Source organism: Furipterus horrens, unplaced genomic scaffold (genome assembly GCF_987537825.1).
Source record: "Furipterus horrens unplaced genomic scaffold, mFurHor1.1.pri manual_scaffold_8, whole genome shotgun sequence".
Lineage (NCBI taxonomy): Eukaryota > Metazoa > Chordata > Mammalia > Chiroptera > Furipteridae > Furipterus > Furipterus horrens.
In genome coordinates this window covers 27,941,048-28,013,136 of record NW_028327178.1, presented here as the reverse complement: position 1 = coordinate 28,013,136, position 72,089 = coordinate 27,941,048, and the positions used below count along the sequence as shown (strand labels likewise).

At 36.6% G+C, this 72,089-nt stretch overlaps 2 protein-coding genes and 1 pseudogene across 4 annotated transcripts; 2 read left to right on the top strand and 1 right to left on the bottom strand.

Moving 5' to 3' along the window:
* Positions 1–5,179: 5,179 nt before the first annotated feature.
* RMP24 (ribonuclease MRP subunit p24) lies at positions 5,180–13,248 on the top strand. Its single transcript, XM_090285649.1, has 5 exons — positions 5,180–5,382; positions 5,463–5,485; positions 8,067–8,266; positions 9,783–9,982; positions 11,786–13,248. Exons 1-5 carry the CDS (start codon positions 5,306–5,308, stop codon positions 11,937–11,939), a joined length of 654 nt encoding a protein of 217 aa, XP_090141775.1. The 5' UTR covers positions 5,180–5,305; the 3' UTR covers positions 11,940–13,248.
* Positions 13,249–19,034: 5,786 nt separating this feature from the next.
* On the bottom strand, positions 19,035–67,709 carry RPRD1A (regulation of nuclear pre-mRNA domain containing 1A). 3 transcript variants are annotated; one of them, XM_090285647.1, is made up of 8 exons: positions 67,686–67,709; positions 67,409–67,590; positions 50,113–50,242; positions 47,782–47,888; positions 47,514–47,611; positions 44,504–44,630; positions 44,211–44,386; positions 19,035–21,311 (listed from the first exon to the last, which is right to left on the bottom strand). In XM_090285647.1, exons 2-8 carry the CDS (start codon positions 67,557–67,559, stop codon positions 21,162–21,164), a joined length of 939 nt encoding a protein of 312 aa, XP_090141773.1. In that variant the 5' UTR covers positions 67,560–67,590; positions 67,686–67,709; the 3' UTR covers positions 19,035–21,161. The 3 variants fall into 3 exon arrangements, with proteins under 3 accessions (XP_090141773.1, XP_090141772.1, XP_090141774.1); XM_090285646.1 differs by lacking the exon at positions 67,686–67,709 and having other exon boundaries at positions 67,409–67,642; XM_090285648.1 differs by lacking the exons at positions 19,035–21,311; positions 67,686–67,709 and adding an exon at positions 42,723–42,808 and having other exon boundaries at positions 67,409–67,642.
* LOC150002653 (transcription elongation factor A protein-like 8) lies at positions 27,822–28,172 on the top strand (annotated as a pseudogene).
* Positions 67,710–72,089: the final 4,380 nt, after the last annotated feature.

Sequence of the window (72,089 nt, the reverse complement as noted above, 5' to 3'; positions counted from 1 at the left end):
CCTAGCAGGGTGCATACAGGAGGCAACCAATCTATGTTTTTCTCTCACATCAATGTTTCTCTCTTCATCTCTCTCTCCCTCTCTCTCTAAAACCAATAAACATATCCCCAGGTGAGGATTAAAAGTTAAATATGTAATGAGACTCTAGGTCTTGTTTAAATCCTATGAAGCATATAGTTATTTTCGTTTTAGGCAATAGACCTACTTAGGTTCAGGCTACAGATTCCACCCACCTTCTGTGAGCTGTGGTCCAAATGTAACTTCTGTTTTCAAAGCCCTTGCAGAGCCATTTGGATAGATCTTGACTATGTACCACTCAGTGGCCATGTGGGACCTGGTTGATGGTCTGTTAGTTGGGTTCTTAAAGTCACTGGTACACTGATTGGATCCATGTGTGCACAGCTCAGTGGTGAGCCCAGAAGTTCATATTCAACTTTATGGGATTTCCCCATAAAGTTATAGAAGAGTGCCTCTCTCTCCACTATCTCCCCAGTGCTTTCCAGTTCCCTACAATTCCCCTTTTTGGTTTTATGGGCAGAAAGTTGGGGCCAGAAAGTTATTCCACCATTGTATACTTCTGGGAGTGCTCCAATCTTTGACCACGTGGTGGAAGACAAGACAGAAAGGGGGGAAAAAGCAATAAAGATGGGTCAGTTGCAGGGGAATGTTCCCCTCCCTCAGAGTTTTTGCTCCTGCTAGCTCCTGTTGTGGCCTTTACTGCTGCCACATAGGAATGGCTTGAGGTCTGGGGTTCAAGAAAATGGAAAAAGGAAAACAAAAAAACCACGCAGAATTCCCCACTCTCTCTCTCTAGGTGTTAGGCGTTTCCTGTTACTCAGCCAGGATGAAAGGACTTCCCCTGGAGCTCTGTCTGCACACATTCCATGCCCACCTCTGGGCTTCAGGCTGCACTGCATTCAGGCCAGCAGATATCAAAGCAACAAAAACGATAAACTCACCTTTAGTTTTCCAAGTCTTCTCCAATCAGCCTGCTACCATTTACTTCTCAGTTTCTTCTGGGTGCTCCACGCATTCTGTCCAGGTTTTATAGTTGTGTTCACTGGGAGAGTCATGAAGGCCAGTGTAACAGAAGTAGAGTGAGGATGGGCAGGTGCAACAAGGTGATGTCTGGGGTGAAGAAGCAACCAGTCGTGCAGGACACTGGAGAGCATGACTAGGGACTTTGCATTCCAAATTGATGAGGAGCCTGGAGGGGACTCTGAGCAGGAGCACTCCATGTCCCAAAATAAGACTTACATTTTAAGAAGGCCACTTGGCTCTCTGAAAACAGGCTGGGAGAGAGAAAGCAGGCAAGTGAGGAAACAGAAAAATAATTCATGAGGCCATGGTAGGGGTGCAGGCCACAGAGCATGGTGGCTAAGGAGTGAAGAGAAGTGGGCAGAGTCTTGATTTGTTTCCGGTGAGGAATTGGCTACCAGGAGCAAGAGAAGGAGCAGCAATGAGGCTTGGTCAGGCTGAGGGGGAAGAAACTGGGACAGCACAGCAGGATGGTGGGGAGAAATCAAGAGTGCTATTTGGGCCCCACTGAGTCTGAGAAGACAAGTTGCGATGCAAGTAGAGATGCTTAGGCATCTGAGTATAGAGTATGGTGCTCAGAAGAGAGAAAAGAGGAGCAGCTGAAGAAAAATGTCCTGAGAGGCACAGGGAGTACTTGTAGATGTGCATAATATGCATTTTCCCTTTTCTGCTTTATTGGTAAAGAATGTAAAGACAGATGCCACTATGTTAAAAGAAAAGCTTATATAGGATAGACTGAGAATTACATGAATTAATAATACAAGTAAGATGCTTAGAGAAGTGTGTGGCACATATTTGGTGGTGTTTTTTTTTTAGGTACATAAATTTTTAATAGATTTTATTTATTTATTTTTAGAGAGTAGGGGAGGGAGAAAGAGAGGGAGAGAAACATCAATGTGAGAGAGATACATCTGTTTGGTTGTTTCTTGCGTGGCGCCAGCCCGCGGATTGAACCCACAACCCAGGCATTTGCCCAGAGTAGGAGGAATCAAATTGGCGACCCTTCTCTTTGCAGGACAACCCCCAACACACTGAGCCATACTGGTCAGGGCCACAGTTTTACTTCTTGTCTAATCTGGATGCCTTTTACTTCTTCTTATTGTCTGATTGCTCTGGGTAGGCCTTTCAGTACTATGTTGAATAAGAGAGGTGAAAGTGGACATCCCTGTCTTGCTCCTGATCTTAAGGGAAACACTTTTAATTTTTGCCCATTGAATATTATATTAGCTGTTGGTTTGTCATGTGAGGCCTTTATTATATTGAAGTAGGTTCCCTCTATTCTCACTTTGCTGAGAGTTTCTATCATAAATGGGTGCTGGATTTTATCAACTGCTTTTCCTGCATCTATTGATATGATCATGTGATTTTTATCTTCATTTTTAAATATGGTCTAACTAGTCAGAAATAAGGAATGCAATATCTGAAATGAAGAATACACTAGAAAACATAATCAGTAAGTTAGATGAAGCAGAGGATAGGATCACTGATATGGAAGACATTGTAGAAAAAACACTGAATACAGTAGCAAAAAAAAAATTTTTTTTTAAAAATGAGAATAGATTAAGGGACCTTTGGAACAACATGAAGTGTAACAGCATCCATATTACAGGGGTAACAGAAAGAGAAAAGAGAGAGCATGAGTCTGATAATCTATTTGAAGAAATAATGGCCAAAAACTGGTATCAGGGTTTACATTGCCAGAGCCCAGATGTTACAATATCTACGATCTATAAACATGAGAGACCATATTTAGTGTTTGTTAGTTCGATTCCAATGGAAACAGAGCAGTTTACCTACTAATAGGTCTTTGCATAACTTGCTACTCATCTGAAAAAAAAAAGTCAGTTAGATACTCTACCTTATATTTAAATGAAAATGCATTTCATATAGATTAAAGATGTGCATGGAAGAAATCAAACTAGAAAAGTATGGGAAAAACATCTGGATGAATAGTGTCTAGCCTTGGCATAAATGAGGCCTTTTTTAAGCTCCACAGAAAACCCAGACTCAGTAATGAAAAGAGTTTGACCACATGCAAAATTCTGTATGGGAGAAAATGCTATAAACCATATCAAAGATAAGGATGAGGTAAATAAGGAAATATTGCATTATATATGACATGCAGAAGATGATTTTCCCCAAAATACAAAGATCTTCTGGAAATTGATAAACAACCTAACAGAAGATTTCTCATCATGAGAGAAAATACAAACCATCAAGAAATATATGAAAGGAGCCTTCCTTTCACTAGTACTTGAGTGAACCAATAGCCTTTGACTTTTCACCCATCCATTTTGACCCAACTTTCTCAGACATTGATGCTGAGAGTGTGAATTGTTACAACTCTGGATGATCTGGCAAATAAAAGATGTGTATATCATTCCACTCAGTAATATCTCTTTTAGGAATTCAGGCAAAAGAAATAAAAAGCACCAGTGTATACAAGATGTTTGCTGTTACACTGTTTGAAATAGCAAAGCACTAAAAGAATGTTGAATGTTCATCAATAGGAAAATGGTCATATAAATTGTTTTATTACATGCTGTAATGTCAGCTGTTAAAAAGCATGTATGGGAACTATATGTACTGACCTGGAAAGATGTCTGTGGCCTGTTATTTTTTTAAAAAAGGTAAGTTATGTAGTAAAATACTAACATTTTGGGTTTGGTATTTTGTGTATGCTTTTGTTTTTTGGTGCGTATATATGGTGAATAGTGGTATTTATACATTCACACATGTACTTATGTTTATAAGGACATAGACTGAGAAGATACCCAACTGCTAGTGTTGATCACCTCAGAGAAGATGGAAAGGTGGGAAGAACAGGCATAATAACTTTTCTTTTGAAAAATTAAAATGTCTATATAGATATAAATATATACTTTCTCTTTATAAGCCTTTGTATCATTCGACTTCTTTCTGAAATTAAAAGTGAAGGATAAATAAAGATCTAGTATCTAGATTATGTCTTTAAAAAAACTTTACAACTTCATCACAAAAGCCAAATGACCCAATTTAAAAATGGGCAAAGGACTGGAATCGTCATTTCTCCTTAGATACACAATTACCAACAAAATACGTGAAAAGATGTTGAATGTCATTAGGGAAATGCAAATCAAAACCACAATAAGATGCCACTTCACAACCACCAGGATGGTTAGAAAAAAAAAACAAAAATGGAAAATGAGTGTTGGTGAGGATGTGGAGAAAATGGAACTCTTGTTAAAGATGGAATTACCATATGACCCAGCACTGTCACTCCTAGGTATATATTGCCCTCCCATCCCCAAGAAAGAAAGAAAATGAGTACTCAAACAGATACACATTTGTGTTCACAGCAGCACTATTCACAATGGCCAATAGGCAGAAACAACTCAAATGTACATCACCAAATGAATGGATAAACAACACATGGCATATGCATACAATGTAGTAATATTATTCAGCAATTAAAACGGAACGAAGTTCTAATATATGTTACAAGAGAAGGACCTCAAAAACATTACACTATGTAGAAGAGGCCAGACACAAAAGATCACAAGTACATGAAATGTCCAGAACAGGTAAATCCACAGAGACAGAAGGCAGACTAGTGGTTGCCAGAAGCTGGGGGAGGGGAGAATGGGGAGCAGCTAAGTGGGTAGGGGGTTTCCTTTAGGGTGATAGATTTCTGCACTAGGTAACATTGGTATTTGCAAAACATTGTAAATGTACTAAACACCACTGAATTTTTCACCTTAAAATGGTTAACTTTTTATGTCGAGTAAATTTCCCTCCAATTAAAAACAGAAAGAGAGACGGGGAAAAAAACAACAACAAAAAGCTCTCTTGCACACGTGTCTAGAGCAGGCTGGACCGAGGTCTACTTGCGGCCCTGCATCCACCGGCCTCGGCCAAAGTCAATACCCCAGCTCGCAAATCTAGGGGTAGACATGGGCTGAGGAAACGATAATAGGGGCATCAGAGGAGATCAGGAGACAAAGACAGAGGAATCGGCGGGTCACTCGGCACATGACATCGCTACCGCGGCTGGGTCCAGCGGCCCCACTCAGGCTCCGGGCTGAGGAGAATCCTCGGGGGACCCGGGGGCGGGGCATGAGTCGGCCGGCGCGCGGGACTGACGCAAAAGAAACCGGAACTCCTCATCTAGGGCACCCGTTTCCGGAAGGAGCTTGGATCCCGACGTCAAAGTCCGCCACGCCGGGAATCCAGCTTCCGGAGCCTTCTTTTGTCACCGGGTCTTCACAGGGTGGGGACGGCGGTGACGATGAGGCAGAAGCATTACCTTGAGGCCGCGGCGCGGACGCTGCAAGACAGCTGCCCGGGCCAGGCCCGCTATCTCCTGTAAGACCCGGACGGGAGGGGAAGCGGGAGGCGAGCAGAGAGGTGTTCCTCGTCCTCACGAGTTTCTTTCTCTTTTCCAGCTGGGCCTACAGTTCGTCACACGGTAGGGAGAACGCCCGTCGGCTGTGGCTCAGGCTCTCATCGCCCCGCACCTCTCCATGCCGCATAGCGCTCAGAGTGATCCAGAAGGGAAACCTAATCGACCCACTGCCGTCATAAATCCCCCGCAGAGGCTTAATGTGCTTTAACTTGCCTGACTTAGTAGTGGCATTTGACTCATTGATCAGTCTTCTCGAAACGGTTTCCTTATTTGACTTCCAGGTCATCACATAGTTCATCTCCTACCTCTTTAGCCAATACATCTTGATCTGCGTTGCTCATTCCTCTTAAGTTCCCCAAACTCTATAAATACCGGAATCTCCTAGGACTCTTTCCTTGGACCTCTTTTTTTCTAGGTGCATCCTCTTCCATCGTGACAGTTTTTCATCCAGTCTCATGGCCTTTAAATTCTGTATACTAAGGACTTCCAAATTTATATCCCCAGCCCAGATCTCTCCCGGGAATTCTAGACTGATACCCAGATGCCTTCTTGGCAACTTTTGAATATCTATTAGGCCAGAACCCGAGCTTTACCCTCCAACACAGTTCTTCTTGTTTCAGCAAATAACTCCTCTTTAGACTTAATCAGCCCCCAAACCTTGGGGCCATTCTTGACTCCCTATCTGCACACCGCCCCAAACCAATACACCAGCAAATCTTGTTGGCTTTAAAGTACAGTAGTCCCTCTCTATACCGGGATTCACTTATCGCAGCCTCACTGTATCGTGGGATTAAAAAAAATATTATATTTAATTATCGCGGATTTTTTGCTATATTGCGGGATTTTGCAGTACTGTATACGTATGTTGTTAAAGTTATGTAGTTTTAAGAGTGTAGAATATGTTTAAGAACATAAGTAGTGTTTATAAAAGTGTGGAAAAGGTTAATAAGGGAGTGGGGAAGGTTAATAAGGGACTGGGAATGGTTTATAAGTGTGTGGGAAGGGTTTATAAAGCCTTAAAAATACGTATAAATACTAAAATAAATCTAAGGTTCCTACTCCGTGGATTTTCACTTACCGCAGGGGGAGTCTAGAACATAATACCTGCGATAAGCGAGGGAATACTGTATAGCCATCATCAAGCCACATCTAACACATCTGTCTTAACACCCTGGTCTAAGCCACTAGTCTTTGTCCCAGATTATTGCCAACAGCTCCCATGCTTTTCTACAGGACATTCTCAGGCCTAATGAAAACCTAAGCTAGATCATGTCACTTCTCTGCCACAAGCTCTCAAATGACTTCCCATCTGAGTGAAAGTGAATATCTTTTAAAGGGACTACAAGGCCTTATGTTTATAGGCCAGCATTACCTCTTTGACCTGCTCTCCCTTTTGTTGACTTAACTTGAACCACTACTAGGCTATTTCACAGCCTTTACCCTTCTTTCTGCCTGGAACTCTTACCTCACATGTCTGCTTGGCTTCGTCCCTCACTTTCTATGGTCTTTGCAAGTGTCATTCCACGAAGCCTTCCCTGGCTACCTTGTTTACGACTACTACAGCTCCATTACACTCCCTAGTCACCTTTCCTGTCTTCCTTTTTTCTTCCCAGCACTTAACATTTGGTATTGTTATATTTATTGTCTCTCTGCATGAATTGTCCTTTGTTCACTGCTGTGTCTCCATCTCCCAGAACAGTGCCTGTCACTTAACAGTCAGTCAATAAATATAAATAAATTTTACATTTGGCAGAGCTAAGTTACAAGCATGGTGCTTAGCTATTTGTAGTGCTGTTGTATCCATAGGACTTAGCACAGTGCTCACCAATAAATATTGAATAAATAGATGGTGTGTTTACCTTCCTTTTCAGCTACATCACCTTCATGCTCTCACCTTTCCCTCCATAGCCCTTTACCTATAATGGACCTCTTTTCCAGCTGCATTCACATTGCCATCTCCAAATAGTCATCTATGACAAACTTAGTCAAGCCGTCTCTTTGAAGTGTTTCTAGCTGGTCCATGAAGAGTTTAATAATTTCCAGGGCAGTTATATCATATTCTGTTATAGTCCTACCAGTCTTATCTTCATTTGTTTAGTACTCTCCTAGAATGTGAGTTCTTTAAAGAGAGCAATGCTTTCTCTTCCATATTTGTGTCTGCACATCCTAGCATGCTAGATGGTCAGTGAATGCTTTCTTGATTGCATAAAGGGTCTGGGGCAAGTCTGGTGTCTGTACGTTGTACTAAGAGAGTTACCTTTTGTCCAAAGCCCAGCCCACAAACCACAAAATTGTGCTATTTAAAAAAGAAACAAAGTCGCAGTAAATTTTGTTATTTTGTAATAAATGTGTTTGTGAAATAGGTGAGACATACAGCCTTTTTTTATTTAGTACAAGCAATGAGCAACAGAGTGGGGAATTACCTGTCTGTTGCTAAAAAGGAATGAATGGATAAAGTGTTTTGCAAAATAAATTATTGCCAGTTTATCTTTTAAGATATTCTCATACTTTGAGTTTGCTTAAGGATAATATCTGCTTATATTAAATAATATATGCTTTTTCACATTTATAATATTGGCAATGTGTTTGAGGTAACAAAATATTCTGATTTGATGAATCATGAATTTCATTTGTATAATTTTAGATGCTAAAAGCACTTTTGAAGGAACATGTCCATACTGTTTCCAGTTGCTGGTTCTGGATAATTCTCGAGTGCGCCTCAAACCCAAGCCCAAACTGACACCCAGAGTACAGAAACTTCTTAATCGAGAAGCAAGAAATTATACACTCAGCTTTAAAGAAGTCAAAATTTTGGAAAAGTACAAAAACTCCAAAAGTATATTGGTAAGATTTCAATTCTTAAACTATAATTTTTTTTCTTAAAATGAGGTTAAGAATCAGCCTGAAATTACTTAGAAATTTTTAGTAGTGTATTGAGATTGTCAAAATATATACATATTTTTTTCTAGTGGTTACTGTTTCAGCAAGAGTACAGCTTATTTTTGTTTTTCACAATTACTTAAAACCAAATATCATGAGCTCTCAATTGTTCTCAGCTCTTATTGCTGAGCACAGTTATTTTTACAAATTTGAGAATTTTATTTAGCTGACCAATGTGACTTCATGCGACCTGCAGCTACCACTAAATTATTTTTTCAGTTAATGGTCCTTCAAAAAAACAGTAGCTTATTTGTTAGGTGCCATTGTCACTTCTTTGGTCATCTGCTCCTCCATGTCAGAGTTATGTATTTAAGTTTACGTCCAACAAAGGTAAATACACCTTATATTTATTCATTAAACCTTTACTGAGGGTCTATCTTATGCCAAATAATGCTAAGTATTGGGGATATAAAATGGAATAAAACAACCAAAAGCAAATTACTTGTGGCTTATTATATGGAGACCAGTATCAAATACATTATTACCAGGCACTGTGCTGGGCATTGGACATCATGACAGCTTATGTCTGGCACAAGATTCCAATGAGTAATAACTTGGATTGGAACTGCCATACTTTGGAGTTTATAGTATTGGACCAGTAAATGCATTTTGCTTTGTCATAAAATTGACTATTTAACCTATATCCAGTCTCTTCAAAGAACATAAAGCAACTTACATAGACCTTTGATAAATGCAGATCTCCCATTTTCATTTTTATCTGCTCATGAACATCAGAGTACTTCTCAGCTAACCTAGTTTGTAGTAATTTTGTTGAGGCCCGGACTGAATCCTGAGCATTATGAGTCAGGAGTGCAAAAGAAAGACACTTAGCTGGAAAATGTTCCATTTCTTGAAAAATGAATTCTGAAAAGAAACCAACCTCTAGAGCTAATGGAAGTGAAGAAGCATGAGAATGTGAAAATTGATTTGATGGGTTTTGTAAGGTACTTTAGACCTATATTTACAGAATCACTAAGGATTCGAGGGAGTCACTTAGATTTTCAGTAATATATTGCCATGTTTTATTGGGAAAAGGCTTAGAGTTCATCTGCAAAAAATGTTAAATGTCGACTGCTATTATAAAGAACCATCCAGGTGTTAAAGGGTATCATTCCCAGTCTCCTCCATTTCCCCTAAACATGGTTTTACATTGGGAAAGTAGAGACTGTTATTGCTAAAAGGCATTTTGAATTAAATACAAATGTTTAGCCATTAATTTATTGGAAATTTTCTCATTTTAAATTTGTGTTTTACCTGAGTCCTGCTGCGAGATTACTAGCTCTCTGAAGTCAGCCTCTGTTACTCACCCTATAGTACCTGGTCTACTCCCTTGCATATAAGAATTTAATGAACATGTATGTACTTTATTGGAGTAAATTATAAGAGAAATCATGCCAAATATTTCTTTTTCTCATGGTAGTTGATTACTTGTAAAACATGCAACAGAACAGTTAAACATCATGGTAAAAGTAGAAGCTTTCTGTCAGCATTGAAGAGCAATCCTACCACTCCTACGAGTAAATTCAGCCTGAAGACACCAGAAAGAAAGACCCTCAGTTCTGCAAACTTAAATCATAGTATGACTGGTTCCAAAGGCAAGAGCCCAGCGTTGATTTTCAGGTATCTTAATTTATTAAGTTATTTGAATCGCCAGTTAACTCCTGTGTATTTGTCCTAATTTCCTGTTATGTACACTCCATAAATTTGCCATGCAGTTCAGGTCCTAGCTGCCTTTTATTCTCCTTACCTCTTTTTTCCTTTAGTATCATGCACTCCCATATCTTTTATTCTCATCTCTGCATGATTTTCAGGTATATTCCTCTACTTCTAGCCTCCCCTGTTCCCAGCTGTCTGCTAAATATGACCTCTTCATCCACCTACATGTCCCCACAGCTAACTACTCAAACCTGCCCATCCTCCTTATTCAGTGAATAAACCTGCCCTTCTAGACATTCTGACTGGAAATGACAAGTACAGTTGACAACTACTGCCTTGGTGCTTGTCCAGTTAGCCACCAGTTTCTAGCTATCCTACTTTTGTGATGTTTACAGCTGTTCTTTTTCTCCCTGCTGCTGCTATCTGTTCAGGTCTTTGTTCACCTTTTGCTCAGTCTCCCTGTTTAAACCTTTCTAGTTTGATAATTCCCTGAAGCACAGCTCTGAGTAGAAGCATCTAACTCTGTTCCATGTGGTCCAAACGCAACAACTGGGCTTTCTAGCCCTCACTCTCTGGCACCAATCTGTCTGCCTGTCTTACTTTGCCTTAATTTAGCCTGTGTGTCAGCAAAGTGGAACAGCTCACAATTTACTTTCCTGCTCCTTTGTTCTTGCTGTTCGCTCTAACAAATGCCTATGGGAATCTTAACTAAATAGGGATTTGTCAAGTGATACCAAATAAACTGTGGCTGGGCACATGTTTTATTTTTAGTAATCCTCAATACTGTAGTCACTGTGATAGTCAATACATTTAATTCCATAGAAACTGTGAAAGGAATTTTTGAATATTTGTTACAAAAGAGAAACTGAGGCTGGTAGTTTCTTGAACATAACAAAATGCAGGAAGGACTATATTATGTCTGCTTATTGAATTGATTTTTTTTTTTATATTGGGTTTATTGGGTAAGAATTAAAATTTCAAGTCCAGTTTTCTCTAAATTCTTGATTTAATTGTTTTGATATTTGATATGATAGAAATTCACCATGGACATTTCCACTTACTGGATTAAAGTAGATTAAAGAAAATTTGGTGTATTTATAATATACTTGCATTTAGACCAGACTGCTTCCTAGACATATGCAGAAATGAGAAAAGTATTTCACATTTATGTTATAGATTGGGAAGCAGAAGAAGAAGAGGGGTCTGGCTTACCTCAAAGAAGGGCTTGGAGGATGGAAGCCAGTTGGAAAGAATGAAATAGAATGAGATATAATATACACATATCAGATGGGGAATCATTTATTGAGTGGATATATTTAGAGGACTTCCTCTGTGCCTGGCACTGTTAAAAAGCACTGGAATATATAATTAATAGTACAAAGTGCCTGCCCAGTGGAGCTTACATTCTGGGGGAAGATACAATGGAAAGGCACCTACATGTGTAGGTTGAGATCCTTCACTTTTAAGAAAGGAAGTGAACTTGAGCTGTGAAGAAAAATGTTTCAGTCCTTGCTTAGCATTGTCATGAATCTTCACCTGATGACACTTTACCTTTAGCCTTCTCTTTCAGGTGTGATAGAAGCTTCCAGAACCACCCAATAGACTAAATGTTGCTTATGGCCTATTAGTGAGGAGGTTTTGGGGAATGAGTGCTGGGAAAAGCTACTGGCCATGATGAGGAAGAGTAGAAAATGTTTCTAGTAGCCGTAATTTAGGCTAAGCAGGAAGAACACTTTACAACTACTGTGGTTTTATGTTTCTTTTCAGAACACCTATATCTGGACAGTCAACACCCACTTCGTCCTCAAAAAATGTGAACAAAACCAAGAAACACTTCTCTCAATTAAAAATGTTGCTTAGTCAGAGTGAATCCAAAAAGAATTCAAAGGTGGACTTCAGAAATTTCTTATCTTCTTTGTAAAGGATGGACTATGAAAAGTTTAATGCAATTTTTGAAACTGAAGTGAGAAAAACAGCTTTTTAAAAACCTTTTTCTTTAAATACATGAAAACTAGGATCCAAAAGCAAACTTTTTTGGCATTCTTCAGTGTTTATGGAGAAAATACCTCATTAGAATGAATAAAACCTGCCTACCTCACAGGGTGGTTCTGAGAATCAAAAATAGATGCAAGGTTCTTGTAAGTAGTAAGGACATATATGGACATTGATTATACTATTTTCTCCCTTAATTAAGCTTTCATTATTTGTCACTTTCTTACATAAGGAACTTCAGACCTATATGAGGGTCCACGCCTTTCTAGATGCCTGTAATGCTAATTTGGAAAAATGACTAAGTATGTATGTTCATGTTTTTCCACAATCATCTGCATAATTGTGTATTAGTTAAATTTGAACATTATTCCTATCTTGCATCCAAAAGTAAATATTCTTGATTGTAGATGGTTTAGTCAGATACCAGACTCTTCATTTTTACAACTTTCTGTTATTCCTTTGGTAATATTTCACCATAAGTGAGCTTTCGTGTGCTCTGATGAAATCTAAAATTTATTATTTCTAGGTTTAAAATGTACACTAGAATAGAACATAGTATAATAGTTTAGCTATCTTAAATTTTCTGTGGAACACAAAAATACTTTTTGAAAATGATGGGCAAGAATTGCATTCAACCTATTTTTGAAAAACTTTAAATAAATAATTTAGATACTTTAAACTATAGTGTTTCCAAGTCTCTCTGCTGCTACAAGTTTAAAACTTATTTTTCTTCCATTAGGGCTTGGTAAACTGAGAGGCCAAGGTTATTAACAAGTTGGTCTTGTAGACATGTGAAGTAAAGTTATACTTAACTAGTGTCAGCATCAAAGAGGAACAGTGAGGGTCACCATTCTGAACTTTAGACCGAGTCACAGCTGTGGAAGCTGGGCCTTCCCTTTATGTCCACAGCATCTAGTATAATACTTTAGTCATGGTAGATACATTACCTTTCTGGCTAACTTCTCACTGGGACATGTGTGCCTCGTGAACTCTTTGTGCTCTTCTGTTCACTCACCCAGTCACAGTGAGCTCTTTGTAGTTCTCAGAACATGCCATCTTCTTGCCAGCTGTGGGCCTTTGTACCTGGTTTTGGAGAACACTGTCCCCTCCAACCCCACTGCATTAGGAAGGCCCGCTCTTATTACAGTGCTGTTGACCCTGTGGTTTACTGTTCCTGACTGTGTCCCTAACTAACTGGGAGCTGTCTGCGTTTCTGGGTGTTCTCAGTTATCCCCCAGCACTCAGCAAAATCTCTGTAAATTCAAATCCCTTAGCCCACTAGTTCACACTAGATTTAGAACTAATATCCGTTCCAACTACAGGACGGTGATATAAATTAGTAATAAAAGTAGGAACTCATAGGTGGGAGCTATTTATATTACCTCAATTGCAAATAAAGGACATCATGTATTCGTGACGTTCTTTTCTTTTTGGCAGAAGGATCTTTGGGCTTCTCTAAAGAAAATATTAAAATTATAGTGAGGACATAAAACTATGAAGCTTGTGTGTTTCAAGTGAGGATACCATCAAAAAATGAAAAAATAACCCACTGGGAGAAAATACTTGCAAGTCATGTATCTGTAAGGAGCCTATATCCAGAATTACAAAGAACTCTTAAAATTCAACAATTAAAAGACAACAGGGACAAAAAAATCTGAGCAGACAGTTCTCCAAATAAACAAATAGCCAACAAGTACACTCCTAGGTATACAAAGTCTGTCCAGAAGGTATCCAGGCATGTAATATGAAAAACAGATGTTTATTAAAGAAGATACAAGAAACATTGCACATAGGACAATGATGCCTCAGTCCCCTTCAATGTAGGCACTGTGGGACTTCCCACAGTTCTCACAATCACCATCGGCTGTCCCTTTATATTCTTCTGAATTTCATCAACGGTCTGAAATCTTCCTTTTTATAGGTAAAAGCCAGAAGTCTCAGGGCACCATGTGTAGGCGGTAGGGGGGCTGAGTCACCTGGCTGATTTGATGTTTTGCCAAAACACTGTGAGATGTGGTGCATGAACAGACATGTTATCATGATGAAGCTGCCAATCACCAGATGCCCTTAGCTGCAGCCTTCTGAATGGTCTGAATAGTTTCCGCAGAGGAATGTTCCAAGCTCCACACAAAATTTGATGCAGATTCATTGCTCTACTTGCTCAGTTGTTTTGAATGTGACAGCCACACAGTACACATGCTAACTCAATGCCATCTTCGACTCCCGCTGACTAGTACAGTGAAGTTGTCATTGTTCACCCATGTGCATTCCAATCCACTCTCCTTGGCTGCCAGGTTATACATTGACATCACGCAAACCGTTCTGGTTATATTAACAATGGCTGGACTTTTTCTGGACAGCCCAACTTGGGTGCCTCTACTGGACTTGGAAGATGCCCTGTACCTGCCTACACACAGCTCTTCTCACATGGAGGCCTGAGTGCCTCCCAGTCTGAGCTCTGTGAGGGCTGTAATTCCAAAACGTAATTCAGTTAGTGTTCAATATGCTTTATCTGTTTTGGGACTAAACTTACAATTAAATATAAATTGGGATATTTTTCTGAATAAAAGTCAATTTGCATATAATACTAGTTATCCCAATTTCTCTTTTAAAAAATATTGTAGACAAATTTTTCACAGATTTTTAAAAAAATTTATTGGAATGACATTGGTTAATAACAAAAGTTTCAAGTGTACAATTCTATAATACATCTGTATGTTGCATTGTGTACTTGTTTTAAGTACAATTTTATTGTCTATTTTGATGCTAAATTGTTACATCTTGACCAGCGAGAGCCCCTTTTAAGCTGGCTGCTGTCTTTTTTAATCCTCTCCTGAGGACATGCTTATGGATTTTTGAGAGGGGGAAGGGAGAGATAAAGAGAGAAACATCAATGTGAGAGAAGAACATCGATCAGCTGCCTCACACACACCCTGACTAGGGACTGAACCTGCAACCTAGGCATGTGCCCTGACTGGGAATCGAACCTGCAAACTTTCTGTTTACAGGACGATGCTCCAACCAACTGAGCCACAGTAGCCAGGGCTAAGCTGACTTCTTTCAATCCCATCAAAACTTTGAAAGCATTCTCTTTGGTTTCTTGCAAAGAACAGTCTCAGGATCCTCCTCCGTCTCTCAGCTCTAAGTAAGACACGTAAGCAACCGCTCTCCAAGAAACCCTGCTATTTTTAAGCAAAAATTAGTAGTAATGACAGAACTAGGATGTTGGGGATGCTTTTACTGAGGGACAGAAATGGTACTGCTACACTAGACCACTCCAGAGGTGGAGCTGGAAAAGATAAATTCTTTAAAACTCTTTGAGTTCTCATATTTAAAATTTAACTCTAACATTAGCAAATGTCTACTTGAATATTTTAACCCTTCAAGAAAATAATAGTATATCTTCTCTAATAATTTGATCATGTAATTAATTATTCCTTTAATTAAAATTCTTAATTCTAAGAATTACTTGTTTGTTATAGTGTAGCCTACTTGTTAAGACTGTAGTTTTTGTGGTCCTGCCCTGAAGAACCTGGCTGTTATTGACTGTGTAATCTTTGGCAAATTCTTAATTTCTCAGTCTGTTTCCTTATGTGTAAAATAAGAATAACAGTACTTACCTCATAAAGATACTGGGAGGACGCAATGAGATGATAGATTGAAAAATACCTAGGAGAGTGGATGGCATATTGCAAGTGTTCAAGCAGTTAATGCTATTATCATAATTGATACAAAAGTTCTATAAAAATAGGAATATCAATCCTAATAATAAAACTACTAGATGAATAACAAAATCTAGCGTTACTCTGTGGTGGTTGTCCTTTGAATATGCCTCACTAATGATGTAGGCCAAATGTTGTGAGGTATTTGTAAAAATGTATTTGTTGTGATTATACTGACAGACTCTTCTTGACCAGAAGAATCCAGACAGGCTTCTCTGAGCCCTCTTATCTTTGCCTCCCTAACCCAGTTTTAGCAAGAATCCTACTAAGCCAGTTTAGTGAGAATTCCCCCACCCTTGACACATGATCACTTTGGCCTACCTCCAACAACCACCATGTTAAGCCAGTTCAGCAAGAATCCCCCTGCCCTTGATGTCTCCTCTTAGTGAATTTTACATCCATTGACCCTCTCACTCTGCTCCTTGGCGACAAACCCCTGGGTGTCTGGTATATTTGGAGTTGAGCCCCATCTTTTTCCCCTAGTGGGATAGTCTTGCTACCTATCACACAAGTCTGAATAAAGTCTTCCATACATTTTTAACAAGTGTTGGAATAATTTGTCTTTAACAATATTGAAAATTGTCTAATATATCTCCACTCTAGTTGTTTTCCATATTCAAGACAGTTTGGTTTTCTAACAAGTGATAGACTTTGGTGACTGCGTTCTTGAGGAAGCATGTAGGTAGGTACTGGAAATTAAGGGGAGTTTGCTCTATGAATTCACCTCATGAAATGTATAAAATCCAAGTGGTTCAGTTCCCAAAGTTATGTACAAGGGGTCTTTCCAGCTTCAGTTGGGTCCTCCTGTAATGGCCCAAACCATAGTTTTAAGTACAAGATTTATATATACAAGTTTCTCTGGAATAGTTCCAAATTATCTTTTACTTTTCTCAAGGATGGAAACTGGTAGGAGTTTGGAATCAACATACTTTTATAAATTGGGCATCCCAAAAGGTTAGTTATAAATCTTAGGTACAGTTATTTATTGTCATTAAAGTTAAGACAAAAGAGAATGCAGTGATACAAGTGTTCACATACACATTGAATATACATATAATTTATAATATTTAAAGTTTGTCTCTGAATCCTTAACTTTTATTTTTTATTTTATTTTTATTGTTTTTCTACTATGATTGTCCCACTTTTCCCCTCATTGCTACCCCCTACCCAGCCCACCCCTGAATCCTTAACTTTTAAAAATGTAAACTCTATAGAGATCATTAGATCATAGTCATTTCAGATTAGTTGTTTCATCATTTCATTCTGAGCTTAAAAAAAGATCACACAAGCTTGTGTGAAGGTTGGGTAATGGTGCTAAGTATCCATGTTTTGGGTTTTTGTTTCAATATCTTGGAATTACATTTACAGGTATAGAGCTAAATAACTCTCCCATCCAAATGGAGAACTGGGGCAATGGCCAGAGGACTACATCTCCCAGAATTTCTAGGTGATAAGAATCAGAAAGTTCTGATTCAGTTGGTATGTGGCCCTTCTGCAAATGTCCCAAGTGACTCTTACTAAGGGAGTTTGGCAAACTGCCAGAGATTCCCAGATTTCTAGTATCCTCCAATTCTTCTTTAAATTCAAGGTGTGGTGAGAGGACCTGTTCTACAAAGGAGTTTGAGGTACTAAGTGACCTGTTCACTCAAAAGCACTTAAGCACTCCTGAGCAAGTCGTGAGACCTGGTCTTGTTCTCTGCCCATAAGGAACCTGCTATGTATAAAGAACTATAAAACCTATACTTTATTATCTTACCACTTGAAATTTTAAATTTGAAGCAAGTCACAGACTCCAAAGGTTGGTCTACAGTAGGTTGTCAAAATGTAGTCCCTAAACCCAGTGGCATCAGCATCAAATTGTTAGAAATGTAAACTACCAGGCCTTACCCCAGAAGCTGTGAGGGTGGGGCCCAGCCATCAGTAGTTTAATACGCCCTACAGGTGATCCAGTGTTCCCTCCAGTTTGGGAACCACTGGCCAAGCAAAAGGAATCTCCTTCAGCCATTTCTCCACCATAATGTTGCTGAGTACTTCTAATACTCTCCTTCCTTCCCTACCCCATATCCAATTAATCAGATTCACCAAAATAATCTACACATTTCAAAAAGAACATAAAACTTTATTAAGAACATCTTATATTTTCATCAGATACAGCCAAACAAATAGGGTTAAAGGAACAGGGAAACTTCATCTTCCCATGTGCTATTGCCACCTCAGAACAGACACTCACGTGTGGATGGCTGGAATTACAGAGGGCAACAAATGCTCTGTATAAATAAATTCAGTAGGTAACTCAATGCTCCCTTTCTACACAGAGAACTGGGTTTGCACGTAAAAAAAAAAAAATCTTTCATATAGTGCAACAGCTATGAAACAAGACTATACCTTTAGGAGCTATTTCTTAATAGAATACAAAGCAGTTTAGTAGCTTACATTATTTCATATAATATCAATTTTTACAATGGAAATTTCAGAAAGGACATTCTAACTTTCCCAATTAATTTGTATTTGAGTTTTTTCATTCATTTCTCAGAACCAGTTCAACATCTAATAGGCAAGTTGCTCATCTAGTGACAACTGACAACCTAGTTTTTGTTCCTTTAATTTTGCATGTCAAGATGGCCAGGCCATCCCAGCTTTTGCTGATTCTGAAGTTCTTTCAGAAAAACCCTGATTCAGAGTGCACGTGAGGAAAGGTACCAAAATAGCTGCATCTGGGCTAGCTTTCCTAGAGGGGAGGTTGGCTATTGAGCAGAGCTGATTTTCTCAGACTCCCAGGTTCCCCCATGTGGTTCTTTTACTTATAGTGATGGAAGGAGCAGAGGGAAGGTCAGGGAATCTGTTCAAACTGCCACTCCGGAGAGCTCTCTGCACTGCTTGTGGAGAGAAGAGTGATGGTGTCCACTCATCCACAGTTCCCCTACTGTAAGTGTGGTGATACGCTTTTCTTTTGAGGGGGCAGGCCCAACCGCACTCAGAGATGCGTGGTTTGCCTCACACACACAGTGGATTTGGTATTACAATACCCCCATCTGACCCCCTTTCTTGAGAAGTACTCTATCTTTTAGAAAAGAAGACTTTTTACTGCTAAGGCTTACCATGTTAACTATCATAAGGCTGAAAATGTAACTTCTAAACCACACCATGTCATTTGTGTTCACAGTTAGTGAATTACCCAACAACCGAAGGTTTGAGGAGGACTGGCCACAGGTTGTGGTTGGGGGTGGGATTCAGGCTGAGTACTATTACATATCACAAATTGCATCAAGCTCTTTAAAAAAATAATGCATTTTTATAATAAATAGAGCAGATACTGGCATTAAAATCAGTATCTCAGAAGTCTGTCTTAAATGGTGAAAATATTTCAACAAACTTCTAATAGATTTCAAATCCTCCCAGGAGCACAGTTTATGTTAGTTTAAATGAAAAAAAATTTTTTTTGAATGAATAACTCACCACTCTAGCATATTATAAATAGGTCAAGATGTTGAAAATAAATTAATACACAAGTTTTTGCTTTCACTTCAACAAAAACAAACTCACATGATATACTTTTTAACAGGTATAACGAGGTTTTTATAATTGTGCATTTGTTACACACACCCGCCAAGCTGAGTTTTTCTTACATATCCTACACTGGTGGGCAGGGGTACACGGACACCCCCCAATGTGTGAGCCTGGCAGCTGCACACCATTGCCTCAGTTAGTGATGTGACAATGTTACAAAGCTGGTCAGGATCTACTATTAGTAACTATTAACAATGTGTCAACTACTTTAATTTATGCCGACATGAACCACATCCACTGTTAAGTGCATTCGCTTCCCAGGTGAGTTTTCTGTGGTGGTGTTCACAGGGAACCTAACTACAACAACTGTTTCTGTGAGAAAATGTGCCCCAACTCCCAAAAGGTGACTAAAAAACTTTGGACTATAAGCCATATATGAATGGGAACCATTTATATGTGTCTGTTTTGGAGAGAGGTCAAATTGTTAAAAAGCACTGTTTCCAGAACTATTAGCTATTAAAAATAAATATTTGCATTCTCCTTCACATATAAATTTATTTTAACTATAATCTCTAATACTGAGGAAGAAAGAGTGAAGCCATTCAGACTAGTGAGACATAAGTGGCTTGTGGGATTTAAAGACATTTTATTGACTAATTGGAATCTGCTTACAATGAAAAGAAAAATGTCTAATATGTAATGAATAAAAAAATGTTTCTCCTAAGTCATCACTGAGTTCAAATCCATAACTTAACAATGTGATTTAAGAAGAAAGCAGGAGAGCATGCAACTGCTCTAACACACAGGGTTAAAAAAAAAGGTAAAAGTACACGGTTTTGGTAATTCTAAATATACAAATATAATATTTACCAGATCTACCCTGTAGCGCAGCACTGCTTAATTTCCAAATATACAGTCATTCAAAACCTTAAGGAAACATTAAAAATGTTCCAGGCTACTTCACTGAACATTAATGAATAGTGTCCTTGAGATATTAAGAGCTAAAAATACCATAGTTTTTAAAGTTAAAGGCTATGGGAATAATAAAAGTATTATTTGTTTCTCTTAATCCCACAGATGGCTTTATGTTAAAGGGATCAATTATGTTAAAAGGAGACTGATCTGACGGACAGAAGTCAGTTCCAGGATGAAGCTGTCCTCTTGGTAGAATGTCAAAATTTATAACATTTCCCAAGCATTCCATACTAATTGAATCAGCTATTTCTAAACAGTTTAATGAGGGGGACCCCTATTTATCACTCCTCTTATTCTACGCCGGCTGGTCTGGCCGTTGGAAGGGAACCCCTATGGTGCTATTGTGGAAACGCTCTCTCAGCTCTAGTCTGACCCTAAGTGACACCTGTGTTTAGTGTTAAATGACTGACCTCTAAGGAATAAGGAATCACAGGCATTGAGAGGCACAGAACTGACAGTTTGGTCAGGGAGAAGGGTGAAGATTAAATTAAAACATTTAGTCTCTTCTACAATCAAGTCCTAACTATCCCATAATCAAGTCTCAACCAACTCCTGATTAGCTCTTACCCTTTCAGAATTACACACTATACAGTGATTAGATACTGATGAAAATAAAGAAAGGTATTTGAAAATACATGAAGCAATAGGAACATGGAATTTCTCACAAGGCCCTGGATCAAAAAAATTTACAAAACATCTTTCGAAAATAATCACTATTTGTGAGCTTATTAATACACAGAGATCATCACTTTGTTTAAACTAAGTCATGTTAACTTACCAATAAAATAGTAAACAAACCAACATTTTAAACAATTTTATAAATTACTTGTCTTTTTGTTGTTGCTGTTAGTGTCACTCTCAACAATATACAAAAATAACACTACAGGACTATCCACCTAACCTGTTTCCATCTCCTGCAAAGTCCTGAGCCCTGCAGAGACTGGTCATCAATCTTCACTGTAGATGTCCCCTGCAAAGGGCAGGTGCATGTGGCTGCCAGTGACATTAGGCAATCGAGATAAGTCTGGCAGGCTCTGGATCCGGGACCTGAGTTCTTTGCGCACCACGGAAACTCTGGCTAACTTGCGCTTGTATTCCTGTAATACCAAATAATTTTCATTAGAATTCTGGCAGTTCAGAGAAGTGCTATCTGGCTAATGTTCTGCACAAATTCAGTTAATGCTGAATAAAAAAAGATGATTACAATGTGAGTTTTAGGATCAAAAGAGGGACTTTGGAAATATGCAACTATGTAAACTCTATTATTCTTATGGAAAAACCACAATCTTAAAACTGTTCTTTCACACATGTAAAAAATTAGCATATTAATATGCTTAACCTCAGATTATTAAGATTTTCAGATGACCCTCAGCTTGGGTAAGACAAATTAGATATTCATTTTCACAATCCTAAACTGAAAATTAACATTGTTTTTGATTGTGAATGTTGGCAGAAAACCACAGTAGTATTGTCAATACCTGTGAGTTTGTCTCTAATAGACACCAGTTGCTTCAAGATTACATTACAGTGTTTTACGGCTATCTTGAAATACTGTTTACATTTATTACTGCTTTGAAAGTATGGTCATTAGGTCAACCATTAAATATTATTTAATGTGTCAACATAGAAGCACATATTAATGTACAAATTTTATTTCAATAACTGTACTTCAATATAACCTGTTTCCTTTGTAATGCTATGTATTTTATTTTCTACTTAAAATACTTGAGAAGGGGTCCAAGGCTTCACCAAAGAATTCCAATGGCACAAAAAAGGTTAGGTAACCCTACAAACAGTAGCCCATGGAATCAGAGAGACTGGAAACCAATCATGATCAGTTTGGGTTACAAGGAAGTAGCCTATTCTCTGTAGTGGAAATGTCTAGAATTACTATAGCCCAACTGCTCTAAGAGAATGAAGGAAAGAAGGGTTCTGAGCATGGAGAACTAGGCACGCTGGCAGATGAAGCAAGCAAAATTGGAAGCTGGGTAAGTCAAAGATAACTTTGGGCACAAGAGAGGTGTGAATTCTTGCCAATGTCTTACATGCAGCTACATTTCTAATCTATCGTGATAGTCAATGAAGTATAAATAAGAGTTTAATAGGGATGTGTAATCTTAAGACATGATTTTCCTCTTCTCTTTTCCTCTTCACCAGTGATATACACTGGAACAGCAGGTAGGTTCCAGCATAGTAGCTCCGAGTGGCATACAGAAGATAAGCACCAGAGTATTTCACATTACAGATGCATACTTCTCTGTTGGATCGCATTATATATCTCCACATTTAGCATGTTTCTTCCTCAGAACATATATCTGCCTCACTGTTCTTAGCTGAATCATTTTTGAATAAATAATACCCAAAACACTCTTAAGTCAGCACAAAATATTCAGATGCTATTCGAATGTGCTAAAAGCAATTACTCTCTGCCTCTCTTGAAACCAAGTGTTTTGAGCAATGTGATACATGCCTTTAGTGGTCCTTATTGCCCACCCTGATATCTAGCATTCAGATAAGCTGTTGTTCAATTTAGATTTCCCTTAATCCTTTGATTCAAATGATATGTGGCAATTAAAAGCCTTCAGCCAGTTGGTGTATACACTGCATACACACAAAAAATGGTAAACATAAGCTGCCATTTATTAAATGTCTCTTATATGCTAGGCATTAAAATATGACCTCATTTAATCCTCTCAATAATCCTAATAAGAGAGATGATCATTCTTACTAAGCCCATGAAATCACACTTTGCCAAATTAGGATCAAAAGTAGTAGTCAAAAGCTTTCTGTTACTTTCATCTTAAAAACAGGAGATTTAAGTAGCTGTGGTAAACTACTGCATGTTAGCCCGAAGACGAAACTGGAAGAAACCGGGTAACTGTACGATCCAGGACACAGTCCTAAAAGTTTTAAATTGCATCACTGGTGGGAATGTAAAAAGGCCCAGCCAAGATGGGGAACAATTAGGCAGTTCCTCAAAAGTCATAGTTACTATATAACCAATAATTCTTTTAGAAATATACAGAGAACCAAAAATGTCTGCACAAAAATTCATCCATGAATGTACATAGCAACAAAATTGATAAGCACCAAAAAGTAGAAAAAATATCTAAATATCAACTGATAAAATAGAGAAAAAAAAACATGGTGTATCCCTACACTATTATTTGGCCATAAAAAGAAATGAAGTACTGATACATGCTGCAACATGGAAGACCCATGAAAATATGCTGAATGAAATAAGCTGAATAGGCCATATATACTGTGGGGTTCCATTTCTATCAAATGTACAGAATAGAAAAATTTAGACACAGATATGAGATTTGTGGCTGCTTAGAGCTTGAGCTGGGGTGGTGTATAAATAGGTAAGAGGTTTCCTTTAGGGTAGACAAAAATGTCCTAATATTATAGATTGTAGTGATGGTTGCAAAATCCTGTTAATATACTGGAAAAAACACTATACTTTGGATGGATAAGTTACATAGTATGTGAATTATATCTCAATAAAACTGTTAAAGGTGGAGGAAGGTTTTGTGAGTTAATCTGAAAACTGAAGCATCATAAATAGTATTGTTTATAATGGGGAAATGGATTCCAAGTTCTGCTACTTTATTAAATTCATTTTTAAAGCAAAACTCACATGGATAAAGAAAGTGAACCGGTCTTTCCAGATGCAGTAAATACCAAGCTCAAAGAGTACTATCCACCCAGCCCTAACCTGACTTTCTGGAAAGACCAATTTGGTATCTGTTAATGCAAGTATTATAGTCCCAGTGATGAACATATATGATGGACAAGAGGGTCAAAAGGAATTCCACAGAAAATAAACATGGTTTAGAACTGCTTTCCATATATCACCTGCATGTAACATAGCACCTCTTTATTTGCATACCAACATTTTAGATGTCAGTTTGAATCTCTGAACCTGAAATTCTAGCTCTGTGTATTTTTTACGTTTTTCAAACACACATAGCATTCTTTTATTTGATACTGAACTCGAAGGTCTCAAATGACTACATGCCAGTCAGCAAACACTTGAGCATCTATTATAGTATGTGCTAGTCACTGTGCTGGAAAAACAAAGATGAATCATAATCCTTACATAGAATATACAATTGAATGGGCAAGCAAACAAATTATAATAAAGTATGCTGTGTCCCATCAGATGCAAAAACTGCTTTCTATGGCATACAAGAATTGAGGAGTGGAGTTCAGGGAAGTATTTCAAAAGTGAGAAGAGGGAAGGAGAACACAACAGGTCAATGGAACAGCAAGATAAAAGTGCAGAGAATATGTGCATGGCAACTCACTACCACTATAGTGCATGGTGCCAAGTGAATTCCCTTACCAGATATGGTCACATTTAAGTTGTGAGAGGATTAGTGTGGATCTAATACAGAAAATACCCAAGGAAGAAACCCAGCAAGGAGTTTACTTCAATTGTCTGGAAAAGAAATGACTAGGCTCTGAATCAAGAGTAATAGAGCACTTCATAATCCATACTGTGTACACTAATACCTTCAGAAGACACTGTGGGGTAAAAAAAATCAGTAGGACTTGGTTGTAGTTATGATTTGAATAATGATGAGGCTTCAGGCTCAATGAATGATTCGACGGAGGTGCTATTTATTATCTGGGATAGCTAAGATGGGAGAAACTCCTTTGAAGAGTGGTTTCCAGCATGGAAATTGAGTTATCCTTGGGACTTCTAGGCACGTGGAAATGTGGTCCTAGCATTCTGTGTTGGAAATAAAGATATGGGAGGTCTATCTAAAACCTTGAGCGTGTGAGCCATAGGTTTATATGAGTGTATATATGGCAGTGTTTCTCTTTCATCTTCAACCATTTTGTCTGATCCTTACCCCACTCTTCTGTACACCCACCATCAGCCACAATCTTGTCAAACTTTGTTATCTGTAGTTTCAGAAAAAATGTATTTGTATCAAATGTGATTTTCTAAATTATCCATGATATCACACCACATTCTATGATTCCAATATGAACCAAGAGGGTGGTATGTTCCCTCCCACCCTCCCTGGTTGGGCATCATACAGGAAGAATGAGAAGTAGGCTAAGGGCACAATGCAGAAATGTTCCTGGTGTTAAGAAAAAATGAAAAAAGTAGTGATTATATATGTGGAAAATTTCTAACTTTTTTTTTCCCCATGGGAAAAGTCTAGCTTTCTCTACAGATGCGTTGGGTGCTGTGACTATAATCCACCCCATTGAGAAGACTATTTACATTCATTACCTGAATAACTCAGTCATTATCTTTAACCAATTTAAAATATCTGCTCTCCAAATCCTTGTAAGAGAATTAGATTAAAAATTGTTTGTAGCCCTGGCTGGTGTGGCTCAGTTGATTGAGTGCCAGCCTGTGAACCAAAGGGTTGCCTGTTCGATCCCCAGTCAGGGCACACACCTGGGTTGCGGGCCAGGCCCCAGTTGGAGGCATGCAAGAGGAAACCACACATTGTTTCTCTCTCCTCTTTCTCCCTTCCTTCCACTCTCTAAAAATAAATGAAGTCTTTAAAAATTGTTTGTAATTTGGTATTTTAAAAAGGTTCACTTAAAGCACTTCATATTTAAAGTTTCATGGATTTCCAGGCCTTATGTGTGAGCTGCACATAGCGACTTATTCCCAGAGAATGAGAAGGGGGGAAAAAGGACTAACTTTACAACAGAGAAGCTGACAAACACTACCCCAGCCAGGCGATCAAGGGCACATCAACCCTGATAAGTCATGTTGATAGAATGTACCCTTAAAAAGATATGATGAAAATGGCACTTCACCTCTGGCCTTCCTCCCCAAAACACGAAACTTCAGTGAGAAAAACGTCAGACAAATCTAAATCGCAGAACATGCTATAAAATCCCTGAGCAATATTCCCATAACTATCAAGATCATAAAACACATGGGAAGTCTAATAAAGTGCCACAGCCAAGAATAGTCTAAGGAGACATGAGAAATAAATGTAATGTGATATCCTAGATGAAATTCTGGAACAGTGGAAATTCACATTTCTACTTTCACGGTGCTGTCTTTAAATTGCTTTCATCCTCTGTATGGCCTTTAAGCCTCATTCCTTTAGTAACATTATCCAGTTACTAAAGAATCACACCACCTCAGGGTCATAAAGATAAGCTGGCCTGGTGTTTCCCAAATTGGGTGTCCCATGAAACATATTTCACAGGCCATAAGTCAGAGGTTCTCTGCTGTTTGGGAGCAAAATTAAGTTTCTTTGCTACATTCCTGCTTCAATCCTCAGTATGTTCATATCCAGAGGGAAGCTCTAAGAGTGGAATCTGGTCTGTAACATTCCTCAAACATCACTGAAATACATTTTTGTGGAATACATACTACCATCTCCCAGTGCTAATAGTTTATATACAGAATGCAGTTAGGCAAACATTAGTCCCAATATCCTTGTCCTTGAACCTCTTCTTGACCACCTCCAACAATAGCAAACTCACTATTTAAGTCTTCACTTGTTTGACTAGATATACTGTAGAATTCTAGGTTGGTGGTTTTTGTTCAAAACTTTTCAGCAGGCTCTTCTTGCTCACATGGTCCTGCTGATAAGTCCACTGTAATTCTTCTCTTATAGGTAAGATGTTTCTTCCCTCTGGCTTCTTCAAGATTTTCCCTTTGTCTTCAGGTTTCTGCAGTTTGAATTATGCCTTAGAGCAGACTATAGTTTTTTGGTATCCTGCCTAGTGTTTGTTCTGAGTTTCTCGATCAGTGACTTGATGTCTTATCATTCCTTCTGGAAGTGTTTGGCCATCATTACTTCAAATATTTGTTTCATTTGTTCCCTGGTATTTCAAGTACATGTGTGCTACACCTTTCCAACTGTCCCACATTTCTTGAATGTTGTTTTTTTTGTTGTTGTTCTTTTTTGCATTTCAGTTTGGGAAGTTTCTATTGACCTATTGTCAAGCTCACTGAGATTTTCCTCAAGGATACTCTTCATTTCAGTTTTTTAATTTTTAGCATTTGATTTTTTTCTTAACCATTTCTACTTAATATCTGGTTTGCATGCTGTCTACTTTTCCATTAGAATTAACACGTTCATCAGTTATTTTAGACTCCTGGTCTGATCATTCCAAATTTTGTGTCATAGAGGAGTCTGTTTCTCACATAAAAAAATATTTGCAGACTGTTTCTTGCCTTTTAGTATGCACTGTAATTTCTTCAAAAGCTGAAAAATGATTATCAGGTAACAGGAACTGAGGCAAATAGGTCTTGTGAGGTTTTACATTAATCTGAGTTGGGCTGTGTTTCAGGCTTGATGTAGATGTAATGGCAGTGGCTGAAATGCGTTACTTTCTTGAATAGTCCTTTCATATTAGGCAGTTCTAACTGGCAGAATGGTCTTGTCACATGTAAATGTCCACTGTTCTTTCTGCCCTTTTTAACCCAACTTCTGCATCGGATAGCTTTCAAAGAATCTGGAGCTCCTTATTGCAGGAGGAGAAAGGTGGCCCGGGTTCTTTCAGGACTCTTGGTCTTTGGGGAGCAACACAAATTGAGTGAGGGAAGGAGAAAAATTCCCTGGATCCCTGCAGGATTTATTCAAAAAGGAAATAATAGAAAAATTCTCAACATGCAAAAGTCTTCTGAAGAAAATGAGGGAAAACCACAGAACATGCCAAAGGCCGAGGATGACCATCCTTCAGAAGATATACCACAGGAGGCAGAAGGAAATCCTCAAACTTCCAAAGAAGGTGTAAGCCAGGAAGCAGAAGGAAACCTTAGAAATGGGCTAACTCAACCTGCCCAGGGACTTAAAGAGGACAATCCCATTACGCACTTGGACCCAGAAGAAATGCTATGAGGAGCAGATGAGTTGCAAAGGCTTAGGGAAGAAATAAGAGTAAGAAATAAGTCTGTGATGATGTATTGGAAGCAAAGACATTCATGTAGACGTCCTTATCCTGTGTGCTTTAGGCCTTGAATTCTATTTTTTTAAATCTGGTAGTAGAATCTGGCCCCTGCTTTCTTTGTTAGCATTTCCTAGTGTAACTTTTACCTTCTTAAAAGATGGTGGAATTTTATTTTAGGTAGTTTCCTTGTTACCAGCATCCTGCTGGGTTTTGTATCTTGACCCACTCTCCAGGTCTTAGTTTTCAATTGGGAAATTTCACACAAATGCATGAAAATATGTTCATCCCATATTGTAAAGTAAAACATAACAAGTTACACAGCAGCATATTTAATATCAGCTCACACTATGTAGGATAAAAATCCAAAATTGTGTATCTGCGTGTGTACACATACATATCATACATACATCAAAAACTTAACTCTTATTTCTTTGTGGTGTGTGTTTTTCTGCTTTATATGTACTTTTTAATGAACATGTGCCACAGAATTAAAATTTTTTAAATAAGAGAAGTAATTTGCAACCTGCTTATAAGGGCAATTGGGGGCACCTAACCTCTTGATGAAATGAAATAAGTATTAAAATGTAAACCTCAAATCACCTCTGGATCTCTAAGCCAGAGGAATAGAACTGGCAATTATTACAAAAAAGACAGAGAGCACATAACTCATGCCTATCCCCAAGCCTGATCTCTGACATCCCCATTTCCTTTAACTGTTCTTCAAGGCATTCTGTTTCCATTTCTTTTGCCATCTTGGCACTTGCCTCTGGATACACTGTGGTAAGTTAATTCCTTTTACTAATGTGGAATTCAGCTGAATACAGAAATCCAGCTGTGGTTTAACCAACATTCAATGAACACCTAGGATAGCTTAACACTACTTACACCAGCCGTCACCATGCTAATAGCTACATGACCAATGATTTCTCTCATGAAGTGATGCCTGACCACATTAATGCAATTAACTTAGAGGAATCTAAATGTAGTAATTGACAGAAGTTTATAAACAGAGAAAGACAACACAGACCCCATTCTATGTGCACTAGTTATGAACCAACAGGTCATTAATCTGTGAGCCATGGTACCAGAGGAAGCCCTAATTGAAGTTGTAAGCAAATGTGTCCATATGTGCATTTCTCAAAGCTTTCGGCAATTCAAAGGTTAAGAATGCCCATGGTCTTCTCATATTCAATAATCTTTCTGATGCTTCAAGAACACACATTTTAAAATCAAATGAACACTTAACAATATATATTCCCAAATCAAAAGGTAGCTAAAATTTCATTAGGAATTAGAATATGAAACATACTACTGTAGTATGTGTTTAGCATCTAATAAGTTATCAAAATGTATCCACTTTACTGAAGCTACCTACTTAGTATGTGCACATTTTACTGTATGTAAATTATCTCAATTTTAAAATGTATCAAGTTTATTAATCTTAAAAAATGCCCAATTTACTTCATATTGGCATAAATGACTGGCTCTTAGAAAGATCCCAAGAATAGAACAGGCTTTGTGTTGAAGCAGTGATCTAAACAAAACCAGATCTGAGAAATGCTTTACCAAGAACTCTTACTTTAGTTAAGTCTGACATATTAGTCTAAATGACAGCCTCTCCTGAACTACATAAGAGGTTCACATTTTGCTTGAACAAACATGGTGTGTGCAGATATAAAAAGGCAATTTCTAATTCTGACACAAATTTTACTTCAAAAGTGATGAGCAGATAAATCAAATTACATGGTATAATTACCAGTAATACCCGCCCCCCTCCCACCCCCCAGTAAATTAAAATGGCATACTGAAGGGACTGGGGTAGAGGCAATAGCTTTTATTAAATAACATCCAATAATCTTGACAGTAAACATCCCCCACTAATTTGTCACATAAGCTTAGTTCCAACAATAGGTCCAATAAGTGTAACTTATTTGTCTCAACGTGGAGAAATAGACCTCATTATTTTTAAGTTCCACCCATTTGAAATGAAGGAAACAGAAGATACAACAAATGCTGGTGAGCTATGATATTGAGTTAAAAAACATAAAATTGAATATACAGAACTATATAAAAAAAAGAGTGGAACAAAATACATCATAATATTAATGATTGTTTTCAGTGATTAATGTAAAGTTGTTTTTGTTTTGCCTTTTCAGTTACCTATTATTACCTATTATAAACATGTAGTTTTTATGTGATTAAGAGTTTAAGGGGGAAAAGGTAAGAAAAATTTTAAGCTCCACATATTGCTTTTATAAGTTGAATTAAACTACTTAGAAGTTCCCAACTATAAGAAATAGAGAAAAATTTAAAAGCACTGAATTTTAGAGTTTAGATATTATAAATTAGGTTTAATACCTACATTTTGGAGGATGAAACAAATGGGTTTGTGACTACAAAATTTCTTCAATACAGTAAGTTCTAGAACATAATTCTCAGTTCATTATTCTAATCCATACTCCATACTCACTGAAGACTAACCAAAATAGAGCCAAGTAGGATGTAACTACATTTGGTATGACTATAGTTTTTAAACACTTGTAATAACTATTTTAAAATGTTTTTAATGTATAAGTTTTAAAAGACTAAAGAAAATATATCAAAATGTTATCAGGAGCTAATTAATTTTAATGTATTCATTTTATTGTTTCAAATTTCCTTTGAATCTATTAATATTTCTGTGCCTCACTGTTCTCATTCATAAAACAGGTAAAATAGTACCCATCTCATATAGTGGCAAATAAAAATAAAACTGGCACAGAATAAACACTAAGTATTAGTTATTACTTTATGACAGAAATTTTAAATTCTCTCCTACAATGAAGTTTAACTGCAACAGGAGAGTTTCAGAATAGGTATAAAGACACTGGTAATTTTTCATATACATAATGTATGGAAATATTTCCTGTATGTAGTATTGGTAGATTTCATCCAAGAGACTTAAGAATTCCAAGAATTTAAAAACTAAGAAGATATTAGAGGTTCCAAGAGTAGTTTCTTGATGAAGTTTTTAAAAAAAATTTCACTACACAAGCTCAAATGAGGGATATGGTACTCAATGAATAGTCAGAAAGAGGCAATAAAATGGGATTGCTATAGAATAAAATCTAGTAGGCGAGCCCAAGCTGACATCCTAGAATTCAATACACCTCACTAGGACTAGGAATCTAGATGCTCCGCTCCTCCCTAGGTAGAGAGGTAGTTGAGAAAAGGGGGCCATCTGATGTACATAATACCAGCCACTGCATGGGGAACACAACAGTAAATTTGGGCAGGCAGGAAGAGAGCTGTCCTGTTTGTTCCTCTCTACCTTCTTTCATTCCCCAGTTTTCCTTCTGTCCATTTTTTCCCTTTACTTTTTGTTCCCTGGCTTCATCCTGTCTCCTACAGTCAAAGGAGAGTCTTAACATTGTCTATATTCGTAACTGTACTGTGAAATTTTCAGTTCCGCAGTATCTATAGGACATCTCCAACTTTCACACAAAGTTCATCTTGTGTGAAATGTATATACATTATATAACAATATACTTAATATACACTAAGTATATACACTATATACAGATAACCCTACACAGCCTTTTTTGACACCAAATTCAGGCTTTCACACATTAGTTAGCAAACAGATCAAAGCTACCCCATGATGATGCTACAGTCAGCATTTCATTTTTTTGTACAGCAGTCTGTGCTGATACTTGTGATAAGTAACATGAATAGAAATCAGACATGCTAAGAGTGGCAAATGTTTAGGTTCACTTAAATATTCCCTAGACTTCAGCTGGCTGTGTTCCATACTAAAGAAAAATGAGAACAAATTGTCATTTCAAATTGGGATTCAGCATCAAAAAGTTCCAGTAATCTAAATGCAAAAAAAAAGTTCCACCAATCTGAATATGAAGATATTTCTACACATTTCATGAAAAAAAATAAAAAAAGATAGCCAATTGTTAACACATCTTTTGCTTGACAGACTGAAATTGTCAGGGCTGCCACCAAAATTAGCATTCCAATCTGCAGTTCAATTTGCTAAAAACTCAATCTTGAAGATTAGATTTCCTACTAAACATCATTCCTACTTATCCAAGAGGACGTGTTATTTTAAAATTAATTGTTTATAATTAATAATTAGACTATGTCTTTACTAGTTTTACATCTCAGGTAATAAAGAAGGGGTTAAAAAACATCAATAACTATAGAAAGGAATTTTGTTAAGTAAACTCTCTATAGGAAAAAAACTGTTCCATGATTTTGTTGCTAAAATCTAGAATAATTTCATTGTTTTAGAAATGCATTATGTGCAATGATGGAGGACTGACTTACTATATTGAGTTTAATCTTCATCAGCACACTGTTTTCCAAACTCTCACAAAGTACCTCATGTGCTGTCATTTTACAGCCATTGTGGCTTTGATGCCATTGTTTAAATTGCTTCCTTGCTTATTACCTAGAACTTCCAGACATTCCTTTGTTCATCAGAATAAAAGTATAGCCCTGGCCAGTGTTGCTCACTCGGTTGGAGCATCATCCTGTAAACCAAAAGGTCACTGGTTCTACTCCCAGTCAGGGCACATACCTGGGTTTCATGTTCCATCCCTAGTCAGGGCCTTTATGAAAGGCAACCAATAGATGTTTCTCTCATATCACTGTTTCTCTCCCTCCCTTTCCCTCTCTAAAATCCATAAGCATGTTCTCCGGTGAAGATAAAATTTTTTTAAAAAGCTGTATACTTAAAACTAATACAAAATAATATCAAATGTAAACTGTAATTGAACAGAATAAAAGTACAAAGCTTTTCATAACATTGCTCTGAGGACACCGTTTTCTCATGGATACTAATTAGGGATGAGATCTCCAGTTATTTAAGCATTTTTTCAATAGTTTACATTACTTTGCTGTTTTTCTTCTATGAACTATTTCCTAGGGGAAAGTTCTCCCGAGTCTGCTGTCTTATGTATTCCCTTTCTGAAAATGCATGGTCGTTCAAGCAATGTTATCTTTATGTAATCACTGACTGTATGTACTACCTGCTTGCATGGACAAGATCAAACATGGACTATACCAGCAACTGGTTCCAGATAGATGATCCTCATCACTGCTGGGTCTTGCCAGCCTGGAGGGGACATTGCATGTTTCCCCTGCTCCCAGCCCCATACAGCCTCATCACTGCTACCTGGCCCAAGAGGGAGGAATGTACAGGAGCTGACCCCGTTTCTACTGCTGTGCCCTTAGTCACTGTGTGTTGTTCCAGCCTCCTGTTTCAAGGTGTTCCACTTTTGGGCATAGAGCATTCGTGTAAGTGCTCCCACCTTTAGGAGTGTACATGCCAGGATGAAATTTCTCTCATTTGTCAGTAAACCACAGTCTAAGAATACAGCCATTTGGGGACCCCCCCATACCATTCTTCCTATTAGAGCAATTTCATACATCTTATACAGTAAATGTAATTTCTTCATTTCCTATATTTTTTAATCTATACCTATCTTTTAAGCAATCTTTATCATTTTGAACAGAACTTACTGTGATAATGATAATGCTCTACATTTGTATTCCCCGACACAGTAGCTAAGAGCCACATGTGACTACTAAACATATGAAATAGAGCTATTGCTGAGAACATACATTTTATTCAATTTTAATTAACTTAAATAGTACATGTGGTCACTGGCCACCTACTGAACAGTGCAGTTCTGTATCTACACTTCACTTCAACCCCTCATGTGTCTCCATTTCATCTCTCTGCCCATTTCCTCTCATTAATCCATCTTTGTTATACCTATCTTTATAATTTATGCAATATGTAACATATCTCTATATACATCTTTATTACAGCCTATACTAGATTTTATACATTTCTTTACATTTTAGTATACATATTTTCTTTAAGTTCTAAGAGGTAAAAAAAATGCGACTCAGTCTAATATCTTAAAAAAGAAGTCAAGGGCAGATGTCTAAGACTGCGAAAGCATCTAAGGTCAGAACCTATCCTGCTCTTGTTTCCTCTACAGAATAGAGTGAAAATCTTAACCAGGTTAGGAATAATGTGAACACTGTACTTTAAATCCAAGTCTCTTAACACAATCTGTTATATTCCAGGACCCTGGGATAAAAGGTAGGAAATACTTTAGACTAACTTGATTTCTGAGATGATTACTTCCAAGAAATCATGAAGGACTATCAAAAGGGTGAACATCAGCAAATACTGTACCTAATTTTGAAGAAGTAGATTCCATAAATAACAGAGAAGTGGGCCTGATGCAGATGTCAGGATCTCAAAAAATTATTAATATATTCTTTAAAGGATTTAGGAATCCAAATGCAATCATGGAGATGCTAAGAATATAAACACTCTCTTTGTGAGAGAACTATAGATAATAAAATATTACAGGTATCTTAATACTCTTTTGGAGTAGTCCTAAAAATAAAACACAAGATTCACTGGTTAAATGATGACAGATCTAAGCTAGCTAAAAAAAAGAACTTCAAGTCATTTTTTGGGCTGGAACTTCAAAAGTACTTACTTTGCCTAATGTCAGTGAGGAAGTTAAGTGGTGAAGCCAGAATTTCCATTCAGGAAATTCGGTTTCAGAGTCCCCACTCCTCACCACAAAGCCAAACTGTTTCTCCAAGTGTTTACTGATCTAAGACCAAAAAGTCAACCAACAAAATTTGCTAACCACAGGTCTATGTTTCTGGCCTTATCTCTTCAACATATAAAAATACTATCTATAACTTAAAATATATCCTGAAGAAATTTGAAGACACAAAGCCAAGAGAGCCAAAACAAGAAATGACAACTTTGTTTTCTTTTCTTTTCTTTTTTTTTTTTTTTTTTGACAGTACGTTTATTGAAGCTTGGGACAGTGAAAAGAGAAAGGGCTTAGGATAGAAGAAGCAAGAAGAGCCCAGGCGGGGCTGCTTTGGCCACTGAGAAGTCAGAGAAAAGGGGGCCTTGGAGACAGGTTCGGGGGTCAGCCTGGGACGAGCTGCTGCTGCTCAGTACACCCCTGGTTGCGAGTCTTGTGGGGGGATCTTTAGGAGAGGCACGCCTGAGAGGGAATAAAGGCCAGGGTGTGCTCCTGAGAGGGAAAATGCACCAAGAAATGACAAGTCTAACAAACTCTACAGGCTGAAACAATGACTCAGTAAGATAACAAAAATATATATTTAAAAAATTAAGAATCTGGTGAACAAATCCAAAATGACTGGTGTTTAGGGAAAAAAAAAAGGTTGAAATACTCCCCAACATTAACATAGCAAAAAAAAAAAGAAAAGCCAATGCTAGTCAAAAAGATGTTCTCTGTAGTATGTATTAAAGAATAAAAAACATCAAGACTCCTATTTTACTTGTACTTTTCTTACTGAAAGAATCCTTAGATCCTTCCTCAGCGCCCATACTTTCAAATATTTACTTGCATAATTCCTAAACTCATTGATTAGGGAAAGTGAAAGTGAGAACTGAAAATGCTTTGAATGCTCATTGACAGCAATAAAAAATACAGGAAACTAACCAACAAAGAAACATATATTAAGGTTTATAAGAAGTAGCTAATTAAACATTGAATAGGTTTAAGCACTGCTGTACACCTCACCAAGCTTCGGCGGCATGGCTATTTCACAGTCATCCTGGACATTTATGCTGCCGATTCTTCCGTAAGCCACTGTAACAAGGCCACCTGTGCCTGCTGGACCCCCAGCAGCATGGGGAGGGTCCAGGAACGACAATAACTACAGGGGTGCTGAACTGCTTGGCTGGTGTGCTGGCAACTAGAGGCAAGGTTCCAATCAGGTCTGAGTTGACTTGGGAAACTCACAAAACTCCAGCACTAACATCTTCTGACTCTGATGGTCTCTCAACTTGCCCCAGAATTATAGAATCTAGCCAAGTATAACACCTGCGATAAGTGCTTTATTTGAACAAGACCCATAAATATCTGACAAATGATCCCCACCCTCAACATCAAACAAGCTGTTTAAAAAAAAAAAAAATAGTACAAGAGCAACAACAAAAGTCCATGGAAAATATTAAAGGAAAATGATAGAAATGAGAAAAAATGAGTAACATGGAGTAGATTCAGAAAAGTCAACATAAATGTAATAGAAATTTAAGCAGAAACTATAAAAAACTAAGAAACAAAAATAAAAAGCAACTTATGTCTTCCCAATAAAAGGGCACATCAAATATCAAGCAAACTTAATGCGACCAATATCCTAGATAAGTGTCAAAATGTTGAGTGTAGGAGAAAGAAAAAGAAATATAGTGGATACGCCAAAAAATAAAAATAAAAGTGTTGTTCATGGTCAGTAGAAATGAAAGCAGTTCTCAGACATGTGAGGACTTGCACTGCTTTTGTTACGTTTTATGACCTGTATATCTGTCCTTTATTTTGATATAGTTGACTGGAATATCTTTTTAAGTAAATTTCTTAATGATATATGATACATGAATATTGGCAATCAAATAAATAGTAAGAAAAAAGATTCAACATTCAATAAGGAAAGTCTGTGAGGAGGAAGGAAAGAGAGAAACTCGAAGATGCTATTATTTCAAATTATCAATACCAGATTGTGATTTTATGCTTCTATTCTGGCCTTGCTTTTTTCCACATTTCCCCCAATGCATGAACGTGTGTATGTACACACACATAAATATATGTAAGCAGAAATAACACGTTTTGGCAAGGATGTGGAGAAACTGAAACCCTGTGCATTGTTGGGAATGTAAAATGGTGCAGCCACTATGGATGGTATGGTACAACATGGTAGTTTCTCTAAAAATTGAAAACAGAATTACCACGACCCAACACATGAAAAACAAAACGAAGTCCTTCCTCTCAGAGCTCACGTTCTAGTGTCAGGTACAGATGTTAACGAAGTACAGACATGTTAAAAAGTTTAAATAGTGGAAAGTACCATGAAAGAAAAATAAAAAACAAAATGACAATGTAATACAGTGAGGGGTAAAAGGAGGCAAGAGAAAGGCTATGTGGAACTGAAGGAGTGAAAAAGGAACCAGTGAATATCAGCAGAAAGCATTCCAGCCATTCTGTTAGCCGTTTACAGAGAAAAACCCTCATGTGAGAACATGCTTCATCTGCTTGAAGAGCTAAGTGGATTCCTATGAGATTGCACAAGATGAGATGAGGGGAAACGAAGAATCATGACCTGTGATCTCATAGACCATATACAAGGTACTGAGTTTAAGGGAAGATCCAAAAGTATAATGGAAAACACTGAAGAGTTTTAAACAGGGGTAAGATGAGACCTGATTTCTTCTTAAGAGATCAATCTGGCTGCAGCATGTAGCAAGTTAAGAGAGGAAACAGGCAGACAGCTGTTAATACCCACGCAATGCACAACCACCACTTAGGGTGGTCTGGCAGTTATGAAAGACACATATTATACAGATGATACTTCGATGACATGGGCATTAAGGCTGCCAACAACTCACACAGTAAAAAATCCACATATAACTTTTGATGCACTGCCCCCAACAAGTCCTGTGAGGGGACCTGCATGATTCAAACTCCAGTTGTTCAAGGGTCAATTGCAGTTTCATTTTTAAAAAAGGAAAGAAAAAATACAAAAGGGCTTCCATTTATATAACAAATTGAACTCATGCTTATCTCAGCTACCTCTAAAAATACCACTAAATTAATAAATCAATTTACAAAGGCAGAAACCCACAAGGATGGAGAAGAGGGAACCATGGTTCACAGATATCAGGAAACTTTTCAAAGAAAAGATGGGAAAAAAATGAAAGAGGGTATAATGACCAAAAGTAATATAATTCATCCTGAGAAACTTTGGATAGGCTTATGACTTTGAGGCACAAAGCTCCTCAAAATGTAAGGTGAGTCTTTTTTTTAACTAAAAAAAGAAAAGATTTTATTTGATTTTAGAAAGAGGGGAAGGGAGAAAGAGAGGGAGAGAAACATCAATGTGTGGTTGCCTCTTGTGTGCCCCTAACTGGGGACCTGGCATGCAACCCAGGCATGAGCCCTGATCGGGAATCAAACCAGAGACAACTGGTTCACAGGCTGGCACTCAATCCACTGAGCCACAGCAGCAGCCAGGGTTCAAGGGTCAGTCTTAAGGTTGACAATAAGGGTTAATTGAAAAATCTTTGTATCAGTCTATTAAAACTCTTATCCCACAGATCCAAAAGATGGAGGATAAGAAACCAAGCCAAAGATTTGCATTTGGAAATTTAAACACAGAACTGAGAGTTAAAGTACTGCTCTGAAAACAGATGCCCTATGTCATCTACCTGGCAAATCTGAAGTATTTTCTCCGGAGAAAATAAATGGTCCAGAAGAGAGAGGACCTAGAGATAACAGTATTTGGAAAATAATCAAAAACAGTGATCTAGTACCATCTTAATGAAAGTCAGATTGGTAGCATTATCAAGTCTTTAATACGAATCAGTAATTTCATCTTTAGGAATTTATCCCAGGAGATATATTTGTGTATGAGTAAAGAGTTAATTAAGAGTTATTCACTGCAATACTGTTTATAATATCAGAGCAACAGAAACACTTGATCATAAAGAACATAGGCCAGTCAAATTATGATACAACCATACATTTAAAAAAAATAGTGATAAAGCCCTGGCTACTGTGGCTCAGTGGATTGAGTGTTGGCCTATGAGCCAAGTGTTGCTGGTTTGATTCCCAGTCAGGGCATATTACTAGGCTGCACGTCAGTTCCCCAGTTGGGAGCATGTGAGAGGCAAACATACAGGATGCTTCTCTCCCACCCTCCCCCCAAAATAAATAAATAAATAAATAAATAAATAAATAAATAGATAGATAGATAGATAGATAGATATAGATAAATGGCTATAAAGCATTAGAATAACCCCTATCCAAAAAAAAAAAAGTGATATAAGATGCACATAATAAATCGCATCAAAAGGACATTATGTAAAATAATGCATGGAGCTAATACATAGTGCTAAGCCTTTTGCTTATGTAGTTTTCTTCCTATGATAAAAATAATCAATAAAAATAATTAAGATAACATGATTCTTCAAAAATCAATCAACCACTAAACATTTTAGATGCAATGATAGTAATATAAAGAACCATTAAGTAGTAACATTTGCCTCTTTGAAAAATCAACGAAGTTCCATCTTATTCAATTACTTCTAAATTTAATCAATATGATTTCAATGGAAAAACAGAGTAAGATATAAAGAAATACTTGAGTCACAGATGAAAGATTCCATAATCAAGTACCCATATTCGTACCACTAAGCCCTTGAATAATACTGGTAAAGTGATAAATCAATAGGCATCAAGAAGCTGCATGCAGATAATACCTTCAGCAATACTTTAAAAAATTCTCACCCGAGGATGTTTATTGATTTTAGAAAGGAAGGGGAGAGTGAGGGAGGGAGGGGAGAGAGAGAAGAGAAAGAGAGAGGGAAAGATGAGAGATGAGAGAGAGAACATCAATCAGTTGCCTTCCACAGGCACCCCAACCAGGGATTGAACCTGCAACCTAGGTATGTGCCCTGATCAGAAATTGAACCTGCAATCTTTTTGGTGTGTGGGACTACGCTCCAACAACTGAGCCACTCAGCCGAGGTGCAACAGATTTTTTTCAGTGCTATATATACTTAGACATTCTTATTTTATATTAAAAAAATATGACATCAGAAATTTTGAATCATTAAATGTCTCAGGAAAAACAAAATTTATCTTAAGCATTTAAAAAATGGAAATTGAATGTTTTGGAAAACAAAGTTTTATAAAAGTGAGCACTCTTGGAAAACCTGGAAAATACTGTCTAGCGGATTGAGGAACAGACAACAAAAGTAAAGTTATGTCCAAAAACAGCAAAAAAGGCCAAGTAAGTTAAGTCTACTGTCAACTGTAATTGAAAAATAATTAAATAAAAAATGTTTACTTAGCAAATGTTCTCATTTAAAATATTATGTAGGCAAATATGTATAAAATAAGTGGGAAGAAAGTAAAAATTCATATACACAATCATGATTAAGTAAAATTATAACACAAACAATACCAAAAAGTAATACAAACAAAAATCTACTGAATAATTTAAGATGGGTAAGATAAATGGACCAGTAGAACAGAAAAGGGACTACATTCCCATGTATATATAGGAATTAAGTATAACATAAATGGCATTTCACAACATAAGACAAACTAAGCCATTGATTGATTCATTAATCAATAAACCATGAGGGGACATTTACTATTACTTTGAAATAATTAGTTATACCCCAACATTATACATATAAGGAACAAAAAATGTAACGAACAGATAAGAAAAAAACTGCAAAAAAATAGAAGAGTATTTTTATAGTTATGAATCGAGAAAGCCACCTTAATTATATCCAGGAAGCCCAGAATCTATGAGTAGAGACAAATACTAATATGCAAACTCAGAACCAAACAGAAAAATATTCAAAGGAAACAGGAAATTTACAGCAGAAATAAAATGGCTAATAACTATTTTAAAAAGATGATCAAAATGGAACTGAATGGAAGAAGGTGAAGGGATTAGCCAATGAATATATATGGATGATACTCATACAGACAACAGTGTGGTGATGGCCAGAGGGATTAGGGGGGGTTTGAAGGGGGGCGGGAATGGGGACATCTGTATTAGTCAACAATAAAAATAAAGGGTGAAAAAAAGATGATCAAAATGAATGACAAAAAAATTTTTATAACCTTTCAAAACACAAAAATATAAAAGATCACTGACATTCCGAGTGGACAAGGTTATAAAGGAAAAGATACACTCATACTGGAAGGCATTTTAAAAGGCATAGCTTTTGGAGGGCTTGATATACTATCAACACTTAAAATATACATTCCCTTTGACCCAGCCATTCTATTCTACTTCTGAGAATCAACCCGGCAGATATTCTTGCACAACTATACAAACCTGTCATCACCAGGATATTCTCTACAGTATGACATATAATGTACAAACTAAAAAAAGGAACTCAATGGATGCAATCTGAAACCATGAGAAGAGGGACAGAAACTAAGCAAACAACATTCATACAATAAATGGTATGCTCTTGTTTTATTTTAATGAGTTAAATCTGAATATACTGACATAAAACTGCAAAAGATAAACACTGTCCTCTCTGACAGCTTTCCCCTCCTTACTTCTAAAACATGGAACTATGAGTGATTTTTCCTTTTAAGATCTATCAAATTGTGATTTATAATTTTCATGGAAGACTAGTGATTTAAACTATATTAATGTACTACGAGATACATAGGGATTTTCTAAAATCATGCTTCCTTATACCAACTACATCATGAAAAGAAGTATTCAAAATTGAGTAAAAAGATTATCTTATTAAATACGGAAGAATTTTTTATCTCTATAGTGCCTCCTCTCCAAAAATACAAAAATTAAAATGTTTTTGTTAAGTCCCCTATCCATGAATGCCTTCAAAATAAGAAACTAAGTGAATAATTTATGCAATAATTGCAATCTCTGAATGGTGAAATGATTCCCATAGAAATCTATGAATTAGATTTATCAAGTCCATTTTAAGTTATCTACTTAATAACTAGCTAAAGTTAGCCATATGTTTCAAAACAAATAATTCATAATTTCTAAAAACAAACAAAAAAACCCACTTCATTCTTAACAAATACTTTAATAATGGCCTCCTTAAGAATATGATAGCCAATTCCTGAACTTTCACTTTAGATTTATGTCCACTAAAAAACAAACAAAAAAACACATCAATACCTGGTGAATCAGACCTGTTGTTCAAAAATAGACAAAACCGATGATATCACAGCTGATTTGGTAAGTGTAAATCTTGACCTCTCAGTCTCAACTTTAAAGTGATGCCAACTACTTAGTACAAAAAGGTCTAGATATCGCAAATCATTTTCCTACCTTATGACAAATGAATCAATGTTATAAGTGTTAATTACAAAGAGTTATGTGGAATAACCTAGTTTATTAGAAACCTAAATATTTCTTTACTTGTAAAAAATGTTTATCATTTAGGTGGTTTCTTTATAATATAAAATTGTCATGCTGAAACACACATACACACACACACACACACAAAACCCCAAAAAGCTCCTAGAAGACTTGTATTTCAAGACAGTGATTACCTCTGAGGAAGTTCAACGAAGCAGAAACAGTTGTAGAGATGGGACTTGGTTTTGCTGTAACCTTACATTTCTTTAAGTAAAAATTAAAAGCAAATATGTCTTTTTGTTGGCTGATTACCTGGGTTCTAAATAATTCACAACCTTTCTGTGGCCTTGGGCAAGTTATTTAATATCTTGGTGCTTCAGTTTCCTTACCTATAAAATGGGGATAGTAATACTTCCTGCTCTATAGGATTAAATGAGTTGATATAAGTGAGGTACTTAGAATAAATAGTACCTGATATACATGGTAAATGTTATTGTTACTATTATCACCAGCTCCACCACACAATGGAAAAAGAGGGTGGGGGGTAGTAACTATTTTACTTTCTAAATTTACATTTCAAACATAAATTCTATTTTGTAACCAGTGATAAATAACCAACATAAGTGAGAAACCAGTATAAAGCAGAATAACAAAGTTTCAGTCTTCTCTTCAATTTTCAAAAACATGAGACAATACAGGCTTTGGAGTTTGATATTTATTTTTAGCAGGAAGAACATGTTAATGATGATGACACCGTTAGAAGATAGGCCATGTCCAATACCTGCAACAGAAGCTCAACAGAAGTTAAAGAAACCATACCAAAATACTAAAGACAAAAATTGTATGATATTACTTACCCTTAGTCCTGCTTACAATAAAATAAGTAACAATATGTTTAAGGTTTGAAGTTACCTCATAAGATCAAAAACTGGTAAGTTAACTCTCAAAAGTATCATTTAAAAAAAATTCTTTTCCTTTCTCTGGAGAACTGGAGGACTCCAAAGGTAGAGCATGGTGTCCACACCCACTATGTCCTGAGAGTGTATATGTGAACAGAGAAGGAAAAAATTGAGAAGGGGCAATGCTAAATTAAGAGCTAAGAAATTGAGAGTTAAGAGCACTGCTGCTAACACTTCATCAAGTAGAATGCTCTCACATGTAGAAATGGCAACCATCTTTGATACAATTCGTTTGTTGAAACAAGAACTAAATCCTATAGAAATATTTGAATTATATGCACACGGTTTTGACACCCTAGGGGGCGGGGGGACCACACTAATAAATAAAAGCAACTTAACAGAGGTAGTATCATAACTTACTACAAATTTGCAGAGAACAAGCACTAAATAAAGGAATTCAGGTAAATTAGAAATTCTCCTACATATTATTAGAATAAGAAATTGCTATAGTAGTAAACAATTTAAGAACTAGTCAGATGAAAAATTATTTTATGAAACCAAATCTGGCTCATCCACTTCTGACAATGGCCACCCTACTCATAGAAAATATGAGTGTTTCCTTTTTTTACCCCTGCGCCTCCAGGCTTCTCATCAACAGTATTAATCATCATTCAATTTAAAGAAGTAATGACTTTCTGCCTAAGGGTGTATATGAGCTGGTAGGGGGTGAAAATATGTTAAGCATCAGAATCAGGATGGAACAAAGGAGTAATCTGAAGATTATCTTCCTGAGCAAAACTGATGAATTGTTCAGGAACAGAACAGAGACTGAGAACTGGCACACCCATAGCAAAGTCTATGACCCAAAGTCTTATTTCTTAGTTGTGAATCCAAAAGGCTGCATGTACTCAGAACAGGAATTAAATATGTCCAACCATATAGTTCACTGTACATGACACCAAACTTTGTAACTGCTATTTTCCCATTATTTTTGTTCTTGAAAATAAGTATTTAAACTCATAACGTACATTATTATAACTGAAATTTCATATAATAATTTTTAAATGCAACCAATTCTGCTAATTCAAATCTCTAAATTTACTTAGGCAGGATGATTTGATTCAAGTTGAAAGAAACCCATTAACGCAAGTAGTAGCTTACTTGGGCCAATGTCTAAAAAACATCTATGTCAAAAAAATGCAAAATGTGCAGGAACATCAAGATGTTTTAAAATTCCTACCAAAAAAAATTAAATAAACACTAAAGAAGGAAAAGGTTACGCACTTCCAATTTATGTTCTTTCTCTGCAAGGGCCTCCTTTTGACAACGAAGAAAATCTCCTAACATTCGAGTGAGTTGCTTCCTATCATCTATTTCAGCCGCCAATCTGCCATTGTAATCTGCCAGCAACATACAAGCATCCTCTACCATTTTAGAAAGCCTTTCTCCAGATTCTTTATCTAAGAAAAGCACAGAATAAAATTATTACAAAACCAAAAAAAATGCCATATACTGTTCTCTCACCCAACTCCCCCCACCCCCCACCCCCAATTCAGATCACATTTAGAATGTCTTACCTGTTATCTTATCTAGTAGGGATACTTCTTGGACTTCAACAGGTAAAGAAGCTATCCTCTGATGAACTGCTGCATCACCCGAAGCAGCATTTTCTAGATCTTGTAATGCTCTAACGAGATCTAGAGTCTAAAAAGTTATACAACTTTAGAACCAAAAATAAATTTAAAAAAATAAAAGCTTAAACAAATACAGAATACAAAATTTATTTCATATTTCTTAATCTTGATAAGCAATACTTACTAGTTCAAAGTTTCAAATGTAAAGTGCTTTACAAGAAACTCCATTTCTTTTATATATTAAGAAAAAGAAGCTACACTATGTATGGTAGGTAGTGAAAATATATAAATTGGAAACATATAACTGAGATGTGGCCCTTAGCCATGAGGAACTCATATTCCAGTGGTGGAGATAGTGTAAAAATAATTATCTGACTATTAAATTTATGTGACTAGTTTATATGTCAAATACACATAGTGGTAAAAGGGACGGCAGGCTATAACTTAAACCTGGAGAACACAAGTTTTATGTATGATATATTCATTATGCTGTCATTGTACACAAGAAGGATTTTTTAATATGAAATTGAATATTGGGAGAGGGGGACACAAATCATCTTCTATCAAAACGTAGAAGAGTCGCCAGACTCCATTTCTAAATGATGTAACTAAAGCACAAGAAAAATGTAGTTTTGGAATATGTTTAAACTCGGTGTCTTCAACTACTCTATAGTTTGCTAATATGATCATTAAAATATTACAAAATTCCACTTATCTGATGACTAATATTTATACAGTGCTTAATCAGTATGAAACTTATTTTATTCGAATATTTTAGTTGCACTGTTTCACACACCAGCTATAATTAGGAGAGAAGGGCAAATCTTTACCAGTGATTTCACAATACAAAATGTCTATAAACTTATTTCAAAGCAAAATGACTAAATTGTCTTTTTACCAGTCTCTGTTCCTTCCCACATACTTTCTTTTCTTTCTTTTTTTTTAATCTCTAAAACTAAATCCTGGGTCACTTGGTAATTTGCACACATCCTAGAAAAATTACCTATTCTGTATATATATTAAGATGATATTGATGGCCAGTTACTGATTTTTCTTTAAGCTATTCCCTTAGAAAAAATGCTATCACTGAGGTATAGCACACAGTAAGTGATTAAACATCATAAGAATAATTGGAACCCAATAAGAAATATACTATCCCAAATGTACTTTTAATTCATTACTATGTGTTTCAAGTTCCAATATTAAAAAAAAATAATTTCATTATAAGATATATTTCTTCTACAATTAAAATAAGCTGAATAGCAATGACAATTACCAGGAAGCTTGTTTCTTATGGTGCCCCAAATGACATATATATACAATTTTCACCAGTCTTAGAAAGTCTAAAATTTTCTAGAGTTCTAAGAAGACACCTGGCTTTATGGTCTTGACAATGCATGCATGCATGCTTTAACCACAACTAATTTCCATTGCATCTTCACATTCCTACATGAGTTAATTCTAAGTTCCCAATGCTGGGTCAAGGATGAGAAAGCCAAGTTGTCTGAAAGAACACTAGCCTAGGACTTTCTAATAGAGGAGAACAAAATAAGTTCAACTGGATTCTACAAAGAAAAATTTTAGTCATTCTTATAAAGAATGACAAATTAAAAAGGTGACCACAATACTGAACCACTGAGAATAAAGACAATTAACCTGAAAGTGGTCGATATAAAACAAAAACAACATGTTATACAAGTACTAGAGAAGAATCAGATGGTTACTCAAAAATACTCCTAAGAGGTACAACTGAGGTTACTCTTTCATCAAGGACAGTAGAAGATCAGACTCTGTATCTAGAACTCGGATACACCACTGTTCATGTAATCAGAAAAAGCTCTTAACATAAAGCAACCCTGTCTTATCACCAAATGGAAACAAGTATAAATCTTAGTATTTGGCTCTTGCGAATGTTGTTCTTATTACTTTTCTATCAAGCTCTTATCCATGGTGACCACGTGTGCTTGAGCATTTCTCTCAGTGAGTCAACAGGTAACTTGGCTTCACTCCTAATTGAACAACTTGGTCAAATTCTTTCTGCCTCTCTAGTACTAACACTGATACCAATCCACAGCTCTCGGAAGTAATTGACTGTACCTTTCTTTCAAGCTCCTGTCATGGGGGAAGTCTCTGGTTTTACGCAGTAAGTTCAGGCCCAGTCCTCCAACTCCCATGGAGCACTGTGAGTTCATTATCCTCTAGAATATTAATTTCTGGCAAGCTGTGTCTGTTTCCATTTCAAAGCTCAGCAGGGACAAGGCTCTAGGCTCACATACTGAGTTATGTTTCTGTACCATTTCTAGCCCGCCATATTTACCTTGTTTTAAGGGTACGGCTATTTTCTCCTTTTAAATTTTATCTGTCCTCCTATATGTTTGAAACATAGAAGGAGGAAGCTTTAAGACTCAATGACCACATAATTAAAAGTTAAAAATGTCTTTCTAGAATCATCTAATTATACCAACCTGGAAGGACATGGAATATTAAGTTAACAGTTCCAATCCATCTTTCTTACCATGGAACTACACGGTTCTATAAATACATACTTGTTACTTTAACACTCGTTTTTATATATTTCAAAGCAAAAATACTTAAAAGGGCAGTATCATCTCTAGGGGTGGAATTTTTAGTGTACTTAAGTCATAAAACAATCTTATATAATGTTTTCTTTATTTAAGAAACTGTTTAAATAGTGGCTATCTAACAAGACCTAATCATACTAACCAATCAGAAATCCTTTTTCTATGCAAAATGATTGACCTTATGTACAATACCAACTTGTTAAACATAAGCAATCTGTTAATCAGAAAATGAAAGATTCATGCAGTTTCTTGCCTGTACCCAAAACTATAATAAAAATCAATTTACAATAGTAAAACACTGAAAGTTATCAAGCTTGGTGGCCACATGAAGTAATAGTAATGTAACTCCCTTAACAGAGGGAAACTTCTACCTGTGGTGGTTCGCTTGGAGAACCCAGAGAGGAAGAGTTTTCATTTTCATCCACCTTTATCTGTTCATAGGTTCGCTTCCTAGCCTTCTTATCACCATCTGAAGTGAAAGGAGATTTAAGTTTTAATGAAAGAATACATTTTTTAAATCCTCACCTAAGGATATGTTTATTGACTTGCGACCTTTTGGTGTATGGGATGATGCTCCAACCAGCCAGGGAGAAAGAATACATTTTAATGAAGAGATTATGTTAAAGATTATATACTTACACAAAGCTTGCTTAAGTTGTTCTAATACATCATTTTCATAAACACACCTTTCTTCCCAAATAGATAACACTCTCCCAAGGTGCTTCTTACAACTTTCATCAGTTTCACTAAAGAAAAAAAAAATTACAGGTAAAATGCATTGTGCTATTGAAAAGATAATGGTGATTTTAAATACAATCAGACACTCATTCTCTGAAAATGCTGTCCAGATGTTTACTGAGCACCATTATTTGACCAACAATTCAGAGGTACAATGATCAAGACAGATATACTTCTTGCTTCCCTTAAAGAGCTTATAGACATACTATTAAACAAAAAATACCAAAAATGCAAATGTGTTAGTACTGGCTACGAGGGGTTTCCAAAAAGATGCCCCTAACCTAAGGGGTGCTGAACATGAGGCTAAGGAAGATTTTTAATAGGTAATTTTGAAATTTATTCAACAAATATTTATTGATCAAGGCACTATCTTTGACACAGGAGATACAAATGGAGCTTTCTGGCAGCTGTTTTATTAAGTGCCACAAAAGAGAACAAGGTGTAACAGAGACTTGGCCTAGTTCTAGAGAGATGAGGAAGGATATTTTGGGAAACGATATCTAATCTGAGATCTGGACTGGATATACAGGGAAGTGGGAAACAGACTACTCCCAGCTACCTCCTATTGCCTTCATCACTACCACTGTAGACTGAGCCACTGGCCTGGACTTTTTACAGTCTCCCAGACTCGACTGACTCTTTCACTATTCTCTACCAATGTAAATCAAATCATACTGCTCTGAATCTTCTAAGAGCTGCCAATCATACCAAGAATAATAAAGCCAAAGTCCTTATCCTGGGCCACAGGATGGACATGTTCTGCTTCTGGCTACTTCTCAGTTCACATTCCCTAAGTACCTTCTCCCATACAAATCTCCTTGGTGATCCATAAACATGCCCAGCATACAGCTGTTTTACCATTTCTGCCAAGCATTCTCTCCACTTAGAATCCTTCCCTCCTAGTCACATAATATATAACAGGCAGTCGATAAATACTTTATTAAATTCTAAGAAGATACAACATATATAAAAGCCTTAAGACAGGATAAAAAAAAGAGAAGTTTGGTTAGCTTGAAACTGTAGACTATAAAATATGTGTGTGGAAGAAATGTGGGAGAGAAGTTTGAAGAGGTTGACAGGGCTCAAAACTTTTGACTTGATCTCTCGGACAAATGAGAACCACTCCAAGGCAAGGGAGTGTTATGATCAGCTCTGCAACTCTGGCTACAATTTCCTAAACAGATTAAACAATACTGGAGGCTACTGCAATTATACAGAAATGACAATATGGCAATTGAAGTGGAAAGAAATTTTAAGAACTGAGGAAACTATATGTGGTATATGGGATGGGGGAGTGAAGGAGAAACGAGAGCGTGATATATTATAAATCATAATATATCAGAGAGTTAAAGATGACACCTAATTTCTCACATGAGTATGTGAATAAATGGAGTTGCCATTCACTGAGAATGGCAATCTAGGGGAGAAGCAGTTTGTCAAGGAGCAAGGACATGATGAGTTCAATATGAGACACAGTGAGTCTGAGCTATTTGGAGGCATGCAACTAGAAATCCAATAGGCAATTGGACATACAACCCTAAAAGAAAAAAACAGCTGGACTGGAGCATAAGATTTTGGGCTTTTAGGGTGTGGATAATAACTAAGTATATGCAGTGCATGAAATCATCCAGAAGGCAAGTGAAGAATATGACCCCAATAATCAACCAAATGTTTGCATATAATGTTTGGAAATAAGTATTTAAAAAGGGCATAAGCCAAAGTAGACGCCTACCATCAGAATCTTTCTGTAACAAAATTTTTCAATAGGTTAATGATTTTAAATATCAGTATTTACAAATCATTTCACAATGTTATAGCATATGCCCCCACACTAGAAAACCTTAAAATCACAAGCGATATGAGGAGAAAACATACCAAGTTTATCCAGAAATGTTAGCTGGAAGATTGACAGCTTTATAAGCACACAAATTTTCAATTCAACATATTCATTCATTTTTTAACAAAGTTCATTCCAATAGGAAGTTGCTTTTGGTGTCTTTAAAGAAAGCTGTGACTCAAGTACTCCAAATGCCCACCTTAGCAATAGTTCAAAAAAAACTCTTTCACAGAAAGTATGTAACACATTTACAAATGCCATTTATAGGTAAGTCTTTCAAATAAAAGCTTCAAAGAAATACATTCCCTGGATTTTCACAGCATAAGGCACTTTTAGCAAAAGGGTATGTTATGCATTTAAAACAGATTACCTAGTACCCAAAACAATTATCATACCTTGAAACATGTTTAAAAGCCTCCACTATAACTGGCGCAAAATCTTTTGTAAACTCCGGCCCCTTCCTTTTGCTGTTCTGAATGACATCATTGGCTAGGTAGAGAAAAGTAAGCTTCCTGTTTGGTTTGGCTGAAAAATAAAAAAATTTAAAAATCTACTTAAAATATCCTCACTTAACTTGGACAAACTCTCTCAACACCTCAGTTACCAGTTTGAGGAAAACAACAAACCTATGAACCTTTACTTATATTCAACCCTAGCTTCTCATTCTATAGCCCAACTTATCAAGTCACTATTCTTCAACTCACCAGGATAATTATTCTGCAGGTTTTGGAGATCAATCATGTAAGGCAAAGAGAACTCAAGAGGCAGAGGTAGTCAATGATATATTTTTCTGTTTCCTTGCAATTTTACTAAGATACCCAAACTACTTTTCCTTGATTGCTAGTCTTATCACTATTCCCAAACTAATACTTTTATAAGTGAAATCCTCATGTCTGTACAAAAATGCATCTCTGTGACTCTATCTTGTACAAAATTTCATTTAAAATAGTAAGCACTATATGAAATCCAGCACTTTAAAAATAATTCACAAACAATTCAAATAAAAGATCAATTACAAGACTTCATAAAGCAGAGTCAGGGATATTAAACAATATGAATCAAACTTAGTAATAGAGAAATGCCATCTAATTTCACTAATTCACAATCAGTTCATAATCCAGATTTATTTATTCATAATCAGAAAGTGGTAGGGTCATTACTTATTTTCTTAAAACGTACAGACCATATGCCTACTCGTTTTGATATAATGCAGAAGTCATAATCAAATTTAATCACCCATTTTACCACAGAGATTAAAATTTAAAACAGTAGATGACAAAACTGATAAATACAATAAATAGCTAAAATTTTATTGTGTTATCTATAAACATAAGAACACTCTTTCCAGGGGAAAGCCTTATACATGGAGAGAAGCAGCAAAAAAATCAAACACACACACACACAATGAGCATTACTGTACGTCTTATAGAAGGAAATCTGAAAAGCCAATCTCTTGAAACAAAAATCTGTTGAAGCTTTATTACTAATTGGTGGGCATTCTCATTTATTTCCCTGATAAACTGAATCACTACAGATTACAAGACATGTTCAATAGATGGATAGGTAGTTGCAAAGCACAATCTACTTTAATTTAGGAATATTCTTTGCCACGGAAAGTACCTTAATAACAGGTAATTCTTAAAAGAACTTTATCTGTCCCAGACTGGACAAAGAGTTCAGTCAAACACAGCCAGCTGTTTCTTAAAGGCTGAGGTGGCTGACAAATGGATAGAGCTGGTCTACTCCTGTATTACTGCCAGGATGCCTAAGACTTTTGACAGCCCATCTTTTGCTTTAACTCCTTTAAAGATTTTTCTTGTGTTCCAGATAACATTTTAACTTTGGTTCATTATAATGAACCAAAGACCCAAACTGGTCTGTCTCCACCCTCTATACTACAATACTTCCAGACCACTACTACTACTACTACTACTACTACTTACTGCTCCAACTTCCCCAGCTCCTACCATCCTTCAGAGCTCAGATAAATGGGTTCCTCTAGTTTTCCGTGATCACCCTATGGAGCACTTAACCCAACTATAATTGCTTTTATTAAATCTAGTGCTCCTCAACTAAACTAAGTTCCATCGAAAGCAACAACTGTCAATCTCATTTATCAAGCTATGAAAATCAAGCTCAGAAGCTGGTTCAGAATTTGATCCGTATTTACTATGTCAATAAATTCTGGCCTAGACTTGTGTCTTTAAGTATCAGTTCCACAAACTTCGCTTCTGGTCTTAACCTCACCCTGCATAGCTGAAAAGGGAACACATGTAAAATTATACTGCTTTGAGAAATCTCAACTTCAAATTCACAAGACAAACTTTCCTATAGATCTAGCTACTCTTATATAGTTTCCTTCCTTTCTTCCTTCTTTCACATTTTTATGAGTTTGAGTCCAACTGAAGAAAAATGCCAGGGAGCAAGATTTCACATGCTCCCTTATTTATGCTATTTTCAACGCGTTGAATTCAAATATTTTCATTTTCTCCCAGCATTCTAGAGTTTTCACAAATCAATAACCTTTAAAAAAATGGGCAACTACTGTGATGGGAAGGTCAAAGGAACACAGATATTAAGCAATTAAAACCAATTATCATCCTTCTACCTATTAGACTGATCAAGATGAAAAAGTATGACACTCAAATTGGCAAGAATATCACCATTAGATACCTTCAGATATTGGTAGTTATATGTGCAATGTTTTAGAAGAGTAATTTGGCAGTATCTATGAAAACTGTAACTGCACAAATCCCCTGACCCTGCAAATTTAACTTCTAGGGATTTATACTATTGACATATTATCATAACTGCACAAAGAAATCACTGAAGATATTCATGATAACATTAAGAAAGAGATGACTAAATAAATCATGGAACAGCCATACAATCCAATACTCAGCAGCTGTTCAAATATGAGATACTTATATACTGATATGGAAAGATATCTAACACATAATATTAAGTTGCACATAAACATACAACCATACACACATAGTCAAGAGCTCTATGGGGGAAGGCTAAGAAAGAATCTGTTGGGGGGTGGGGTGGGGATATCAAGAGTTACCAACAAATAGACAGTCACAAAGGGAAAATACATGGAGGTATTAAATGATCGAGCCCACATGCTGAAAAAGGCTTCTGGGTAGTGCTGACTCAGTGCTCCACCGATTTACTTTGCCCTGTAGTTGCATTTATCAACAGTCTCTCTGGTTACAATGTTTGGTAGAGAGAAAAGAAAGCGGGACTTCTGATCAAGATGGAGGTGTAGGTATAAACAAGCCTTGCCTCCTTGTACAACAATAGCAAAAACCACAACTGGACTACAAAACAGAATCACCCAGATGTATGGAAGTCTGACAACCAAGGATTTAAAGAAGCCACATTCATCCAGATGGGTAGGAAGGGGGAGACGTGTGGAAAGGTGCAGAGGTGGAGATGCAGAACAGGCTGTCTCACATCTACCTGTGGTGGATTAAAACAGGTAGGGATCCCAGCCCCAGTAAGATAAGTCCCCAATAATTCTGGCTGTAAAAACCAGTGGCGGTTGGGGCAGCAGAAGAAACTGCAAAATTCTCAAGATTCCTCTTAAAGGGCCCACAACAGACTTAAGACTCACACAGACCCACCACCTCAGGTATTCGGCACCAGTGGCACATAGGGAGAAAGTGAAGTGACTGGCAACAGGGCAAGAGCCAGGAGACAGCTTCCTCCTGGTCAAAACTCCAGAGGTCAGGCAGTGGCATTGTTCCCTTTCCCAACCCTCCCCCACACAGAGCCAGAGTGGTGACACAGTTGCCCCGCCCTGGTAATCACCTAAGGTAGAGGAGAGGAGAGGGGAGGGAGAAGGGGGGGGGGGCGGCTCATCAGCAAAAGAACAAAAAAAAGAACAAGATATTTGACAAACTAGGGTTAAGTAGGAAGTGTTCCTAGAATGAAGTGGATGTGGCTATGAAAAGGCAACATGAGGATTCCTTAGGTTGATGAAAATGTTCTGTATCTTGCATATATCAATGTCAATATCACAAGTGTGGTGTTGTTTTGCAATATCTCGTTTTAAAATTATAACAGAATATTAGTTTTGCATGATGTTTCCATTGGGGGAAGCTGGCAAAGGGTACACAGGATTTCTATTCTTTCTTACAACTTAATGTGAATCTACAATTACCTAAAAACAAACAGAATTTTTTAAAATTTCACATTAAGACCTCTAGTTTCAGTGCTAAAGAATCACTATGTAAGTGCTCCCAGAAGAGAGTGGTTGGAAAAAATCTCCAGACATTACTTATTCTTAAAAAATAATTATTAATAGTCATTTCACCGATTTAACTCCAAAAATATCTTAAAGCTAAAGTTTTAAAAACTAAAACAATTACAATAAGTTAGACAAGATTAAGATTATATAAACAAAATTAATGTAAATAATTCATGGTCTCTATTAATCTGAGACCAGTTCTCCAATTTTCTGGTCTCAGTACCCCTTCATGCTCTTACAGTTTTATTGATAACTCCAAAGAGCTTTTTTGTTCAAGCAGATTATACCTACCAATACTTACCTTATTAAAAATTTAAAAATAGGTATTAGTTCACTCAGAAGAACATTATGTTAACATAAATTTGTTTAAAAAATAAATTTTCAAAACTTAACCACAATATATTGTTTTTGTGGAAGTAATGAAAAGAAAAAGTGCCTTGCCAGATATACGGCCAGTAAGAGAAAAGTATTTTAATAGCCTCTACAGATATTGTGGATGTCCTTCTTTGAAACTACACCAAAACCCAACCAATTGTGGTTTTTAAGATTCTTAATTATAATATGAATTCTCAAAAAACATCAACAAACTAGAAAAAACACTGTTATATTAAAATCCTTTAGTCAACCATGCTCTTTGAATGGATCTTTTACTCACGCATAATTTTGTAACATCATGCATTGGTCTTTTGAAAAATGTTGGTTCGCTGAGTTACAAAGACATTCCAATTGTTGAAATATTTCATTAGGTAGTATCATAAATAATATTTGTAAATATCATTATTGATTTCATTGGAAAAGTGTTAAAAAGTATTGGAAAGTTTTCAGGCTCATAGCGGCAGATGCAAATTTTCCAAAATTCTAATTTTTGCTTGAAACCTTGAATTTCATAATGGATAACAAATACTGTCAGTTTTCTTCCTCAACAAAACCGTCTCAATACATTCACTTTTGAGAAAACACCTGCTAAATACCCATGTTTGAATAAACACAGTTCCTCTCTCAATCTTTTTTTTTTTTAAATCCTCACCTGAGGACATAAGTTTTATTGATTTTAGAGAGAGAAAGGGAGAGAGGGAAAAACACTGATGTGATAGAGAAATATTGATCAGTTGCCTCCTGTACGTGTCCTGACAGGGATTAAACCCACTTATTTATGTGCCCTGACCAGGAATCAAACTTGCAACCTTTTGGTGTACAGGACGATGCTCCAAACAACCAACCACCCGCCAGGGCTGTCAAATCGTCTTTCCCCAAAAATGGTGCTTGATGAAAAAAGTATCTGGTTTCACTCAAAACTCTAACAATTACAAAAACGTATTTCCTCCAGACTGTTCGGGACATAGTACTTTACATATATGTGTATTTCCCATTTTGTCACACAGATTATTAAAAAGATTTGCACTCTCATCTAATACCATATTTAATAGCAAAAGACTGAAAGCTTTCCCCCTAAGATTCCAGAACAAGAGAAGGATGTCCACTTTCACCACTTTTATTCAACATGTTATTGGAAGTTCTAGCCATGGCAACTAGGCAAAGAAAAAAAAAAAAATTAAAAAGAGGTAAAATTACCTCTGTTCACATTGACATACTCGTACTTGTAGAAAACCCTCCAGATTCCACAAAAAACCTTTCAGAGCTAATAAAACATATTCAACAAAGTTTCCAGATATAAAATCAACATTCAAAAATTAGTTGCACTTCTTAAATTGAAAATGAACAATCCAAAAAGAAACTAAGAAAACTGCACTTACAGTTATATAAAAATAATAAAATACTTAGGAATAAATTTTATCAAGAAGGCGTAAGGTCTGCACACTGATAACTACAAAATACTGCTGAAAGAAGATAAATTGAAATACATCCCATGTTCATGAATTAGAAGAGTAAATGTAGTTAAGATAACACTACTCAAAACATCTTACAAATTAAATGCAGTTCCTATCAAACTCCAAACGGCATTTTTGCAGAAAAAGAAAAATCCATCTTAAAATTTATACAGATTGTCATCCCAAACAACCAAAATAATTTTTAAAAGAAAAAAAAAAAAGAAGAATAAAAGATTGAAAGACTTCTACTTCCTAATCTCGATTTACTACTACAAAACCACAGTAATACAGTACCTTTGAACAACACGGTTGAACTACATAGGTCCACTTATAATTTTTAAAAATATTATCAATGTATTTTCTCTTCTGATTATCTTAACATTTTTTCTCTAGCTTACTATAATAAGAATACAGTACCTAATATATATAGCAAACATAAAATGTGTTAACTGATTATTCATGTTACCAGTAAGGCTTCCAGCCAAAGCTAGGCTATTATTCAAGTTTTGAGGGAGTCAAAAGTTGTATGTGGATTTTTGACTGCAGTAGGGGTTGGCGCCCCTAACCCCCACATTGTTCAAGGGTCAACTATAGCATTATACAGATCTAAGAACAGACATGTAGACCATGGAAAAGAATAGAGCACAGAAATAAAGCCTCACATATAAGTCACACTAGTCATTATGAAAATTAAATTAAGACCACAAGCAGATACCATTCCAAACCAAAACAAGCATGTGCAGAAAATGGACCCTAGTATACTGCAAATGAGGATATAAAATGGTACAGCCGCTGTGAACAGTATAAAAATTAAACAGAATTACCATATGATTCAGTAATTCCACTTCTGAGCACATACTCAAAAGAACTGAAGAAGGGACTCGAGAAGATATCTGTACACTCATGTTCATAGCAGCGTTATTCACAATAGCCAACATGTGGAAGCAATCCTAGTGTTATTGACAAATGAATAAAATGTGATGGATACATACAATGGACTATTATTCAGCCTTAAAAAGGAAACTTCTAACACAGCCTACAACACAGATAAACCTTGAAATTATGCTAAATTAAATAAAGCCAGTCACAAAAGAACAAATTGTGTAATTTCATTTCTAAGAGGTACCCAGAGTAGTCATTCATAGAGTAGAAAGCTGGTTGCCAGGGACTGGGTAAAAGAGTATGGGGAGTTATTATTTAATGAGTGTGAAGTTGAGAAATTATTGTTTAGTGGGTATGGAGTTTCAGTTTGGAAAAATGAAAAAAACTTTGGAGATGGTTACAAAACAATGTGAATGAACTTAATGTCACTGAACTTTAGAATTTAAATGGTTAAAAGAGGAAAATTATACTATATTTATGTTTATCCCAATAAAAATAAAGAGAAAAAAGGTTAAAATGTTAAATTTTATGTTACGTATAATTTACCGCAATGAAAAAATGTACACCAGAAAGACATGTACTCAAAGGTCTAGATTTAACAAAATTAATAATCTGAGCTGCTTCACTGAGCACAGTCGGAAAAGTAATGTATTTTTTAGCTGTGAGTGTGTGGTGTGAAAACTACAATGACTACTAGTACAGTTTATTGCCTTTGCTTTGATTAATGATTAGGCACCACCAGTTTTTACCCAGCTTTGCTTTTGCAACATCAAAGTGTATGCCAACACAGTGAAGGTGGAGGGTGGGCGTGGGGGGGGGGTAATGTCTTAGAAGCATTATGGAAATAATTTTTATTTTGTGGACCCATACAAACCCTAAAAAGATCTTGGTGATCCACCAATGGGAATCTGCTGACCACACTTAATACCCTTTCACTAAGAATAAATAGGGGAACTGACTGAAAAAGCTTAAGTATTTCAGTCTTTTTCAATAAGGAAATGTCTATAACTAAAGTTCATTATTTGAAAAAGATGCCAGAAGGTCCTAAATCAGGCATACCTTTAGGAGAAATCGCAAAATATTCTGCAATTCTTCTTTCAGCTCTAAAAGTCTCAGATACTACATATTTTCCAACATTCATTCAATAACTCATTAAACATACATTTGTTGAGCATCTATATTTAATGTGAGCTAGCTTGTGAGGGAACAAAGAAATAGGTTTAGTCTCCCAGTAATAATAAACTCAGTGCAGAACCATTGAAATACAGTATAATAAATGTTACAGTAATAGCTGTTAAAAGTACTTGAGAGGTAGCACCACAAAAAATGTCAGAGTAGGGAAAATCATCAAATTTGAAGATAAGACCATTGCTATGAAGTCTGGAGAGAGCAAAAATAAAGATAAAAAGAATTAAGAAAAGTGAACAGAACCTAAGAAACCTGTGGAACACTACCAAGCTGAAAAACATATTCATTGTAAGAGTCCCAGAAAGAGAAGAGAGAGGAGGGTACATAAAGAATAGCTGAAAAAGTAAAGGTAAAAAACTCCCCATATTTTAGGGAAAGATATGAACCTACAAATCCAAGAAGCTCAATGAACTCCAAGTATGATGAACTCAGAAACCTATGCTGAGACAAATTATAATCAAACTGCCAAAAGACAGAATTTTGAAAGCAGTAAAAAGTGACTTGTCGTGTACAAGACAGCCTCAGTAAGATTAACAGCCAATTTCTCACCAGAAACTATGGAGGCCAGAAGAAAGTGAGATACCATATTTGAATCACTGAAACGAAAAAAAAATCTGTCCACTAAGTATTTTATAGCTAGCAAAACTATCCTTAAATAATGAAGGAGAAATTAAGACATTCCAAGCTAAGCAAAAGCTAAAGGAGTTTGTTGCTAGTTGACTTATCTTACAAGAAATGTTAAAGGAAGTCCTTTAGAATGAAATGAAAGGACACTAGATAGTAAGTAGAAGCCTTAGGAAGAAATAAAGAACACCAGTAAAGCTAACAAGAAAAGAAAATATAAAAGCCAGTATTAATTTATCTTTTGATGTGTAACTCTTTTTGTTTCCTATATGATTTAAAAGACAAATGCATAAAACAATAATTATAAGTCTGTTAATGGGCACACAATATATAAAGATATAGTTTGTGACAATAACATAAAAGGGGGAGAAAACCATATAGGCAGTTTTTTGCACGCTATTGAAGATAAGTTGGTATTAATTCATACTAGGTTTTTATAAATTTAGGATGTTAAATGGAGAGACCAGGAAAGCTACAGAGTTGACACCAGAGCTCGGAGGTTAGGGGACAGAGTAGAAATACAAAAAGAAAAAGTATACAAAAACACAGACACAGGAAAGTACAAGGTATTTACATCATTTTTATTGGGGAGAAATTAACCTAAAATTAACCATGCTAAAGTGTGTAATTCAGGGGTATTTCCTGCATTTATAAGGTTGTACAACTATCACCTGTAACAGTCATTCATTTCCCATTCTTCCCCTTCCCTAATCCCTAGCAACCACTTTCTGCTTCTGTGGATTAATCTGTTCTGAATATTTCATATAAACAAAATCATACAATATGTGATCTTTTGTGTCTGGTTTCTTCACTTGGCATTTTTTTGAGGTTCATCCACATTGTGGCAAGAATCAGTACTTCATTCCTCTTTATGGCTGAATAACATTTTACTGGATGGATATTTCACACTTGTTAATGAACATGGAGGTTGTTTCTACCTTTTGGGTATTGTGAATAGCACTGCTCTGGGCATTCTTATTCAGTATTTGTTTGAATCTTTTGAAAATACACCTAGGAGTGGAATTACGGGGTCATACGATAATTCTGTTACCATTAGTAAGAAGCACAGCTGGTTGGTGAAGGAGACTAGACACAAGGAGATCAGGGGAAAGGAGACATTGCTAAAATATCAATAAAAAAGCTGAAGGTGAGATATGTATGAGAGATCACGACAATCCTAAAGTTCAGGTTCAGGCAACTGGTAGACAGTAATGCCATTCACTGAAATAGCAAAGACAGAAAGAATAACAGAGATGTGAAATGGGAGTGGGTAAAGATAACATAAAGAGTTGTTTTGCACAGTTGAGTTTAAGGTGCTCAAGAAATACCATTCAGTGACAGAGCCTAGGGCTAAAAAAAGGATGGATGACTGAGTCATCAGCATATTGGTAGAAATAAAATCTAAAGCATCAAACTATAAATACATAAAAATGAAATTATTTTAACCATTACGCATCTTTTATGTGGTGCATTTTAAAAATCCTAAAATAACTTAATTGAATTAAACCTACAATAAATATTAATTTACTAATTAAACTACAGTAAATCTAGATAAAGTGCTATATTACTCCGGGTTCTTTCTCCAGGGAAACAGAAACAATAAGGTGCATGTGTACATATAAAGAGATTACAATGTTATAAAGAACTGGCCTGTGTGATTATGGAGGCTGACAAGTCCCAAGATCTGCACTCAGCAATCTTGAGAGCCTGAAGACCTGATAGTGTAGTTCCAGTCTGAAAGCCAGCAGGCTCAAGACCCAGGAAGAGTGCACATTCAGTCTGAGTCCAAAGGCAGGAAAGAATGCAGTCAGGCAGGAAGAGTTACCTCTTACTCACAGGAGCATCATCCTCTTTGTTCTATTCAGGCCTTCAACTGATTGGAGCAAGATAATGTACTTAGTACTCAATCTACAGATTCAAATGTTAAAACTCAACCAGAGCTCTGGCTGGTGTAGCTCAGTGGACTGAGCTCCAGCTGAAGGTTGCCAGGTTCAATTCCCTGTCAGGGCGTATGCCTGGGGTTGTGGGCCAGGTCCCTGGTTAGGGGTGTACTTCGGGGCCTGCAAGAAGCAACCAACTTACGTTTCTCTCGCTCTTTCTCCCTCCCCTCCTTCTGAAAATAGATAAAATCCTCAACATTCAGCCAGAAACATCTTCAAAGACATACCCAGAATACTGCTTGACCACCACCTCATTGCCCAGTCAGGTTTGATTCATAATACAAACCATCATAAGTGCTGTTCAAGAAACTAACTCATGGTACTAGACTAAGAAAGCTTAATTTTTTGATAATAGTGCAGCAAATATATGCTCCTTGACTATCCAAAGAAATTTCACTTGTTTTAAAGAACAATCAATAAAATAGAATACAGCCCTGGCTGGTGTGGCTCAATAGATGGAGCACCGGACTGCAAACCAAAAGGGTAGCCAGTTGGATTCCCAGTCAGGGGACATGCCTGGGTTGAAGGCCAGGCCCCCAGCTGGGGGCAATGAGAGGCAACCACATATTGATATTTCTTTCCCTCTTTCTCCTTCCCTTCCCCCTCTCTCTAAAATTAAAATCTAAAAAGAATATTGCCATAAAAATTAAAAAAAAAAAAAAAAAAAACAGGATACAAAACACAGTATTTATGCAAATACTAAAGAGACAAAGTTTGTTAAACAGATTAAGGTCTAGACTGAGAATTTCTGTGGAATAACCAATTTAGTTTTTTTCAAAGAATAAATTTAAAATGAAAGAGAGGGAATCCACAGATTTAATGGGGCTCAAGGAATACAACAATCAAATGCAAAAAATGAACTGTCCTTGGATCCTGATACAAACAAATGGCTTAAAAATGGGAGGTGATCAAAGAAACAAATACTGGCTGGATATTTAATGACAGTCTAAGAAATTAACTTTTTTTAGTTGTTAACAAAGAGCTGAAGCTGGATGATGACTACACAGGGGTTCATGAGAGTCATACAGTTTGAGAACACCATATACTCTCAGGTATAAGAACTTACAAAATACAAGCATCGCCTAACTTGTTCAATTCTAACTCTAAAAGAGAAGTAACAATATCAGACAATATAGAAGCCAATAAATTGTCAACTCAAAATAGAATCCCTTCATTTTAAGGATTTATATTGCTATGTTTTTAAAGCATAAGAAAAATGCTTTTGCCTTTTTTACTTTTCAAAAACCAAATAAATTAGCAGTTAAGAAGAATACACAGTACTTATTTTAATACCTCTAACAAACCTAAAGCCATATTAATTAATATAAATGTTAACTCAACATATTTAAGAACTTCACCAAAGGCAATACGCTGGGTTATGGAGGCTAAAACCTGAAAAAGGAAAACCACTACCAGCAGGAGTCCACTCTTTACTACTAACCGACACGTAACCCCCAATCAATAATACACTATAAAACGATACTTAGGGTCCTGGCTGGATAACTCGGTTAGATTGTTGATTCAATACCTCAAGGTTGTGGGTTCGATCCTGGGTCACAGCACAGACAAGAATCAATCAATGAATGCATAAATAAGTGGAAACAAATATTGATGTTTCTCTCTCTCCCCATTCCCCTCTCTAAAAACCAATTTTAAAAAGTGATCAGTATTTCTGTGAAAGATGTCTAATACAGTTTATTGAAAACAAAGCGCTGATTTTAACAGATGATTACAAATATGAGGAAAATCTCAACTTTAAATAATCTAACACTTAATTGCCAGCTGGGAGAAACACAGTAACAAGCAGTCAAGGGCTGGAAACATTCCCAGGTTTGACTCTTTGCACCCCAAACTATTTTTCACCTTAGCCCCTTCATCTATTCTCAGTGGCTGAATATCCCGTTTCCTGATGGAATAGCTGGGTCAGAATATCTATCTATCTATCTATCTATCTATGTATCTATCTATCTATCTATCTATACCCACTTTACAGAGATAATTTCTCCTCACTATCTTAACTACTTACAGCTTTCCTCCTTAAATGAATTTAAAAACTTTGTTTTCTTAATCATTCCAATATCCAATGCCTGACACAAGGAAGATAATAAAGAGAGTGAGTTAATATACTCTAAAGCAGGGGTCCCCAACCCCCAGGACACAAACCCATTCAGGGCTGCACAGCAGGAGGTGACTGATTGGCAGGCGAGCGAGCTAGGGAAGCTTCATCTGTATTCACAGAGGCTCCCTATCACTTGCACTACTTCCTGAGCTCTGCCTCCTGTCAGATCAGCAGCATTAGATTCTTATAGGAGCGGGAAAGTACTGTGAACTGTGCATGCGAGAGATCTAGGATCTAGATGGCCTGCTCCTTATGAGAATCTAATGCCTGATGATCTGAGGTGGAGCTGAGGCGGTGATGCTAATGCTGGGGGAGCAGCAACAGATACAGATTATCATTAGCAGAGAAGTTGGACTGCACAGACTATAATAAATCAATTGCTTGCAGACTCATATCAAGACCCTATCAGTGTGTGACAATTAAGCTGCATCTGGCAGCAGGCTTTAAGTCAGAATCCAACACTTAATTTAGTCTGTGAGTGGCCCACTTATTATTTTATTTACCACTTCCTTCCATTCGTGCCTCCTTCCTGCACTGTGCACTTGTCTCAGTCACAGTTTTGGTAAGCCCACATGCTAACGCCAGCATGTGGTAAGTCGTATGATTATTTCATTATCTATTACAATGTAATAATAATAGAAATAAAGTGCACAATAAATGCAATGCACTTAAATCATCCTGAAACCATCCCCCCACCCTGGCAGTGAAAAACTGTCTTCTATGAAACTGGTCCCTGGTGCCAAAAAGGTTGAAGATTGCTTCTCTAAAGTGCAAAGGCAATGTACTGAATGGGAGAAAATCTTTATAAGTCATAGATACAAAAGTGACTTGTACCTAGAATATATAAAGAACACTTAAAAAGACTGTATGCAAATGGCCAATGAGCACATGAAAATATGCTCAAAATCTTTAGTCATCAGGGAAATGCAAATCAAATTCACAAGATGCCACTTTATGCCCAATGGGGTGGATATAATAAAAAAGAGAAAAAATCATAAGTGTTGGCAGAGATGTGCAGAAATGATATCCTCATGCACCACTGTTAGGAATGTATAATGATGCAGTTATTGTGGAAAACAGTCTGGCAGTTCCTCAAAAGGCTATTATGTAGGTTCCTATATGACCTAGCAATTCTACACCTAGGTCTCTATCTAAGAAAAATGAAAACAAATCCACACAAAAACTCACAGCAGTATTATTTATAAGAGCTTAAAAATGGAAACAACCCAGTGTCTATCAACTGATGAATGGAAAAATTCATACAATGAGTTATTATTTGGCCATAAAAAGGAATGAAGTACTGATACATGCTACAACAGGGATGAGCCTGGAAAACATGTCAACTAAAGGAAGCCAGTCACAAAAGACCACACACATACTATGCTTCCATTTAATGAGATGCTAAGAATAGGCAAATCTATAGAGACAAATTAGTGGTTGCTAGGGCTAGGGGAAGTGGGGGAGGGGGTGTTGAGGGGTAATGGCTAAAAGGCATGCTGTTTCTTTTTGATGATAAGAATGTTCTCAAATTGTGGTGATGGTTTTACAACTATATGATATTCTATTAAAAACCACTGAGCTATATGTTTTAAATGGGTGAATTGAGTGGTATGTTAATTGTATCTCAATAAAGCCATTACAGAACAACAGAATGGTCACTTATAATTCTGATTACACTCTATTGGATTTGTCAGGGAAATTACAGCTACTTGGTATTCACAAAGACTTTGGGGTACATCCCTCCAAACAGAAATGCTTTCTTAACAGGAGACAAAGATATAGCATGTAGAAAAAGAGGGCAAATCTTCATAACTGAAGGATTACCACGTCTGACATATTTTACATACTCTATTATTTTAAACAGTAATTTTTCATATCAATGTCATTTTTGTCTTCTTTGAACACTTCAAGAAACTAAAGAATGTCTAGCTTATTGTAAAATGTTCAACCAATTTTCCTTAATTTCTTGATTTCTCTACTTCAAATTTGATCTATTCCTTTCACAAATACTTATTTTGCAGAGATAACGTAAGGATTCAAGATATCACAGTAATATGGCTAAAACAATGACTGGTACTCAGTAAATTATTGTCCTTATCATTAGACTACAGGAAATGGAGGATCCTAAGGCTATGCCTAGGCATAGCCATGGCTCAAGAAAGGAAGCCTTTGGCAGGTAATCCCAGAACTGATACTTGCCTGAGCAGCATCATGACATCACCACCACTATTACTATCATCACCCAACACCATTCTCTTCCCAAAGCACTTATTTATATGCCTTTAATTTTTCTAATTATGAAGCATTTAAACATAATGAAAACATCCCAAACACAGGTAAGAAATAAACACAGCTTATCATTTCTGACATTTGTATCAATCTTTTAAAACAATTATATGAAATACAACACAAATCCATTTTCATTTTTTCTTTCCCATATTGTAATGAACCACTATGGACAAATAAAAGGGATTTTGTGGTAAATAACCTCACAGGGTGATCTGATCATAAATTCCTAACTGGTCAGGTCCAGGTGGGAAGTCAGGCCCCAGGCCTGTAACTTCTTTAGTGAAAGGTTGTAAGTCCATTGCATCTAGGTTAACAAACCTTTGAAATATCAGAATACCCCGGAAGAGTATTCTCAAGAGAACACATAACCCTCAAGAATACACACAATCCTGTTTATTATATACTGTAATCCAATCCCTGCCTTGTTTTCCCCTCCTTAATGTCAAATGCACAAAAGCTGTACAACTGTTCTTCTCTAGAGCATTTTTAGATCTTGTTCTCTGGCGATGCCATCAGTTTGGCTAAAATAAACATAAAAATTCTCTACAGGTTTGTATGTTTCTTATGTCGACACCACTATCTTAGAATATGATATTAACTACTATAAACATAACTGGAACTACAGATATCTGTAAACTACAGTATTGCTTTGCATGTTTCAAACTACTAAATGGCATATTGGTCTGCACTTTCTTTCTCAGCTCAACATTTTGCTTGTTTATTGTTGTTTTTTAATCTATCATGTTTCATGTAGCTCTAGTTCATTCATGAAAATTGCTGGACAGACTATATTGTATGAATATTATAATGTATTTATTTGTCCACATTCTAATTTTGTCATTAATGGGCTGCAATAAACATAACTCCTTAAGCACAAGTACTAATTTCTAGGATATATTCCTAGAAAGAAAACAAATAAAATTGATGGGTCAAAGAATATATACCTTCAACTTCATTAGAGGTTGTTAAGCTGATCTGCTTTTTACATTCCAACCAGCAGTGTAAAAAAGTTTGTTTCTCCTCATTCTCACCAATTCCATACTTTTTAATTTTGCAAACTAAAGAATATAAAGTAGCGCTTCACTGCTTTATTTTTTCCTAATTAGATTAAGTTATCACCAGCCTTTCAAGTTTCCTCTCCTGTGAAATGCCTTTAACAGTATTGCCATTTTTCTACTGATTTGTAGTATTTCTTAAAATAGTCTGGTATTAATTCCTTATTGATTATATGTGTTTCAACATGCTCTATAAAAAATTTAAAAAAAAGAAAAAAAAAAAAGAAAAAGACAAGCCTGTTGCTGATTTTAAAATCTAATAAGGCACAGTGCAAAGAGAATTCATGCCCTCTCAAAGTTCACAGCTATTTTCCAGACCTTTATATCTGGATTTCTCAAACCTTTCTGGCCACTCACAGAAGATAAATTCCTTCTTGAGAGCCAATACACATACACTTACATATGAACTGAAAAACGTAGCTCTAAATCAATTTCTTCCACTAAATTAACCACAAACAAACACACAAGAAAAGGATAATCTGTCTCCAGTCTATACAGCCAAGGCGACAATGGCTCTCATATTAAGTAATACGTCATATAGCTTTGATGTGGGCCAGTAAACAGGCATCTGTTTTGATTAATAATGGTTTATTAAACTCCGTAATTAATAAATAACCATCTTTCCCTACATCGGAATGTCTGAAACAACAATTAAAGTGTCCACTCTCTCCACCCAATGAATTAAGAAGGTACAAACCCAGATTAAGCATATGAATTTTAAAAATGTTCAGTCACACTAACATACGATCAGTTCTTACAGATCAAGGTGCTTGGCAGAAGTGAAATGATTCTGGATATTTTAGGGACAGCAAATTACTGCTCAAAAAGTTAACTTCCTTTACAGAAGCACTATGGAAGATTTTGCAAACTAAAGTCACTGCCCTAGGGTCAGTCATATATAATCACAGAGCAAGAAAATACCTTAGCTCACTTAACCCAACTTCCTCATTCAGGTGAGGCAAACTGCGATACCGGGATTTTGCCCAATCCAAGTCCTCTAAAATCTATAAATTCAGGACTCTTTCCATTGCATTATACAACTTATTTTAGCCTCCCCAGTCCTAAAACTCGGATTCTTTTATTAATTTTACAAGACTGAGTTGATGTGTTAGAGACATGATGGCAGTAACTCCCGACCCCACACCAATCTCTTCCTTTCCACACTTCCCTACCTTTCTTCTTACGCAGCCTCCCCTCCATTACTGATGGGCAGAATGAAAAAAATACCTGATTGCCTCAATCTCTGGTCCTAACTAGGTGCGGAGTCCTCAGCCCCTGGTTACTGTTTTCTGTGTTAAATCAATAGAAGTTCTTTTTTAATCCTTCGCTCCTTTATTCAGCAATACCTACAGAGTGCCGACTTTGCGTGAAGCGCAGTGCACGCTGCTCCTCCAAACCCCCGGGACACCCAAGCCCGGGAGCTGGGTGGCCGGGTGGGAGAGCGGCAGGCAGGGAGAGCTGTGGGAATGGGGCTCCCGAGGAGCGGGGCTGGGGGTCCCGGGCAACTCACCTTTACGCAGCTCCCGCTCCCACACGGTGACGATAGGGCGCGAGTGCTTGCGGTGGTGGATGAGCCACAGGGACAAGGTCTGCACGCTCTGCTGCGAGTTGCTCAACTCCGACAGCTTTTTCTCCAGCGCCGCCTCAGAGAAGGCGGACATCCCTCCAACACCGCGTTCACGCCGTCCCACGCTGTGGGGCAGACGGGAGGAGAGTTCCGCCGCACCAGCCACGGCCTCGCCCCCTCACCCCACCCTTCCCCACGCCCTCGCCACCGCCGCCTCTACCTCTAAGCCCCGCCGCAAACCAGCAAGATGGCGTCTGGCCGGCAGTGACGTCACGGCCCACCCTCGGAAGAGGCATGGCCAACAGGCGGGGCCTCCGAGAGGTAGATGCGGGGCGAATCCCGCGCCAGGGAGGGGGCGGGTCCGTGCTTTCTTGGTCTGAGCTGGTCCGTTGGGCGGGGTTTGCCTGGCCTGGAGCCCTCAGTAGAGGAAAACTATCAGTGCTAAGAAAGGAGTGATTAAAAATCTCTGCATAGGCATGTAAATTGGTATAGGCATTTTAAAGATTACTTGGCATGATGTATTATATTTTAAAATACACCTTCCTGTGACCCTGCAATTTCACTAATTGCTGTCATATGTACTAGTTCTGTCCAGCTCGGTAACAGTGAAGAGTTGGGGCCTTCAGAGCAGGTAAATGACTGAATTAATTGTGGTACTCCACATTACAGTATATATGAAGCAGCTTAAAAGATAAATAAATCCAGTGGTGGATAGAATTTTTCTTTAAGTTGCAGGAGGAAAAGTACATTATAACATTTGATAAAAGTATAATTTACAAAATTTTATGAATTCTTAAGTATGTAAATACATCTCAAAAGGTCTAGAATATACACTACATCAATAGTGGTGTGAGAGAGAGTATAAGAATTGGAATCCTTCAGCTGTGTCTATATTGTTTCCATTTTTTTTTACAAGAACATAGTCATGTATCACATATAATTAAAAATTAACTTAAGAAATCTCATAATCAATCCAGCATATTTTGACATCATACTTGTCTTAACTGTGATATTTACAGAGAAAACAAATAGATACTGTCACATTCTAAATATTAATACAGGAAACTTCCAGAAAGACACATAAGAAACCACAGGAATTCCTAAACCATGTTTTGAAAAACACTGCTCAAGAACTTTGCAACAAGTAGGTATCAAATATGTTTATTTATTTGCTTCTTTGATTACAAGTTTGGTTTACCTTCCCTATTTCTAATGTCACTACAACTTGAGGTTCAGCGATAACTCAAGTAACTTTCCCTTCTCTTCCTCTCAGTCCAATCTATTTCTGTCTCCACATTCCTCTCTTTCCCCTACTGTACATTCTTTTGTTTATCTGATCTAGTTAGCCTAGTTTTCAACCTTAACTTACTTGGAGTTAAACCTGTCTTTCAAGACCTAAATGTCTCGTCAACATTATTCCCTTCCATGACCCACAGCCACCAAAATTGCTACATATCATTTCCCAAATTGTGTCTTCACCCGAGACTCCAATTCTTCCCACTCCCTTCTTATCTATGTCAATTCTACCTGAACTTTATAAACCACCTTAAATTCCCTCCTCTTTTCTTTCCCAACCGTTTCAATTCATGTAAGAAGTTATGTCCTATGTCACTCACTGTCTTGAATGCCATATTTATGCCAGTAGTGTACTACTGGCCTATGTTATTTATAATTTTATACATATTGTTTCCCCAGTTAGGTTTTGCTCTCCGTGACTCAGCCAAACACCAAGTCTTCTGTCTTCCTTGATCCTCAGTCTAATTTGGCTGCTCCTCCTCCTTCTGTATATGACTGTACCATGCTTTTCTACACTGAACTGTTAGATCTATATTTATTGACATTGTTACTTATTGCTATGTTTTCAAAATATTGACTGTAACTGTTTATGCCCTTAGATAATTATCACTTATTTTCATATCTTGTATACTCTGGTTATACTTAATTTTATCTTTCCAAATATAGATCTTAAAGTCAGAATAATGCCTTTTTTTCATAAACTATCTTTGACTTTCCTGGAATTACTATCAAGTAACAACTAAAAAAAAAAAAAAAGGAAGGTTATCACAAAAAGAAACTATAGATCAATATTGTTATGACTATTAATGCAAAAATCCTTAACAGAATACTAGCAAACCAAATCCAGCATATTAAGAGGATTATACATCATGACTAAGTGGGATTTATCCCAAGAATGCAAGGGTGGTTCAAATACAAAAATTAACATAATACACCATATTGATAGAATGAAGAAAGAACTCATGATCATCTCAATTGGTGCAAAAAAAAAAAAAATCACTTGACAAAATCCAGCAACCTTTCATGATTAAAAAGAAACTCATCAATGTAGGAATAGTAGGGAACTTTCTCAACATAATAAAGGATGTGTAATGAACACACAACAATCAGTGTATTTCTATACACTAGTAATGAACAATTTGAAAATGAAAGTAGGAAAACGATCTAATTTACAATAACACAAAAAATAATAAAATACTTAGTAGTAAATTTAACCAAGGAGATTTTAAGGTATACACTGAAAACTACAAAGTATTGTTAAACAAAATCAAAGAAGCTCTAAGTAAGTGGAAAGACATAGACTAAAAGGCTTATATTGTTAATATGGTGTACTATCCAAAGCAATCTTCAGATTCAATGCAATCCATTGAAATCCCAATGGCCTTTTTGTGCTAAAATGGAAAAGCCAATCCTAAAACTTACTTGAAATTGAAAGGGACACCGAATAACCAAAATCATCTCGAAAACAATAAAAGTTGGAGAAGTCACAGTTCCCGATTTCAAAACTTTGTACAAAGCTACAGTAATCACAATAGTGTGGCATATTATTCAGCCATAGAAAGGAATGAAATAGTAATACATTATAGAAGATAGATGAACCTCAAAAAACATTATGCCAAGTGAAAGCAGACACAAAATATCACATATTTTATGATTCCATTTATATGAAATATCCAGAACAGTAAATCCAGAGACAAAAAGTAATTGTTAGGGGATGGGTGTAAGGGGTGTGACTATTTAATAGGAATTTTCTTTTGGAGTTATTACAATGTTTTGAAAATAAATATAGAAGCAACGGTTGTAACACATTATAGAAGTACTAAATACCACTAAACTGTACACTTTAAAATGGTTAATTCTATGTTATGTGCATTTTACCTCAGTACAAAAAAAACTAAGTCTAATAAGAATAGTTAGGTTTATTTCATATCTCCATATTTTAATTGACCCAAAACTATTATAAGGATTCTTATGTTTACCAAACTTAGGATAAAAAAATATAAGCTAAAAAATAAATTCAGTCTTTCTAGGTTAATTTATGTATAAGTAAACTATTAATATATGTATGTTTCAATGATGTTGTACTTCTCAGGTTAAAGAATAATAATAATGTTCAAAAGGTTTTACTTACAGGGTTCCAGGTTTAAATATTCTTGTAAATTGATGGTATACATAATATAGCTTATGAACTAAATTAAAGGCACTGGAGATGTTTTTAATACTCTCAGGATAATTTTAAATTAATCCACTATTCTGATAATGGTAATAAAATAATAAGTTAAGGAAAACTGTTTAATCTTATCATTAATAGGTATGAACTGCCACTGTGCTCACCAGCAACCTAATCAGCTTCTACCTGACCTTAAACCAGGAAATTTTAAGGTTCTGCAGGAGACTGGAGAGTAACTTCAATGAAGAGACCTTAGCAAGTGCTGTTTTCAACTTACATAGCAGTAAAAGTCCAATGTGTTGATCCTTGCATTTAAGTCTGTCAATTAGAGATGCAAGCCATCATCAATTCATTGTGTTTTGGTTATCTCTTGAAGCATAACAAACCTCCCTAAAACAGTGACTTCTTTATTACCAATTACGTTTTCAACCTTGCATTCTTCTTCCTTCCATCTAGAAAAATTCATTAAAATACCCAATAAGAGAATTATTTTTGCTTCCTGGCAGCATCAAATCCAGAGCAAAGTCCCATTTCCTTGAAACCTTCCCTAGATCGCCTAACACGAGCCTAAATGCTCTATGTCCTTGCTAACATCCCCTTACTAGAGCCGCTGTATGGTTCCCCCTGGTGTACAGTTTCCCTCATTGCAATAAAGCCAACCCAATTTGTTCAACGGCAGATGTGTTCGTCGTGGCGGTCCCAGGATAGAGGATATAAACATACTGAACACTTTATATGAACCACGTACTGGTGGTACAGCAATGAAAATAAAACATACAAAAAAATCTCCGCCGCTTGACAACTTACATGGAGGTGAAAAAATAAACCATGTATTTAAGTGCAATACATGTTGTGTTAGGTTAAGTGCCATGGGGAAAAGCAAATGGGGAGAGGATGGAGGGTAACCAGGGAAAGCCTTACTGAGATAACATTTGATGATCGAAAGGAGGGGAAGCATGAACCATGCAGCTATTTCAAAGTGTTCCAAGCAGAGAGAACAGCAAATGCAAAGGCCATAAGGCAGTAATCTGCCTTGTGTGGTTTAAGAAGCAGCAAGGAAAGTACGTATGGCTGGAGTGGGGTGATCAGAGGCAAGAGTAATAGGAGCTGGAGAATAAGACAAGGTAGGGGAAGGAAGAATGATGATATCTAGCACCT

What these genes read in the sequence shown, in the direction of transcription:
- RPRD1A (XM_090285647.1), bottom strand. Translation starts at nt 67,559, where the DNA reads ATGTCCGCCTTCTCTGAGGCGGCGCTGGAGAAAAAGCTGTCGGAGTTG. An exon ending in ACAACTTAAGCAAGCTTTGT is followed by an intron (nt 47,612 to 47,781) that starts GTAAGTATATAA and finishes CTTTCACTTCAG; the next exon opens with ATGGTGATAAGAAGGCTAGG. An exon ending in CCTACTAGATAAGATAACAG is followed by an intron (nt 44,387 to 44,503) that starts GTAAGACATTCT and finishes TGCTTTTCTTAG; the next exon opens with ATAAAGAATCTGGAGAAAGG.
- RMP24 (XM_090285649.1), top strand. Translation starts at nt 5,306, where the DNA reads ATGAGGCAGAAGCATTACCTTGAGGCCGCGGCGCGGACGCTGCAAGAC. An exon ending in GGCCTACAGTTCGTCACACG is followed by an intron (nt 5,486 to 8,066) that starts GTAGGGAGAACG and finishes GTATAATTTTAG; the next exon opens with ATGCTAAAAGCACTTTTGAA. An exon ending in AAAACTCCAAAAGTATATTG is followed by an intron (nt 8,267 to 9,782) that starts GTAAGATTTCAA and finishes TTCTCATGGTAG; the next exon opens with TTGATTACTTGTAAAACATG.